Consider the following 70,898-nt stretch of genomic DNA (forward strand, 5'->3'; position numbering starts at 1 on the left):
GCACCCAGGCAACACCACTAGAGAGTCTGTGTGCTGAGATGAAGGATTCTGCATGACCCAACAAAGTCCTTGTATGCCTCAACTAAGACCAATGCAACCAAAAATATAAATTAGCAAATGTTTTTTAAAAAGACTATATCATTTTTTAAAAAATGAATTCAGTGCAGAAATTTTTCAGTTGACTTTGCCCAGATCCAACAGAGGAATCTATGCAGCTATAGCCTATAATGTGCTTCCTAAATATAATGAGTTGAACATCATAATTACTCCACGATCCATGTGCTTTGGAATGGATGTTGTGTTGGCAGTCATGAAAATAACATGAATCTCATTGTACTTCTCCATCACATTCTTGGATGCTTTGTCAATCAGCAGTAATATTTAGAAAGGAATCTTTCTTTCTGAGCATTGGTCTCAACATTGGACTTAAAACACTTGGCGCCAATGTAAACATACCTGTAAACAGGTATGCTGTCATCCAGGCTTCATTGTTTCAGTTGCAGAGCACAGGCAGAACAGATTCAGCCTAATTCTAAAGGGCTTTAGAATTTTCCAAGTGGCAATGGACCATTGACTTCCAGTAATCTGCTGCATTAGTCCTTATCAAGAGAATCAGCCTGTTCTTGGAATCTTTGAAGTCAGGCATTGACTACTCCTCCCCAGGTATCAAAGTGCTGGCGGGCATCTTCTTCCAATAGATGGATATTTTGTCTACACTGGAAATCTCTGATTCAGTGGAGCCACCTTCATAGATTATCTTGGCTAAATCTTTTGGAAAACTTGCAGCAGCTTCTACATCAGGTCTAGTTACTACACTCTGCACTGTATGTTATGGAGATGGCTTCTTTATTTAAACTTCATGAACCACTCCTGCTATCTTCAAACTTTTCTTCTGCAACTTTTTCACCTCTCTCAGCCTTCACAGAAATGAAGAATTAGGGCTGTGATCTCGATTAGTCTTTGGCTTCAGAAAATGTTGTGCTCGGTTGGACCTTCTATCCCAACCCATAAACCTTTCTTCATATCAGCAATAAGGATGTTGGGCATTCTCAGAAAGAGACTTACTTAGAGAACAAACTTCTAGTTGCTGGAGGTGGGATGGGGGAAAGGGATCATTAGGGAGTATGGAAAGGTCATGTACACCCTGCTCTGTTGAAAATGGATAGCCATCAAGGACTTAAGAATGGCACATGGTGTGTCTGAGTGTGTGTATACTCCTTCTGTGTGTGTCCAACTCTTTCTGTCCTCATGGACTGTAGCCTGCCAGCTCCTCTGTCCATGGAATTTTCCAACCAAGAATACTGGAGTGGGTTGCTCTTTCCTTCTCCAGGGGATTTTCCCAGCCCAAGGAACAAACCCACAACTCTGCTCAATGTTATGTGACTTCCCTGTCAGGATGGGAGTGTAGGGAGAATGCATATATGTATGTATACGGATGAGTCCCTTAGCTGTTCACCTGAAACGATCCCAACACTGTTTGTAAACCAGCTATACCCAATACAAAATAAAAAGGCTTAAAAAAATAGATTGTTTTTTAGTTGGAGTAGTTGAAGCAAATTCTGGAAAAGAGATACAAAGAGATGCAAAACCCAACTGCCACTTTTGAAGAGCCCAGAGCAAAAGCAGGATGCCTCACATGCCCCCGGAACACAACAACACTTAAGGGTTCAGCCAGTCACCTCGCCACCCCTCTGACTGGCCCCTGGACACACCCCTCCCCTCATCCCATAGAAGGAACCAGCTTGCCCCACCCCCTCGGGGAGTGGGCACCCAAGGAAACTGTCATTTGTTCTCACTCCCCTGTGCTGCAGTAGTGGCCCCAATAAAGCCTTGCCTCAATTTCTTTTCATTAAGAAATTTGATTTATTTCTATTGTCTGGCCTCTGATTGATTTCTACTGATTAAGGAGGCCAAGAGCCTGGTGTGTATCAATTTGGGGACAAGAGACACATGGGGGGTGGGAGGAGGACAGGACTCAGGCTTGGGTGGGGCACCAATTTAGTGGGTTCAGGTGATCAATGTGTCAGGGGAAGACTCTCATGCATAGGCCTGGGGGACAGGGCCCTGGGTTTAATCTCTGGCAAGAGGCAACACGGGGACCACATAGCCCCAGTGGAGGAGGCTGGTGAAGAGGCAAGTGATTAGGAGAGCAGGAGAAAGACGAAAGGACAGCGTTAGAGCCCTGGTCAGGACAGCCACATAGGAGAAGACGGGCCACTCTGGACAGGCCTGGCCACCCCCAGACACAGAGTAGCCCCAGATGGGAGTGAAATCAACCGGGAGGTGATTATAATGAGTGTCGACAATGAACATCCTTCCAAGAACATGAAACTCCACCTGATTGCTCTTGCTACTTCCTTAATATTCTGCTCGCATCCATTTCCATATCTACAAACAGTGAAGCCAGCCTTACTCAGTGAGAAGACATGAAATGGAGCACTGCCCGTGCTGAAGTGTCAGCGCGACCTTCCAAGGTCAGGGCTCAGTCACCCCTGAAGCTAGCAAAAGCCGAGAGCCCCGTGATAACAGAGAGATGGATCCCTCTGTCACAGACGTTGACCTCTCAATGTCATTGATAGATCACTATGTCATAGATAGACCACTTCCCAAGAATTAGGAGGTCTTGTCAGTCCCAGAAAGTGATGGGTCATCTCACTCTTCATCAGCGGATAGCCCTGAGATGTGAAAGTGAGATGTTCAGTGCTTGCTGGATGCTGCATGCAGGTAAATTATGAGGGGGAATAAAATGGATCACACAGGCTACCAGTGTAGAAGGAGCAGCCTGAAGAGACCGCCAGGGGGCGCCCGGTGGCAGTTCTGGATCCCGGTCTCCACGGGGAACTTGCAAATTCAGGTTCTGGCCTCAGTCCTCAAACTCTTCCTAATGAGCAATTACTTTGGCCCACAAAAGACCTAGGACTACTCTGGGGCAGAAACTACTAGAAAACATATTGCTGATGACACTGCAGTTAAGGGCTGTCTGCAGGCCCTTTCCACAGATCCGCAGAATTCTTTGGTGGGGGTGGTTGCGGGGTGGTGGATGGCCTGGAAATCCGGAGTCTTTAAAAAAAAAAAAGCAGGGCTTCCCTCCTGCCTTAGTCGGTAAAGTCTCTGCCTGCAACGTAGGAGATTCGGCTTCGATCCCAGGGTCAGGAAGATCCCAAGGAGGAGGGCATGGCGACCCACTGAAGTACTCTCGCCTGGAGAATCCCCATGGTCAGAGGAGCCCGGCGGGCTACAGTCCTCGGGGTCGCAAGAGTCGGACACGACTGAGCAAGTAAACCACCACCGCAGGAAGATTGCAGGCGGGAATGGGGAGGAAGGTTGAGGGGCGAGAAGGACTCGGAGAGGAAAAGAAACGGGGAGGGACTGGAGGAGAAAGGAGTGGGTCAGGAGGGGGCGGCTGGGTGGGGCCATGCGAGGCTTCGGAAGCCGGAGAAGGAGCCGCCTGGCTCCCCTGGACCGTCCGGGAGTCACCTGAGGAGGGCGGGGAGGTGACACGGCGGGGAAGTGGCGGGAGTGGACGGGAAGGCGGGGCGGAGAGTGGAAGGGCGGGGCGGGCTCTCATATAAATAGCTCTGGTCACCGCGCGAAGTGGGAAGATCTCCTGGAGAAGGAAATGGCAACCCACTCCAGTACTCTTGCCTGGAGAATCCCAGGGACGGAGCAGCCTGGTAGTCTACAGTCCATGGGGTCGCCGAGAGTCGGACATGACTGATCGATTTCACTTTCACTTTACTTTCCGCGCGAAGTCAGATCAAAGCACTTTCCACGTGGTGATGGGCTGGACCACTGACTCCGAAGCGCCTCTTAGTCTGGCTGCCTTGCTTCTACTCGTGGCTTTCCGGTTCTGCACGGCGCGAGGCGGTGAGTTCATGGATTAACCTGCGGGGAGCGGACGCGGGGCCTTAAGACCCCGAGAGGGATGAGGGTGTCCGCCGGGGTTCTGGGAACGGCGAGCCGGGACTGCCTCCCTGCTTTTAGACCTCCGCGCGCTCCTTTCCCGCTGGGCTCCTGCTCCCTGCCCCCACTCCCCAGCTTGTTGCCGTCCCTCGTCCCCCGCCCCGGCTCCCCTCCCCGCCCTGGCATGTAAAAGACACGATCTGGGTGAATCACAGCATAGAGGGAGGGAAAGCTGGGAGAAATGGGAGCCCGGGTAACAGCAAGAAATGCTGCTCCAATCCGCGGGCCGCCTCTCGGGAATTTGGAGCCACTGGAGCTAGTGCAGGACAGGTGGAGGCCGCTCCCGAGGGACCGAACCCACGGGGTTCAGGGGAAGGCTGGGTGGAGTCTGTCCAGTTGCGTTGGGCGGGCCTGGGGCGGCAGGGGGCGGGGAGGGAGATGGGCAAAGGTCTAGGTGGAGTCCGTCACTTGGGTGGGGTGTGGGGGGGTGCGGTGCAGGAGGTGGGGGAAGGGAGATGGCTGGAGTCTACCTAAGAAGCCTCCTTAGAGTCCTGCTTGGTTACAACACTATTTTTTCCATATCCCTTCCCATCCCAAGAAGCTCAGGGCCTCAACAACTTCCCATCTGTGAAGGGATCCTAAACCTGCCCTCTTGTCAACTGGCACCCTATCCTCTTGCCTGAGAATTCACCCCAGCAGAAGCCTCCCAGCCTGGCCCCCAGGACATAAAGCAGGAGAGATGGGAGAAGAGTTTCCCAAAGTGTGTGACACAGGGCACGAGGGTGAGGACGGGCACCCCCACTTCTACCCTTCGGTCCCACATTCATATTCCCTGAGACTATGGAGACGTGGCCTATAATAGCTATTATTTAAGACAGGAGTTGGAGAACCTTTTCTTTAAAAGACAGAGAGTAACACTGTTGGTCTCGACAGGCTATTTGGTGTCTGTGTGCATTATACATCTCCACGTTTGTGCTACAAGAGCAGGCAAAGACGACCTGAAAAAAAAAAAAAAAAAAGAACAATGTGACTGCCCTGTAATAGTAATAGTAATAGTAACAGATGACTCATCCCTTAGGGCCTAGTGCAAGGATGCTTAGCTGGCTGTTTCTGAACCAAAAACTTGCTCTGTCCTGCCTTGTATGTTCTGGGTGGTGTGAATGTGAAAGGAGTGTGGGTCCAGCAGATATAGGCTAATGTCCCCTGACCCCCTCTGTTCTAGAGTGGCTTCTATGGTCCATGGAGATATAGGGGACACTGCATGAAGGCTCTGGCATTAGCAGAGAATAGTGTGTGCATGCTAAGACACTCCAGTCATGTCCAACTCTTTATGACTATAGCCCACGAGGGTCCTCTGTCCAAGAGATTCTCCAGGCAAGAACACTGGAGTGGGTTGCCATGCTCTCCTCCACGGGATCTTCTCTCACTTAGGGACAGATCCCACATCTACTCCCGCTCCAACATTGCAAGTGGATTCCTTACTGCTGAGCCACAGGGGCAGGCCCTGGAGAACAGTGGTGCTAAAACAATTCTGATGTCAGGCCTAGGCCACCTGCTGCTCTCTCTTATTTGTTGCCTCTGGCCCTTCTTATGCCAAACCACAATATCACTTTAATCCTCTGATGGCTGGTCTATCTGAACTAATGATTAGGGGTTGGTGAGCCCAGATCATGATAGACAACGCTGACATTTCATGACCAGAGGCCTCACCTCCACCAGCCCCCAGGACCATACCAGGAGCCACATTAAATGATGTTGCATTCCCCATTACAAATCTCATGGCCTTGCTTCAGGACATAAAGGATCTGTGTTGTGAACCTCCAAGTAACATGTCATATTCGGCACATAGCATCTTTCTGACCACAGACAGATACCTCTGACGTCACAGATTCTGCTGAGTCATCTGCCCAAAGAGCAGGTCATCAGTCACCAATCGTCCTTGACTGCTTTTGTGCTAGGACAGCAGTTGTAACAGAAAACCATGGTCTGCAAAGGCTGAAATATGTCATATGTACAATTGTAGAAATCTATGGGCCACACTGGGAATTAAATGGAGATAGGATAGGGATGACAGTCCTGCAGCCCTGGAGGATTGAAGGTTGTTACTCTGTCATTTTCTCCAGGATATGATATTCTTTACACGTACTATTGGGGGATGAAGGTCCATGTCAGAAGTGTGAACTTGAAAATCGCTTCTATGGTAGCCCTCACCACCTGGTAATTTACTAACTGTGAAGATTTTTCATTCATATGCAAATGCAGTGGATGTGAAATGAGCACTATGAGGACCAGTGAATGGGTGGCACTCCTGTGGGCAGGACGTGGGACAGATGTGTATTCCTTACACAGATCTCAGGCACCACAGTAATAACAGGCGGGCCATGATGATGTTTCAGACTGCTGGACATGATGACAGTCCCACTCTAGGTCCTTATGAATGTGGGGTGGCTCCTCTGCCAAGTGTACACTTACCCCAGTCAATGACCGTGTGGCTTCCAAGGCCAGAAGGACTTCTGCACTTGCTGTGGTGATAAGAGGGCCCTCCTTGCTGATGCCTGGCATCTCTGTCTCTAGGAATGGATTCTGAATATAAGACCTGACTCAGTGCTGGATATTGCACAAAGGACTTGGACATTTGGTTGGGATGTCTGCACTCAGCTTCCTGAACATCCAGCCTTGTGTTTGTCTGTTTTGTTATATAATTTTTCCTTTCAATCATGTAGTTTTTAACCGGCCTCACTGCTCATCTGTCTGCCTCTAGGATCACCCTGTGTTAGGAGCCAGCATGGTACTCTCTGCAGTGAGGCCTGGCTACAGGGGGGCTCTCTGGTCCCCTTGGCCGCTGCATCTGCTTTGTTTCTGACATAGGGCACTCCCCCTGGCATCACCTCTTCCACCTTCTCCATCCTCACTCCTGCTGGAAGCGCACAGGAACACCAGTTCTGCCACCATCCCTCACCTTCAGCAAAAGTCACCCTGGCGCTGTTGGAGATGCTTCTCATCCGTTCTTTCCTCTCGGGCTCCATAGAACCTGGGGGACTGCACACTTTCCTGCCCTTTCATACCGTGTCCACCCTGGCACATTCACTTCTCTGAGCCTTTGATCCCCTCCTCTTCCACCTGCCTCGGAAGTTCTGGATTTTCTCTTTCATGCCTTGTGGGCCAGGCCTTCTCCAGGATCCCAAGACCCATCAAAGTAGTAGATCAGCAGCATCTCCCTGGCCTTGCTAAGCCCTGTGACCCCAATTGTGAATTCTCCTTTCCGCAGCTTTGGGTTCTGTGTGGGCCTTATGAGCAGAGTAGACATAATGTTGTGTGGTTTCTCCGCTTGCTCAGCCTATAAGTGTTGTTAGGGGGCAGGGGGGCCTTCCTGCTCTACCAACCCAGCCCTGCAGCTTTCCTCTGCTCTCACATAAGTGGGGGGAGAAGGTAATGGGTCTTCTTCTCCAAAACCTGCCCTCACCTGCGTTTTCCTTCACAGATGCTCACTCTCGTTGCTACAATTCACCATTGATCCTCAGCCCAGTCCTGGAGAGCCATGGTGTGTGGCTCAAGGCCAGGTAGATGAGAATGTTTTTCTTTCCTATGACTGTGGTGGCACCATGATCTAATCCACAAGCCCATTGGGAGAGGAGGTGAAAACTATGAACACTTGGGAAACACAGAGAGAAACACTGAGAGACATCGGGGACTTCCTCAAGGGGCAATTGCCTGATGTTATACTGGAGAAACACATGGCCAGAGGTGAGTTCAATTCAGTTCAGTTCAGTCACTCAGTCATGTCCCACTCTTTGAGACCCCATGAACTGCAGCACGCCAGGCTTCCCTGTCCATCACAAACTCCCAAAGCTTGCTCAAACTCATGTCTATTGAGTCAGTGAAGCCATCCAACCATCTCATCCTCTGTTGTCCCCTTCTCTTTCTGCCTTCAGTCTTTCCAGGATCAGAGTCTTTTCCAGTGGGTCAGTACTTTGCATCAAATGCCCAAAGTATTGGAGCTTCAGCTTTAGCATCAGCCTAATGAATGTCAGGACTGATTTCCTTTAGGATTGACTGTTTGACTAAACTCTGGGAGATAGTGAAATACAGGGAAGCCTAGCATCCTGCATTCTGTGAGGTCGCAGGAGTCAGACATGACTGAACAGCAACATGAAAGGGATAGAAGACAGCCATTACCTGCAGGGTCATCAATAATATGTTCTCTAGTTGTTTCTGTTCCAGAGGAGCCCAAGACATTTTGTGGACCAATGTAATTGCTCTTTAGAAAAAGTTTGAGGACTCAGCTTGAAATGTCTGTTTCCAAGTTGGCAGGGAGACTGGGATCCAGAGCTGTCACCTGGAGACGTCTTAAGTGTTCTTGTTCTCCAAATGACACTCGTAACCACTATGAAAGACTTTTCTTCCCTTGGTGTTCGTTTCATTCGTTTCCTTTTGTACAACCTCCAACCAGCGTTTTACTATCTCAGAATTCTCATCTCAGGGCTATCTATCTGGCGATGAAGAGTGAAGCCATCTATCACCTGTTGAGACTGACAAGGCCTCCTAATTCTTCGTAAATGGGTCCTTGTCTTTGGTCATTATTTCCATCCGAAGAGATTGTGAATGACCTAGAGAGGTCAAAGCCTGTGACAGAGGGCTCCATCTCTCTGTTATCACGGGGTTCCTGGCCTTTGCTGACTTCATGGGTGACTGAGCCCTGAACTAGGAGTGTGCTGAGGCCTCAGCACAGGCAGTGCCATTTCGTGTCTTCTCATTCAGTGAGGCTGGGTTTCCTATTGACATCTGTGGAAACTACGCATGTAGAAGTTTAAGAAAGGAACACAAAGCGATTGGATAATTTCATCATGACCACTGTTTTTGGAAGTATGTTCTATTGCTGACACCCACTAAAATCACCTCCTGGTTGATTCCACTCCCATCTGGGGTCTGCACTGTGTCCAGGTGCCAGGAACATGCATGGGTAGGGGTGGCCAGGGCTGTCCAGGTGTCCAGAGAGGCCCATCTTCCCCACCTGGCTGTCCTGACTAGGGCTCTAACGCTGTCCTTCCATCTTTCTCCTGCTCTCCCAGTCACTTACCTCTTCACCAGCCACCTCCACTGAGGCTACCAGGTCCCCCGTGTTGCCTCTTCCCAGGGATTAAAGCCACGCCCCTGTCCCCCAGGTCTGTGCATGAGAACCTTTCCCTGACACACAGATCACCTGCTTAGGCTTGTGACTGAAGCCAGTAAGGAGTCAATCTGTTCCCTTTACTCCTGTCCTGATCCTCCCTCAGGGGGCAGGTCTGGGGAGGAGGGGCCTTGCTTCCTGACAGCCTTGGGGGGCTACAGGGAAACCTCCTTCCTTCGTGGCCCTCCAGCCTCTAAGCCAGCAGCACACACAGCTCTCAGGACCAGGGTCCCTGGCCCCCATCTCTTCCTGGTCCCCCCGCTGAGCACCTCCACCCCAGCTCAGGCCCACCCATCCCCAGGCACCTCTGCTCAAGGCAGGGCCGCTCAGTGATGGGGCTCTGGGTTCCCAGGAGGCTGATGATGTGCAGGCCACAGGCTGAGTCAGACCTGCTGCTGCTCCAGGAGCACAGGCCTGGCCTCAGCCCTTTCCCCAATCTCTGCTGTGGGGCTCCTGCCTTGCCTGCTTGACCCAGGCCACTTCCTGTGAGGACGGGCCTTTGGAGTTGGGTCTGGAGTTCTTGCTCTCAGGTGATATGGGGTCTTATTCACCTGCTCATTTCCAGGATGAGGAGGTTCAGTGAGGGGCAGAGGTTGGCTGGGATTCACCTTCCCTGATCTCACACCAGGCCCTGTGCCCCTGCCTTCCCTCTGAATTCTTCCCTCAGTACCTGCTCCTGGAAAGGACTCAGCCCAGGAAGACAGTTATGATGAAACTGGTGAGGACCACAGGGAGGATCCAGGTGATGTGCTTGATGGCTGTGGCCACGGAGTTGACTGTGAGGGGAGCTTCAGTTGGTGATGCTGTAAGGCATGTGAGAGTGAAGCCTTTGTTCCGATCCCTAAACTAAGCAGATGCCTTTTCAGCCCCCCGGACCCAGGTACCCTACTATGGAGTCATTAGTGCATAGTTTCTTTACAATGCTGTGTTGGTTTCTGTTATAGGACAATGAAAATCAGCCATAATTAGATACATATATCCCTTCCATCCTGAACCTTCTTTCCCGCTCCCATCCCGCCCCTCTAGGTCATCACATAGCACCAGCCTGGGCTCCCTGTGTTATATAGCGTCTACCCACTGGTTAGCTATTTTCCGCATCTTAGTACGTATATATGTCCCTGCTACCGTCTCAATTCATCCTACCCTGTCCTTCCCCTGCTATGTTCACAAGTCTGTCTCGTGTCATGCAGTCATTTGAACCAACCATATGGCAGCCCCTGTGACAGGTCCTGAGGTGAGATGGGGGAAGGGAGGAGCCCCATCTCCACAGAGCTCAGACAGTGAATGGGCGAGAGAGGGTCCCCACACAGCCACTCAGTCCTGCGTGACATCAGATGAGGTGACATGAGGATGGGAACAGATTAAGTCCTCTCAGGAGCTGATGTTTGAGGCAGTATTGACAGATTTCCAGAACTAGAAGAGCTGATATTTTTTAAAAGGTTGTAGAGAGGGGGTCAGTAAGAAGGAAATCTCTAGAATCGGAGTGGTGCCCTCATGTTAGGGGTCAGCAAGAATCCATGTACAGTGATTCAAAGGCCTTTGCTATGAGGGAGAGATGTCAGGAGGTGGAAGAGGAAAGAGGATCACAGAGCATCCCCAGGGCCATTGTTCTCCCAGGAACTACTCACCTCGAATAGGTCACTTTTACACACACACACACACACACACACATACACACAGAGGGGTGGGTCCATGTCACCCTGAGTGGACTACTGCTTCTTTCTTCTGGTCTCACTTACCCATGGTTGGCAACATTTCCTCCCAGCGCACCAAGAAATGCCGAAGCCAGGCCCGACAGTGGCCCATGGAGACCTTCTTGAAGAAGTTGCTCACAGCTCTGTCCTTCTCCCACTTCTCTCTCATCCGTCTCCCTCCAGAATGAACTACGGTCCAGTGTCCATTCTCCGAATCAAAGAGGAAGCACATTTGTCCACTGATGCCGAACTGCCAGGATCCACTGATGTGTCCATCGTCTTCACACCAACATGTCATCCTGCCCTGCAAGGTGAGAGGGTGCCGGGGTCCAGCCCCGGTGGATCCAGGGAATTCGAAGGGTGGACGGCGTCGGCGTGGAAAGACTTGTTTATTTATTAATGTAAGATTAGATTAAGAAACTATAGTGTAGTAAGAAGATTAAGTGGAGGAAGAGGGCTGAATAGCTTGGTTTACGCGGAAGGCCAATAAAATTCCAAACAAGGAATTTGCACCATCTACGTTGGGCCACCGGCGCCCGCTTGAATATCTAAGGGTGCCTCGCCTTAAGCTCCCTTTCTCGCGGGTCTTAACAGCCGGGGCAAGTAAGTAGACCTGGCGAGCCTCCGCGCCCCAGGTGGAGATTCAGCCTGAAGTTAAAGTAAAGAGCAGAGAGAGGGAAAGAGAGAGAAGAAGAAAGAGAGAGAGACACGGGGGGAGCCAGAGCCCCAAGAAACCAGGCCGGGAGACTAGTTAGAGAAACTGGTCCGAGAAACTGGCCCCAGAAGCTGGCCCCCACCTTTATTGTTCAGAAGGCCTTTTATACTTTTGATAAAACACAGAGATCAATGGGTAACACAAGATTATGTAGAGTTCGCAGCTCAGACTCTTTCTATACATCATTTTGTATACAAAAGGTCTCAGGTGATTTACATTATCTTCTGGCCAAGAGGCTTGTTAACACTTTTTGGCTCTCTTCCTTAATGAATGTTAATCTTGTTTCCCCTGAAGTGTTTTTCTTTAATCTACATCTCCTTAAAGCATTAACATTAAAGTTACATCTCTATAGAACAAAGGTGCAGTGGGATATAACAAAGAAGGTACTTAACTCAAAGATCTAATGTTGCTAATACAAGGTCTACTACTTGTTTTTCTGTATACCAACTATATCTACAAATAAAGGATGTGAAAATTTGGCAGCAAATATTGACTCAACAAATGAAACCTTTAATCAGTCCTATTCTAAAGATTTTGACTCCTCGGAAGCCCCTACATTCCTAGGATGTTTTAAGCTTCCTGTGCCTCCTGCGGTCAGGAGGCCTCAAACATTCACACGCGCAGCTGTATGAGTCCTGCAGGCAGGCTAGAAAGCCATCAGAGGGTTTTTTGGATTGAAACACTCTTTCAAATGCAGAAGACTAAAGCCCTGAATTGACTTTTTCCAGAAAATGTCAGAAGAGTAGAAAAGCAGAGCACAAAAGCCGGCAGATTTTTGTTGGGGTACATGCTTAGGAATTTCCAGAGGGGTCCCTGAAGTCTGAGCACGCCTTGCGTATGTCAGCTTCCTTCCTCATGACCTTGTCACGGGCGGGATTCCTCACACTGGCTCCCAGCAAGAGGGTCTGCCCCCACCGTGGCAAAGAGCTCAGCCTCTGGGCTTGACAGATTCTTTGCCCCACCTGGGTCCACCTCCCCTGAGCCCAGCTAATCTGGCCCTGTTCTCTCCTCCAAGGCCCGCTCCTTCCACTGGACTACTAGGGAAGGACCAATATCCTCCATTTTATTTTTTACCCAGAAACAATGAATGAGTTTAAGCCCCTTGCCTGCTCCTTCTGCACTTGGACTTTCTAACTCACCTGTGACCTTGTGTTTCTCTGACGTAACATCAGGCAGCTGCTCCCTGAGCAAGTCCCCGATGTCTCTGAGTGTTTCAGTCTGTGTTTCCCAGGCCTTTGTCGTTTTCACCTCCTCCCCCAGTGGACTTGTGAATTGGATCTTAGCACGACCACAGTCACAGGAGAGAAAAACATTTCCGTCCACCTGGCCTTGAACCACACACCATGGTTGTCCAGGTCTGGGCTGAGAATTGATGGTAAAGTTATAGCAAAGAGAGTGAGCATCTGTGAAGGCAAAAGACAGGTGAGGGCCGGGTTGGCAGAAAAAGGCCCATAGGCCTCCTCCCCTCAGTTATGTGAGAGCAGAGTAAAGGTGCAGGGCTGGCCTGGCAGAGCAAGCATGGTCCCTCCTGCTCCATCCCCAACACTCCATAGAGCCAGTGCCCCTCCCTTCTTTGTGGAGAAGGAGAAGTCCCCTGCTGGGCAGAAATTGCACATCATGGATATCTCCCCTTGCCCACCAGGTCCGTACCCAGGATTGGCCAACACACAGCCTTTCTGGATATATGCCAGACGGCTCTGCAGGAAAAGCCTAGATGGAAGAGGACTTTCAGCATCGAACCCAGTGTGCTGCCGGAGATGGACAGCATGTGGGGGCTGCTTCTGAGGAGCATTTCATTTCTAGAACGGAGCCCTGCTGGGAGCCGGCTTGGGGAATCCTGCCCATGGCAAAGGTCATGAGGTTAAGGGGCCCGACAGGCAAAGGCGAATCGGGCCTTAAGGGAGCCTCCCTGGATCTGCTCATGCATCTGCCCCCAAAACCAGAGTTTGCCTGCCTTGCTGCCTTATGCCTTTCACCTATACTTCTGACATTATGGGGGGCTATCCCCCACCACCTCTCTCTGTAAAGGAGTTAACTTAGGACTCCAGTTTAAATCTCCTGGGCATGACAAGGGTGTTTCCATCCAAAAACTCCTCTGATGGCTCTCTAGCCTGCCTGACAGGATTATCCGGCCACATCTGATTGTTTACAGCCTCCCAACCGTGAGAGGAATGAGACACTTTAAACTTTCCAAAAACAGATTCTTTTGAAAAGTTAGAAAATTATTAGTATTAGCGAGTTAGTTAGAAATTATGTTGGTGAGGGGTTTCATTGCTGAGTTAATGATTGCTGCCAGGCCTCCATATCCTTAGGCACCTGGGAGTATGTTAATCAATGTAATTGGAATGTAGAAAAAGAAATATAGTAGTTTTGATGTTAGCAATACTAGACTTTTTGAGTTAATGAATTTTCTCTTTTGTTATAGGTCACTGTACTCCTCTTTCTTTGTTGTAAATCACTGTGTCCTTGCTATGTAAAAATGCAACTTTATCACTATCTTAAGACTAAGTAAATCTTAAGGGGAAACAAGCTTTCTGATTAACCTTTATCAATAGAAAGAAAGGTGGGGCCATAAAATGTTAATCGGTCTCCAGACCAGAAGATATTGTAAAACAAATGTAAGACCCTTGTAAGAACAAAGGTACGCTGAGAACACATTTATCTCTATGTACAGCTAAAAGTATAAAAAGTGGACCTGGAAAATAAAGAAAATGGACCAGTTTCTGGAAAGACTGGTTTCCCCTGCGTTGTCTTTTTCTCCATTTCTGGCTGAATTCCCATCTGGAGCGCAGGCTCACCAAGTCTACTTTTTTGCCCTGGCTTCTAATACCCACGCCAGAGGGAGCCCAAGGCAGGGCACCCTCCGCTATTCAAGTGAGCACCAGTGGCCTACGTAGACAGTGCAAACTCCTTGTCTCAGAGTTTTATTGGTTTTCCACATAAACCAAGTTATTCAGCCTCTTTTCTCCACTATTTTCCTACTACACTATTCTTTCCTAATCTCTCTTTGCTAATTAAATAGTCCTTTCCTAGACGCCGACTCCGTCCCTGCCTCGAATTCCCTGGATCCACTGGGGCTGGACCCTGGGAGAGCCCCTTTTCAGAATGCATCCCCAGAGAAGGAAGCCACGTTCCAGTGAGGAGTGCCCTTTGATCACCACAGTAAGTGCAGAAGTCCTTTCCTTCTTTCCCAGTGAGCCGCATGACCATGGGCTCAGGTAAGTGAACCTGAAGAAACAGAAACGACTCCCACATTCATGTTGGACCTAGCATGTTGCTAGCATTATGCACAGGGACTGCAGTATCGTCATGGCCTCCCTGTTTCTGAAGTGAGGCTCAGGGCTCCAGGCAGTCAGTGGACAGCTGTGCCAGGCCTTGCTAACAGTGCTTATCCCTGGGTCCACAGATCCACACCATGCTCATTTCACATCGCCTGGATTTCTGACATGAATGGACAATCTTTGTAGTTAGTAAAATACCATTGGGTAAGGGCTACCATAGTAGGGATTTCCACATTCATACTTCTGACCTGACTGTCTATCTCACAATAGTATCCGTTCAGTTCAGTTCAGTCACTCAGTCATGTCTGACTCTTTGCGACCCCATGGTCCGCAGCACACCAAGCCTCCTTGTCTATCACCAATTCCTGGAGTTTACACAAACTCATCTCCATTGAGTCGGTGATGCCATCCAACCATCTCATCCTCTGTCGCCCCCTTCTCCTCCTGCCCTCAACCTTTCCCAGCATTAGGGTCTTCTCAAATGAGTCAGTTCTTCCCATCAGGTGGCCCCTTGCCAATATCTCCAAGCTAACCCAGTCCCAAAGCAACAGAAACCACTGTTTACTGTTATGCAAGCCATTTAGCTTGCAGTGTAATTTGTTACATAACAATATATAACTATTATAATTTCTCAACAAGACCTGGAACTGGGCCTCTTCTCCAGATCAAAGGCCCAGCACAAGCCATCACAGCAAATGGTTCATCAGGACAGCTGATGGGCTGGGCTATTTGGTAACCCCTTTCAGGTACCTGCCCATCTCAAATGGGTAGATGTTTATGTAGAGCATTTATGATCACGTCGGTCTCTTAGTTGCAGGATGCTGCCTTCTTAGTTGTGCATGCAGGATCTGGTTCCCCAACCAGGGACTGAACCTGGGCCCCTGCATTGAGAGTGCTGGACTCTTGGCAACTGGATCACCAGGGAAGTCCAGAGAACTCATTTTTAACTAGACTTTCAGGGGCCATCCATTGATCCATTGTTTTCATTGTTCCCCAGACAGTGAGATCCCATGGGGAACAAGACTCTGGAGAGGGGTTGTCTGTACTCTTAACTTAAAGTTGTCATCAATGCCACAGCTCCTAGCAGCCTGGTATTTGTGGATGACTTCCCTTCTGACCAGGTAACTAATCCCACAGGCAATGTCAACAGACCTGTGGACCAGGTCTTGTTGAGAAATTCCCTGTGGCCTCTACTAACTTGTGCTGCCTGTGGATTACTGGCCTCTACTAACTTGTGCTGCCATAAAAACACTTTAAGATTCTCCCAATTCATGTAAGGCAATCCACCATGGGTTTTTCTCCTTCTATACACACATGGGTAACAGGGAGATTTCTGTGATGAAGCCTTCATAGCTTACAAATTTCAGTGAGCATCACTGCCACCTGAATTTCAGAAGCTTGATTTTTTTTTTAACACAGAACAAGAAATTTTTATTATCTTGAATGATGGTGCATAACCAAAAACAATCTTAATTAGAGGAGGAGACAGAGGGAAACTTCAAATACTGAGGTGGATTTCTGGGAAGATTTAAAACTTTTAAGGGCTGTTCATAATGTCTTTTTTTTAGATGTAAGGCTTTCCTTTTACTGGACAATTTTCACTTAACATTTCTTACATTATGAAGTTCAACCAGTCTTTTGCTGTAAAGCTAAATGAAAAAAGAGAGCAAGAGAAACAGAAAATTCTCTAGTATATAAGGATGTTTGAAAGAGTTTGTATTCTTTGTACCTTCATGTACATTTTACAGTCTAAATTTGAAACTTTATTAAGGATGTCTTAACTTTTGCCTTTTAAAAATGTTCAAGGCAACTAATTTTCTTGAATTAAAGATTACAGTAGCTTTAAAAATGATCAAGATAAACGTACAAACAAAATCTCCGTTGTTCTTGGAAACACGTTTTAAGATATAGCACACATGACACATACCTCTTTGGGGACTAGATTATCCTTTGAGATCCTGAGGAACACTGGGTGGAAGATTTATTTTACAGCAAAATTTAGCCTTTGATAACCACAGCTTGGATAGCTCACAAAGTTGAATCTTTAAAGTTTTCTCAATATGCTTTGAGTCCGAATAACTCAAAGACATCTTATGTCCTAAGGTGGATAAATCAGTCATTTTTTTTCTCATATAATTATCATCAGTGGGCTCTTGACTGGCAGTCTATCTTGGTCATAACTTATTCTTGCAAAGCCATTCCTTACAGTGAAACATGAAAGATTATCTTCCCCAATAAGAGGAAATTAACCTGAATAAACAACAAAGTCAAAGCCATAAGTGTCTCTGGACATTCTTGAAAACAGATTTCAACAGTACTAAAATACTTTATTAGGTGAAGTTGCTCAGTCGTGTCTGACTCTTTGCAACTCCGTGGACTGTAACCTACCAGGCTCCTCTGTCCATGGGATTCTCCAGGCAAGAACACTGGAGTGGGTTGCTAGTTCCTTCTCCAGAGGATCTTCCCGACCCAGGGATCGAACCCAGGTCTCCCGCATTGGAGGTAGATGCTTTAACCTCTGAGCCACCAGGGAAGCCCAAGCTTTAACAATTTTCCTCTTTTTTCATAACTGTGCAGTCACTACCTTTTTCTACTCTGCTTTTTTTTTTTTTTTAAGTTGGCAGGGGGTGGGAGGTGGGGTGGGAGGGAAGATCAAGCTTTTCATTGGCACAGAACTATTTGGAATGAACCCCAAAGACAGTGGAATGCTGGGTCTCTCCTCAAGCAGCTTCCTCCTCTCTTAACAGCATTTAACTACTCTCTATCAATGATCTCATCACAGCCGAGTTCTTCAGTCAGACGATTGACAACCATAAGTGAAAACTCTCCGATAAAAGCCAACTGATCAAACAGGGTCTTCTCAGAATGCATCTGAAACCCGCCATCCAGAGCTGCTTCTCTGGCTCTGGAGGTTCTCAGAAACATCTTGGTGGCTTCTTCAAGGACCACTGATACTCTGTAGCCCTCACCGCTGAGCGGCTCCTCTTCTGGAGAGTCATAGTCGTCCTCCCAGTCATCGAATTTCTCGCCCTGGCCTTCGCTCTCGAATTCAGGGCCCGTGATCTGGCCTGGCTGCTCCCCAGGGCTGGGGCCCCTCTGGGGCCATTGGCTGGGCTGCCTCTTCCTCCGTGGGGCCTTCCTCCTCCAGCTGTGGCTCGGCACCGGCTGCGCGGGCGGGGTTCTGGGATAGCTCCGGGCTCCCGCCGCCCACCATGATATGCGGAAGGTCACTCTCACCAGGCCTCACATTCATCTACAGGTCATTGCTCTCTTCATAGAGCTCCGACAGCTTGTTCATTTCAGACATAGTGTAAGCAGCTCAAACTCCCCGCAAGTTGTTCGTTTTCCACCCAGAAGCTTGCTCTTTAACTGTTTCTCTTTATTTGGATATTTTGCATCTACTAAAACCCCATGAAAAATACACCTCAAAGTACTTCTTTTAGAGTTATCCTTTCCCTGAATACGTGTAACGTGAACTTCCAGATGTTCAAGCTGGTTTTAGAAAAGGCAGAGGAGCCAGAGATCCAATTGCCAACATCTGCTGGATCATCAAAAAAGCAAGAGAGTTCCAGAAAAACATCTATTTCAGCCTTTGACTGTGTGGATCACAAGAAACTGTGGAAAATTCTGAAAGAGATGGGAATACCAGACCACCTGACCTGCCTCTTGAGAAACCTATATTCAGGTCACGAAGCAACAGTTAGCACTAGACATGAAACAACAATCTGGTTCCAAATAGGAAAAGGAGTCCATTAAGGCTGTATATTGTCACCCTGCCTATTTAACTTATCTGCAGAGTACATCATGAGAAATGCTGGGCTGGAAGAAGCATAAGTGAGAATCAAGATTGCTGGGAGAAATATCAATAACCTCAGATATGCAGATGATACCACCCTTATGGCAGAAAGTGAAGAAGAAGTAAAGAGCCTCTTGATGAAAGTGAAAGAGGAGAGTGAAAAAGTCGGCTTAAAGCTCAACAATCAGACAACTAAGATCATGGCATCTGGTCCCATCACTTCATGGCAAATAGATGGGGAAACAGTGGAAACAGTGGCTGACTTTATTTTTCTGGGCTCCAAAATCATTGCAGATGGTGACTGCAGCCATGAAATTCAAAGACGCCTACTCCTTGGAAGGAAAGTTATGACCAACCTAGACAGCATATTAAAAAGCAGAGACATTACTTTGCCAACAAAGGTCCATCTAGTCAAGGTTATGGTTTTTCCAGTGGTCATGTACGGATGTGAGAGCTGGACTATAAAGAAAGCTGAGCACCAATGAATTGATGCTTTTGAACTGTGGTGTTGGAGAAGACTCTTGAGAATCCTTTGGACTGCAAGGAGATCCAACCAGTCCATCCTAAAGGAGGCCAGTCCTGGGTGTTCACTGGAAGGACTGATGTTGAAGCTGAAACTCCAATCCTTTGGCCATCTGATGCAAAGAGCTGACTCATTTGAAAAGACCCTGATGCAGGGAAAGAATGAAGGGGGGAGGAGAAGGGGACGACAGAGGATGAGATGGTTGGATGGCATCACTGACTCAATGGACATGAGTTTGGGTGGACTCTGGGAGTTGGTGATGGACGGGGAGGCCTGGCGTGGTGCAGTGCATGACCTCTTCCTAGATACAGAGGCTCAGACCCTCCAGTCTTATACCATGGCCATTGGGCAATTCCAACAGGACACACACTTATGGGGTGTGAACCAGGACCCAAAAGATTCTAAGGAGTCACTACTATCTGCTCCAGGGACTCAAGTCCTAATTAAAGTCTGGAAAGATGGGTCCCCAAAGGCTCAACTCCAGCCCACATGGAAGGGCCCCTACCCTTTAATACTTTCTACCCCCACAGCAGTCAAGGTACCAGGACATGACTCCTGGGTTCACTACTCACGAGTCAAGCTGTGGATGAAAACAGGAGACACTCAACACACCTGTGAGTCCCTGGGAAGATCTCAGACACCTATTCAGGACTACAGAGGAGTGCCACTGTAATGAGAATGCCCAAAATCTGGTTTCTGGGGATAAGATTTCTCAGCTCAGCTCTAAAGAGCCAACATATCTTGGCAGGGGTTATATTCCAAAACAGACAGGAGATAGGTCTTCTGATCCCTGAACAGGGAGGGACTTGAGCCATCCTGGCGACAGAATTTGAAATTGGCTAATGCCCCTACTAGTCCTTGTTATGCCATATTGATGCTGCTTATGACTGTTCCATGTATTATCAATTGTCTAACCTGTGTTGTCTCTGCCACCAGGTCAACAAGCTACAACATGCAGTGCCAGTTCAACAAAGATATATAAAACTACAGCCGACCATGAAAAATCTCACTCACCCTTACATGGACACCACCGTAAGGACTCTGAGGCCTGAGACTAACAAGAGGGGTAAGCCCAATACCCCTCGCCATCCCAGTTCAGCAGGAAGTAGCCAGAAAGAACTTGACACCCCTATTCCTAAAGAATTGGGCCTCCCATCTCTTGAGGAAGGAGTGTTAGGTAGTTAGAATAGGAAACAGGAGTCCAAAATGGCGGTGGCTAAAAGACAAGGAAGGGAAAAGCCCGTGAAAAGCGAACAAAGGAAGGTGCAAGGACCAGAGTGAGGACCTCAGGCAGAACAGCACTCCTGGCTAGTCCAACTTACATAGGGCAGGCCCCGGGGCAGCAGTAGGGGGGAGTGGGGGGAGACATATAAAAAGAGGAGCCAAAGGGCTGGGGTGCTCTCTCTTCCCCACACGTGTGTGCTCATTCCCCCTCTCTCTCTTCTCTTCGCTTCTTTGGGTCAGCATGCCCTCATGCCTCCAGGATGTATTTTCCTGCTATTTTTTAAATATAATGGAGCTGTAACACTGATCTAATAGCTATAACACGGTCTGTTCCAACCTGAGAGGTATAACATGGTCTGTCCGAGAGCTATGACAAGCTGAGGGCTCTAATGTCCATCGTTTCAAATTTTTGTTGAGAGGAGACAGAACTGAGAATACACTCTCCTGTCAGGGGGAAAGGACCCACAGGCATCCCTTCCCAATCCCTGTGACAGCAAGTGCATCCCTCTGTAGGGCTGCGCTTGGCAGAGCAAGGACTGTCCCTACCCAGCCCTGTCATCACCAGTCAAAATGGTGTCCTTTGCTGGCTTGAGGAGGGAGAGGAAGATGCGGGGAGATGGAAAGCATGTGGAGGCCACTCCTGAGGAAGTGGGATCACAGAGGAGGCGAGGAGCACAGAATCCAAAGCTGGATACCATAGGAAATCAAGAAACCTGGCAACCCAGGCATGCCCATCGTGATCTGCGCTCCTCAACCCAGTACTCATTAGGTCAGGGGGGCTCAGTGATCATCAGATACACCCTCTCCTCACACCTTCAGCTTCACGAATCATCTCTCGTGGCCCCTTAGACCAGGAAGGCACTGCATAGCACACCCATGCTCCTAGCGCATCCACTGTGCCCCGAAATCATAGCCAGGGCTCTTCAAAGGCAGGCTGAGGCACCCCTCAGCAGGTTCACTAGAGGTGAGGCACCCATTTCTGGGACCCCCATATACCCTAGATCTGAGGATGGTAAGCTAGGACAGTGGCACTCCTGTCCCCCGCATTGATTTGTCTGTTGTCTTCCGTTGCTTTTGTTCTACAAAGGTCGGGCTGGGCCCCTGAGACAGAGACTGAACCAAACGGCCTGCAGGGAAAGGTTTGCAGAGTCCTGCTTCAATCAAGTACCACCGTGATATTTGTGTCCCCAGCAGGTAACTATACGGATCTGGGACCAGAGGGTAGAAGTGGGGTGCCCATCCTCACCCTCACAGCCCAAGCCCCACTTTGGGAAACTGTACTTCCATTCCTCCTACTTCAGGAACTGAGGGCTTCACTGGGGTTTGTCCTCAGGCAAAAGGATAACATGCCAGTGTTTGGGGAAGTGAGCGTTAACTCGCTTTGGTTAGTGGTTTTCCTCTGGCAAGTTCAAGGGTAAAAGCAGAAGTGTCATGAATTTATCGAATGAGGGGGAGGGGTGTGTTTGTGTGTGTGTCTGTGCGCGTACATGCATTCACTTGCTCACTGGCTTTTTAAAGCATTTCAGGTCTTCTCACAGCTCTGCAGGGAACCACAGGGAGGAACTGCCTTGTCCTGCCCTGCCCAACTCAGGGGCTCCCACTTTCTGAGGGGGTGGGGTGGCCTGCTGGCAGCAGCATTTCCTGCCATGCCCTCTTCTCTGTGCACTACCTCTCCTCCACACAGTACTTTTAGGGGGCCAGTTTTTAAATTTTATCTGGCCTTGCCTTGACTGGAGGATGGCAACAAGCCCCAGGAGAATTTACAAGGAGGAAGAGCCTACAGAGAGAAATGAGTCAGGGGTGAGGAAACCACCAGCAAGAAACTTCTGGGGCACCGCCTCCTAGTCCTGGGTCTTAATGGCTTCCCAGTCCAGAAACTCTAAGGAAATGGCTTCTATTAGTGATCTAGGGAGGTGTGAAGCTGATTCCTCTCAGGGCCCAGGCCAAGGGCCCAGCTGGTCCACACTTTGATTTCAGGCTGGAGAGAACCAGAGCAGTGAAACTCAGGGAGTCACCTCGGACTTCTGTCCTGCAGACAAGAAGTGTCTGAAAATAGTGGGTTTGATTTGAGCAGTTGAGTCTGTGTTATGGCAGAAATAGAAAACTAATACACACACCCTTCCCACTTAAAGGAAACTTTGTCTGGCTATAAAACTGTAGGCCTAAAACTCTTTTCAAGACTTTGGCAATAGAGCTCCTAGGGGCTTCACAGGTGGCTCAGTGGTAAAAACAATCCGCCTGCCAATGCAGGAGACCTGGGTTCCATTCCTGCCTTGGGAAGATCCTCTGGAGAAAGAAATGGCAGCCCACTCCAGTATTCTTGCCTTGAGAATTCCATGGACAGAGGAGCCTGGCAGACTACAGTCTGTGGGGTCACAAAGAGTTGGACACAACCGAAGCAACTTAGCATGCATGCACACACAGGCAGTCATTTAGTCCTAGTGGAGGTGGGGGAAGGCTTCAAAAACGTTTTTAAACAACAGATCAATAGATGTGCTCATAGGTGGGACAAGTTCATTGTTTTTCTTTTCTTCCACTATTATTAGTCTTCTCTCTTTCCATCTTTAATGTAAACCAGTTACTGAGACATAATTTACAGACAGTTATAGTTGAGATATAATTTATAGAAAGTTATTGAGATATAGTTTATAGAGTACCTTCCTTTTGAATGAAGCAGCTTAAAGTCCTTTATCTTTGGGAGTATATTAGAAACATGTAGGCATTTGGCAACATTATAAGACATGTTCCCAGGCTATGGAAGTAAGAGCAGATGAATGATATTACTTCAACCATGAATCATCATCAGTTCAGTTCACTTTAGTCACTCAGTCATGTCTGACTCTTTGCAACCCCATGGACTGCAGCAACCCAGGCTTCCTTGTCCTTCACCATCTCCTGGAGCTTGCTCACACTCATGTCCATTGAGTCAGTGATGTCATCCAACCATCTCGTCCCCTGTCATCCACTTCTCCTCCTGCCTTCAATCTTTCCCAGCATCTTTCCCAGGTCTTCTCCAATGAGTCATCTCTTCACATCAGGTGGCCAAAGTATTGGAGCTTCAACTTCAGCATCAGTCCTTCCAATGAATATTCAGGACTGATTTCCTTTAGGACTGACTGGTTTGATTTCCTTACTGTCCAAGGGACTCTCAAGTCTTGCCCAACACCACCGCTCAAAAGCATCAATTCTTCAGTGCTCAGCCTTCTTATCGTCCAACTCTCACATCCATACATGACTACTGAAAAAACCATAGCTTTGACTATAGGGACTTTTGTTGGGAAAGTGATGTCTCTGCTTTTTAATATGCTGTCTAAGTTTATCATAGCTTTTCTTCCAAGGAGCAAGCATCTTTTAATTTCATGGCTGCAGTCAGTGTTCACAATCATTTTGGAAGGCTTTAAAAACAAAACAAACAAAAAAGGGAGCTTCCATTTCTCCTCTCCAAAAATATAAGTCTTTTGCCTGGGTTCTCAGGAACCATCTGATCCATCTGTGGTCCCTCAGAGTGAGGGGAAAAAATAGCATTTTAAAAACCGAAGCAGTAAAACAAGGAGATTTCTGGTTCTGTCTTTACATGGAAATGAATTTGTAACTGACCTGGATTTAATTCGGTTAAGGGAAAGTAAGCACTATATAAATAAACTCTCAGAAATATCAATAAAGCTCACCAGCACACATTTCTGACACCAGGGACGACCCTGAGTCAGAATGATTGGCCAGAGATGACCCAGAAACTAACTCCATCACCAGAGACCCTGAGACTACAAGCCATGTGGCAGAGCAGTTCTCCTGGGTTCCCTTACCCTGCTGCTCTCCGCCCTGTAGCCCCTTCCCAAAAAAGCCTCTTGCCTTGTCAGCATGCGTGTCTCCTGGAACCATTAATTTCCCAATGTTACACAAAAGCCCACTCTCAGACCCTGCAAGGAGTCCCCCTTTCTGTAACAGATGGCGACTCTGGTGGGATTTCCTCACTGCGACTGATGCCCTGACCATTCAGGTACTTAGGGACAAGCTTGTCCGCTGACTGACCCGACCCAGTGGCCCGAACAAGAATTTTCTTTTGTTCCTTGTCTCCTCCCAACTCACATGACTGGCTTGAGTGCCCCCGATCTGATAAGGAACAAGAGACTTAAGGCTGATAAGGGACAAGGTGAGAAACAAGAGCCTTAAGTTCAGTGGCTCAGTCGTGTCCGACTCTTTGCGACCCCATGGACTGCAAGCCCATCACCAACTCCTGGATTTTACTCAAACTCATGTCCATCGAGTCGGTGATGCCTTCCAACCATCTCATCCTCTGTCATCCCCTTCTCCTACCGACTTCAATCCTTGCCAGCATCAGGGTCTTTTCCAATGAGTCAGTTCTTCTTATCAGGTGGCCAAAGTACTGGCGTTTCAGCTTCAGCAACAAGAACTAGGCGGTCTCCTATCACCATTGCAAGCTGACTCACCGCGTAAACAAGTGGGCAGAGGAGTACACAGGGAAGCCGGGATAGAAAGGGAAAGAACTGTTAGGATGCCCCGCCCAGCCCCGGCGGCTCGGGGCCTGGGGAGGTGCAGCTGTGGGATAGCGGGAGAGGATCGCGGGTTCTGGCTTGGCAGCCTCGCACTCCTAAAAAATTGGGATCCAGGAGGCAAAGGGAGAGATGGGTGGCTCCAAGACCAGTGTCGTTTTGCTTTCCATTGTCTTGTTCAGCGGAACGTCCAGCGGTGAGTTCCGGCATGACCCTGCGCAGGCCGTGGCGGTGGAACGCGAGGAGGTTGCATGGGTTATGAGCCGGGAAGGGGATGGGGGCGGTCTCCTCGGGTTTCGCGAAACTTTTTACAGGGTGGGGCCGCCGCCCCCACCTCTTTACCCTCCCTGGCCCATTTAGTCCTCGGAGGCTCCTCCCGGCTTGTTGCCTGCTCTCCGGGCCAGAACAAGGGTGACCTGGATGAAGTAGTAATGCCCGGGAATTTGGGAAGTGACGCCGGGAGAAGAGGGGGCCCGGACGCGGCAGGAAATAGGGTTGAAACCCTCCAAGGGTCCAGACCGCCCCTTAGAAGTGGGAGCCCTGGAGCCGGGCCGTTTGGGACCAGTCGGCCATCCCGTGGAGAAGAGACCCAGACCCGCCCCGAAAAGCACACCCTCCCGCCCCGACCTGTGCAACAGAGACCCTTCTGGTCCCTCCATCTCCCGGCCCTTGAAGGACTAGTGCTCTTTCCCGGCTGTAAGTTATAAATGCAGAGCGGACCCGAGTGCCCAGGAGGCGGCTGCGGCGCATCCAGGCCTAACCGTTTTTGAGTGCTCTTGTCTGAGGGGTAGCTGCTGACTCCACCCTAGGCCCCAGGGCTTTGTGTCACGGCTCCACCCCCAGCCCCAGGGCTCCACCCCCGGTCCCCGGGCTCCACCTTCCGCCACTGGGCTCCGCGGCAGGGCTCTACCCCTGGCCCCGGGCTCCACCCCCAGCTCCGGGGCCTCACCCGCGACCCTGGGGCCGGTGGGAGCCTCTTCCTGAGCAGGGACCAGGTGCCTGGGCCCATTGGTCTAGATGCAGAAATTTTTTAGTAGAGAAGTGGCCTTGTTGGGCACCACGTCTATCCTTTAACCCAGCGAAACAGATGTCCTGCCTTTCACTTGGCCTGCAGAGTCCAAGTTGAATATAAGCAGGTTTCCAAGTAGACAATTTCGTGGACCTGCCCCGGGTCAGCATTTCTGCTTGGTGAGGGTGGGGCGTGCGAGGGGCACGGGGTGGGGGGACTTCCACGCACTATATTGGCTCTAGCTTTCCTTTTCTGCAAAGTAGATGATGAGGGTATGATACTAAATGCAGCTCAACTTGACAGTAAATTCTTTAGAAACTTCCTTTCTTCAAAAATTTGAAAGGAAGGAAATGTGTTACAAAAAACTTCGGTCTTAGACAAAGCCAGTAGCAGAACTGTTTATGATCCTGTTCATGCAGCTCCAGCTACTTCTACCCGTGTGTTTTATATCAGCGCAGGGGTTTGCCGTGCAGTTATATTTCTTGTAGTAATAATATTAGCTGTTTTGCACCTTCAAAACATGACAAGAATTGAACTCAAAGACAGCATCAGTGTCCAGTAGTTCCCAAAGGTGGTCTCAGCTATGTCCCAGATGACTCAGTATCTGAGAGGAGACACACCCAACAGTGGAACTTCCATCCCGTTATCCTGCCTTGTGGCTGGGCAGAGGAGTGTTTTGAGAAGTGCCACTCTTTTGGGGGCCAGAGCGAAGGTGAAGGATATCGAAATGTCCAAGGAGAGGATAACTCTATCCACAGACAGAATGTACTCCAAGAAGGTAGTTTAGGGCGTATTTTCCATGGGATTTATGTAGATGAAAAAGATCCAAATAAAGAACAGCGATCGATTGTAAAAACAGAGATTAAGCTTCTGAAATTCAGGTGACAATGATTCTCACTGAACATTGTAAGCTATGAGATCTTCGTTACAGAAATCTTCCTCCTATTTCCCTTGTGTATATAGAAGATAGAGAAAACCCCTGGTGATATTGCCTTACATGAATTGGGAGACTCGTAAATAGTTTTCACAGCATTGCTAATTGTGTGTCTGTGTGTGTATTAGCCAGTCAGTCCTGTCCAACTCTTGCCACCCCATGGCCTGTAGCCCGCCAAGCTCTTCTGTCCGAGGAATTCTTCAGGCAAGAATAATGGAGTGGGTGGCCATTCCCTTCTCCAGGTGATCTTTCCAACCCAGGGATCAAACTCTGGTCTCCTGAATTGTAGGCAGATTCTTTACTGTCTGAGCCACCAGGGGAGCCTGCACCACAAATTAGTAGAGGCCAATAATCCACAGGCAATTTCTCAACAGGACCTGGTCCACAAGGTCAGATTGCCTGTGGAATGGATTACCTGGTCAGAAGAGAAGTCCTCCACAAAGACCCAGCTGCTAGGAGCTCTGCCATTGATGACAGCCTCAAGTTAAGAGTGCAGAGAGCCCCTCTCCAGAATCTTGTACCCATGGACTCTCACTGTGTGGGGGACAATGAAAAAGTGGGATCGATGGATGGCTCATGAATGTTTGGTTAAGAATGAGGTCTCCAGACTTTCCTGGTGATCCAGTCGCTAAGTTTCCACACTCCCAGTGAAGGGGCCGGGTTCGATCCTTGGTCGAGGAACTGGATCCCGCATGCTACAACTAAGAAGTCAGCATGTTGCAACTAAGAGTCTTCATGCTGCAAAAAGATCCCAAGTGCCACAACTAAGACCCAATACATCCAATATATATATATATATATACACACATATATATATAAAATAATTTTTTTTTTAGTTCTCCAGTGCTAGTGATGTGTGGGCCTTCAGAGTGATAGTGTAGGAGTTCATAGCTCTGGGTCAAATACCCTACACGGATGTAGACTCTTTAGAGATATGAAGGAAGGTTATCAAATAAGCCAGCCTATCAACTGTCCTGATGAACCATTTGCTGTGATGCCTTGTGCTGGGCCTTAGATTTGGAGGAGAAGCCCAGTTCCGGCAGCTGGTCCAGTGTCTCAAAGGGTTCCATGCAGCCCTGGGGGCCTGTGTCTGACTGTCCTCTCACAGTCCCCCAACATCAGGGGAAAGGTGCCTGCTGAGGCCCACTTGGAGCCAGACAGTCACATATATCACCCAGCACCACAGAAGCACATTGTCTTCTGGAACACTGTGCCTTAGGAATGCCATAGCATCTGAACTTTCTAAGACAGACTTAATAATGTGGAATATTTTCTAGATATCACTTTCATTAGGTTTAACTGAAAATGTTTGTATAAATGTTTTGACCAAGAAATTTTTAAACAGTGTTATAAAATAAATAATTTTTAAAATTGTTCCCACACAAATACTTGGACTAGCTTAGTGCCAAGTGCTTTTTAGTTTTTACTTCATCAAAGTAATGTAGTTGATTCACCCTTGAATGTGCCGGGCTTAGTTGCTCAGTTGTGTCCAACTATTTGCAACCCCGTGGACTATACAGTGCGTGAAATTCTCCAGGGTTGAATACTGGAATGGGTAGCCTTTCCCTTCTCTAGGGGTCTTCCCAACCCAGGGATTGAACCTCGGTTGTCCACATTGCAGGTGGATTCTTTACGTTCTAAGGCACCAGGGAAGCTCAAGAATACTGGAGTGGGTAGCCTCTCCCTTTTCCAGGGGATCTTTCTGACCCAGGAATTGAGCTGGGGTCTCCTGCAATGCCGGTGGATTCATTACCTGCTGAGCCACTAGGGAAACCCTTAAGTTTTTTTTTTTTTCTTTCTTTCTTTTTTTTTTAATATTTATCACTAGTCTTGGGAATTATTTGTCTATAAGATGAAATACTTTGTCTTAGGAAAAGAAAAATGAAAAAGTGCTCTAGCCTTGTATAGGAAAAAACAGTGTTGGAGGAAGAAAACTTAAAAGCTAGAAGGAAAAAAAGAGAAAAATACAATAGAAACAGAAACTACTCTTTCATGGAAAGTTGCCTTTTTAAATTTTTTTTTAGTACAGAGGAGTTCTGCCTTCTTACTTTGGTGAAAGTAGGAGAGGAATTTACTGAAACATCTTAATTTGGCAGATCCCAGCATTTCTCAGTGCCAGAAGTGGATTTGGGTCAGGTCAATAGTAAATAATCCCTTTTACTGCACCTAGAACAGTCCTATCAGAGAAGGCAATGAAACCCCACTCCAGTACTCTTGCTTGGAAAATCCCATGGATGGAGGAGGCTGGTAGGCTGCAGTCCATGGGATCACAAAGAGTCGGACATGACTAAGTGATTTCACTTTGACTTTTCACTTTCTTGCATCGGAGAAGGAAATGGCAAACCACTCCAGTGTTCTTGCCTGGAGAATCCCAGGATCGGGGGAGCCTGGTGGGCTGCTGTCTATGGGGTTGCACAGAGTTGGACACGACTGAAGCGACTTAGCAGCAGCAGTAGCAGTAGCAGCAGAACAGTCCTATGCACACAATGGGTGCCTGAGTTGTGTTGTGTAGAAAAAAATAAGTAAACATATTTTGTGCTTATCTTCAAGCCTGGCTTAAGTATAAAATGGATTTTTTTAAACACTTGAAAAAATTAAAGAATTCAATTTTTTTAAAATTACATATGCATCATCAGGAAGGCACTCAATGCTATCCACTGATCAGCGCCTCCCTGGAGTTAAAGCTCCTCCCAGACAGCACAGACTGTTACTAGTTGAAGCTGGTTATGACCCAGATCCTACCACCTATGAAGGTAACAAGTGGTTGAAAAGGACAAGTTAGTTTGCTCAGGAGCCCCGGGAAAATAGTGACCTAATGTCCTCAGACTGCCTCCAAGTTTCCAGGTTAGAAAACGGGCAGAGGTGGCTGCTGCAGGGCGCATCAGCATCTTGAGCACAGTCAGGGTGGTTGGCACAAGGCGAACGTTTGAGCACCACCAAGCTTATGGTTTCAACCAGTCTGGGGGTCTACATGCTTGCAGTTTTTATGTGCTGGGGGACTGCTTCCTATAGAAACAACTTGAGGCTTGTGTCAGCTGTTTGTTATCTTTCAGGGAACTGGGAATTTCATGACACTGCTATGTGGCTAGTCACAGTCTACATTGTTACCAGGTTCCCAGCCTAAGGAGTATTCCTTTCTCCATCTTCACATGTTTTAATCCTTAACTCTTAAACCACCATTTTGAGACTCACAGAAGGCCTGGCTGACTAAAACTTTTCTACAAACAAGAGGCAAACAGAGACCATGGGGGACGGGTCTTTCCCACTAAGGCGCCCTAGAGCTCTTTCGGTTACAAGACCATTTATTATCCATTTTTTCATGGTCCCAAGAAGCCCAGGGCCTCCAACAGCTTCCTGTCTCTTGAAGAGAGTGTAGACATGCCCTCTCTCAACTGGCATCTTATCCCTTTGTCTGATAACTCACGAAGCAAAACCCCCTGACCTGGCCCCCAGGACCTAACTTAGGAGGGACGGGAACAGGGTTTCCCAGAGTGTGACACAGGGCTCAAGGGTGAGGCTGGGCATCCCCACGCCTACCCTTTGCTCTCACATTCATAGTATCTAGGAATTGGGACACCAGCAGCCTATAATGGTTATTGATTAAGGTAGGAGTTGACAGATTTTTTTCTCCAGAAGAAGGTAAATCTCAAGGCATCTTTAGGCAATTTGGTATCTTTATTTGGTGCAAAAGAGGCTTCCATGTTTGTGGGGCACCAGAAGCCAAATATAATGTGTAAATCAACTGAGAACCAGACTTGTCCACTGTCCTGGCTTCTGACCCCAGTAATGAGTGACCCATCCCCTAGAGAATCATCCAAGAGCTGCCTCAGTTGTCTGTTTATGAACCAGAAACTTACCCTGTCCTGCCTTGTAGCTTCTGGTGGTGGGACTGTGATAGGAGTGTGGATCTGGCTGTTAGGGGCTAATGCACCCCCTCTGCTGTAGACTGGCTTCCTTGGTTCAAGGAGCCATAAGGGACACTGTATGAAGCCACAGGTGTGAGCAGGGGATAGTGGCCCTGTATCAACGCTGGTGTCAGGCCTAGGTCCCCTGCTGGTACATCTTATTTGTTCCCTGTGGCCCTGGTTATGCCAAGCCACATAATCACTTCTATCCTATGACGGCTGGCCTATCTGAACTAATGCTTAGGGGTTGGTGAACCCAGATCATGATGGGCAAGTCTGACATTCCATGACCAGAGGCCTCATCTCTGCCAGGCCCCAGGACCATACCAGGAGCCACACTGAATGGTATAGGCTTTCTCACTGCTGGTGGTGTGTCCTTTCTTCAGGACACTAGGAGTCTGTGTTGTGAGCCTCCACGTAAAATGCCTCACACAGCATGTAGCACCTTTCCAAACACAGATAGCTATGACGTCACCAGTTCTGTTGGGTCACCTGCCCAAGAAGCAGGTCCAGCCAGACTCATCATTCATCAGTTGTGACTGCTTTTGTGCCAGGACAGCCGTTGCAGCAGAGACCTAGGGTCTGCGAAGCCTGAAATGTTTCATATGTACCATTAGAGGGAACCTAGGACCTCAGTGGTAATTCAGTGGAGATAAGATAGGGACCACAGCTCTGCGGGCCTAGGGAGACTGTAGGTTGATACTCATTTCCATGATTTCCTCCAGGAGATGATGTTGTTTACATGTACTATCAGGGGATGGTGAGTCAGGGTCAGAAGAGTGAATGTGGAATTCACGACTATGGTACCCTCACCCATGGTAGTTTACTAACAACACAGACTGTCCATTCATGTCAGAAGTCCAGGACATGTGCAATGGACACTGAGTGGATCTGTGGACCCAGAGATAAGCACTGTTAGCAGGACCTGGGACAGTTGTCTATTAATTGCCTGGTCCTCGGAGCATCACTTCACAGCACGGGGGCCGTGATCATGGTACCGTTCCTGTGCGTGGCGTTAGTAACACACTGGGTCCCATATGAATGTGGGAGTAGTTCTAGCTCACTTCAGTCACTCAGTGGTGTCTGACCCTTTGCGGCCCCATGGACTGCAGCCCGCCAAGCTTCCCTGTCCATCACCAACTCCCAGAGCTTACTCAAACTCATGTGCATCATGTCAGTGATGCCATCCAGCCATCTCATCCTCTGTCGTCTGCTTCTCCTCTGGCCTTCAATCTTTCCCAGCATCAGGGTTTTTTCCAATGAGTCAGTTCTTCGCATCAGGTGGCCAAAGTATTGGAGTTACTTATCCCAGTAAATAACCATGTGGCTCATCGGGAGAGAATGGAAGGACTTCTGCACTTGCTATGGTGATGAAAGGGCCCTCCTCACTGGGATGTGGCTTCTTTCTCTGGTGATGCCTTCTGAGAAGTAGCTCAGTTCTGGAAATTTTGGTAGGGATGTTTGGGAGGGATGGCTGCTTTCAGCCTGCTGATCATCCAGTCTTGTGTTTGTCTCTCCTTGTTTTCTGTTAGTAAAGCAATTTGCATCCAGGTTCACTGACCATCTCTCTGTCTCTAGGATCACCCTGCACTCTGCGCCAGCATTGTGCTCCTGGCAGTCAGGCCCTGGCTGGCATTGGGCCTCTCTAATGACTTTCAGCTTCCCTGATAGCTCAGTTGGTAAAGAATCCGCCTGCAATGCAGGAGACCTGGGTTCGATCCCTGAATTGGGAAGATCCTCTGGAGAAGGGAAAGGCTACTCACCGAAGTATTCTGGCCTGGAGAATTCCATGGACTGTATAGTCCATGGGGGTCACAAGAGTCAGACACAACTAGCGACTTTCACTAATCACTTTGACCATTGTACCAACTTTGCTCCTAACATACAACAATCCGCCTGCAATCTGATTTTTCCCCATTTTCCATCCTGTTCTTGCCGGAAGCTGATGGGAACACGGTCTCCTACCACTATCCCTGATTTCCACAAAAGTCAGCCTTGAGCTGTTGGAGATGCTTCTCATCCATGCTTTCCTCTCGGGCTCCATAGAGTCCATCAGGCTTTCCCATGGCGCCTGGTGGCCTGGACACTTTCTTGCCCTTTCATTCCATGTCTGCCCTGGCAGATTCACATCTGTGAGCCTTGGATCCCCTCCTCTACCACCTGCCTCAGAAGTTCTGGACTTTCTCTTTCACGCCATGTGGGCCAGGTCTTTCTCCAGGCTTCTGAGACCCATCCTAGTGGGAAATCAGCAGTATCTCCCCAGCCTTGCTAAGTCCTGTGACTCATAATTATTAACTCTTCCTTCTCCGACTTGGGGTTCTGTGTTCACTCGTCACCTCTTTGCCCTTCTCCCTGTGATCCTGCTTCCTCAGGAGCATCCCCACAGGCTCCCCATCTCTCACAGAACACGGGGTTAGATTCTGACAGTGCTCTGTCATGTAGACTTTTCCTGCAGAGCAGCCTGGCACGTCTCTGCAAAGGTTATGATGCTGGGAATGGACCTGGTGGACAAGGGGACACAGCCAGGATGTGTGATCTTTGCCAGGCAGGGGACTCCTCCTTCTCCACAAGGAGAGGAGGGGCACTGGCTGTATGGTGTGTGTTGTGGGGTGTCATTGCTCTGTCAGCCCGCCCTGCACTTTAATCCGCTCTCACATACCTGGGGGAAGGGGCCTCAGGGTCTTATTTTCCCCAATCTCACCCTCACTGTGTTTTGCCTTCACAGATGCTCATTTTCTTTCCTATAATTTCACCATTGATCCTCAGCCCAGAGATGATCATCCATGGTGTGAGGTTCAAGGAGAAGTTGATCAAAAGGTCTTTCTCTCCTATGACTGTGGTACAGCTAAGATCAAGTACATGAGTCCATTGGGAGAGGAAGTGAAAAATATGAGCGCCTGGGAAGCACAGACTGTCACACTCAGAGACACTGGAGACTTGCTCCAGGGGCAGATGCCTGACGGTACACCGGAGAAACACACAGACAAGGGTGAGTTAGAAAATCCAAATGCAGGAGGAGTAGACTAGGGGCTTAGCTGCAACCACTGTTTTTGGCTAAAAAAAAAAAAAAAGGATATTGTCCTTCCCTAGTAGTCCAGTGGAAAGAGCAGCTGTTGCAGGAGAGACCAGGGCCAGAATATCTGGGCCCAGGGGAGGTGGACCCAGGTGGGTAAGAATCTGTCAAGCCCAGAGGCTGAGCTCTTTCTTTCCTTCAGTGGGATCAGGCCCTCTGACACTGCAGGCCAGGATGACATGCTGGCGTGAAGACAATGGACACACCAATGCATCCTGGGAGTTTGGCTTCAATGGACAACTGTGCCTCCTCTTTGATTCGGAGAATGGGCACTGGACAATGGTTCATCCTGGAGGGAGACAGATGAGAGAGAAATGGGAGAATGACAGGGCTGTGACCGACTTCTTCAAGAAGGTCTCCATGGGAGACTGTCGGGCCTGGCTTCAGGCTTTCTTGGTGCGCTGGGAGAAAATGCTGAAGACCTCAGGTAAGTGAGAACAGTAGGAGAAAGTGGTCGTCCTCTCATGGTGACATGGACCCATTCCCGTGTGTGTGTGTGTGTGTGTGTTTGAGAATGTGATCCGTCAGAGGTGAGTTGTTCCTGGGAGAGCAATGGCCCGGGGATGCTCTGTCATCCTCCTTCCTCTTCCACTCCTGACGTCTCTCCTCACAGCACAGGCCTTTGGATGACTGAACATGGATTTTTGCTGACCCCAAACCTGTAGACATCTCTTTGATTTCTGGGATTTATTTCTCACTGTACCCTCTTTCCAGAATCTTCTTTCAAATGTCACCTATACTACTTTGGGAAATCTGTCAATACCGCCTCTGCTGTAGCTCCTGAGGACTGCATCCTCAGGTCTCCATCTCTGATGTCACAGCAGGACTGAGTGGCTGTGTTGGAAACCTTGCTCCCCCATTAGCTGTCAGAGCCTCGTGAGGACTGGGCTCCTCCCTTCCCCCCATCTCGCCTGAGGATCTATCACAGGGGCCTCCATGTGATGGGTGCAAGCTGTCTGCACAGTAGGGGTACTGAGTCAGGGGGGCGAGGAGGCATCTGCTGAGTTTAGGGTCTGGACAAGGGCTTCACTCTTACTCTCCTTGCAGCACCACCAACCACAGTCCACGCTACAGTGCAGCCCGCGGCCCCAGCCAGCAACCACATAACCAAGATCGTCCTTGTGGTTCTCGCCGTTTTCGTCATAATAAGCATCGTAGCCTGGATCCTTTACAAGAAGAGGTACTGAGGGCAGAATTCAGAGGGAAAGCAGGAGCACGGGGCCTGGCGTGAAGGCGGGGAGGGAAATCCCAGCCAACCCCTGCCCCTCACTGAACCTCCTCATCCTGGAAATGAGCAGGCGAACAAGGCCTCATATAACCTGAGAGCAAGAACTCAGACAAGCTCAGGCCTCAGTATTGAAAGGTCCTCACTGTCAGATGACAGTGGAAAGTGGGCGGGGGGGGGTGGTGGTGGCTGGGGGCCTGTTGGAAGTTAAAAGGGTTTAGCCAAGTCCCCTGGCTGAGCACAGACTGCTGGCTGGCAGGGCCCAGAGTAGGTGGTGTGAGAACAGCAGGCACTCAGGGCGAGGGAAGGACTCAGGGGAGTTGAGAGCAGCATGGGGGCTCCACATGATGTGTCAGCGGGGAGGGGACCCACCCAGGAGCCAAGATGAAAGGGGCAAGGCTCTCATCCCAGGAGGAAGGGGTGGCAAGGCCTTTGCAGACCCAACTCCAAAGGCCTGTTCTCACAGGAAGTGGTGTGGGTCAAGCAGGCAAGGCAGGAGCCCCACAGCAGAGACTGTGGGAAGGGCTGAGGCCAGGCCTGTGCTCCTGGAGCAGCAGCAGTTCTGACTCAGCCTGTGGCCTGCACGTCACCAGCCTCCTGGGGACCTAGAGCTCCAACACTAAGCGGCCCTGCCTTGAGAAGAGGTGCCTGGGGATGGTGGGCCTTAGCTGGGTTGGAGATGCCCAGCTGGGGGGACTAGGAAGAGATGGGAGGCAGAGACCCTGGTCCTGAGAGCTGTGTGTGCTGCTCAGAGGCTTGAGGGGCACAAAGGAAGGAGGTTTGCCTGCAGACACCCAAGGCTGTCAGGAAGCAAGGCCCCTCCTCCTGGGATCTGCTCCCTGGTCGTTTAGGCCCCATTCGGGGAGGATCCGGACCTGAGTAAAGGGAGCAGATTGATTCCTCACTGGCTCCAGTCCTGAGCCTGAGGAGAGGGTGTCAGGCCTGGGGTGACTCTGTGATGCAGAAAGGAAGGAGGAGGTGACAAGAAGCTGCTGGGCCTGGGGTGGGGTGGGGGTGGAGGACACAGGAGCCCCTCAGTGAGGGCGGGGCTGGGGAGGCTGGGGAGGGGCAGGCCCAGGAAAGTGAGAGGAGTTCCTCAGCCTCCTGGACCAAGGCCTCTTTCTTTTCTGCAGGAGATGGTGCTCCCAGGAAGCGCAGCAGGTGCTCTGTTGTCCTGAGGACTCAGTCTTTCCTTGGCTGCCTTTGTTCTCCTGCATTCACTTTAGAGGCAAGAGATGAGACCCAGGAATTCAGAGCCTGCCTTCCTGTTATGATGACAGGGTGGCTGCACTGTTACTCCAGGTGTTTCTTGACTTCCTACTGTTGCATTCCAGTCCCCTATACTGAAAAGGACATCTTTTTTGGGTGTTAGTTCTAAAAGGTCTTGTAGGTCTTCATAGAACCATTCAACTTCAGCTTCTTCAGTATTACTGGTTGGGGCATAGACTTAGATTACTGTGATATTGAATGGTTTGCCTTGGAAACAAACAGAGATCATTCTGTCGTTTTTGAGATTGCATCCAAGTACTGCATTTTGGACTCTTTTGTTGACCATGATGGCTACTCCATTTCTTGGGTCATCTGAGTTAAATTCACCCATTCCAGTCCACTTTAGTTCTCTGATTCCTAGAATGTTGATGTTCACTCTTGCCATCTCTTGTCTGACCACTTCCAATTTGCCTTGATTCATGGACCTGACATTCCAGGTTCCTATGCAATATTGCTCTTTACAGCATCGGACCTTGCTTCTATCACCAGTCACATCCACAGCTGGGTATTGTTTTTGCACTGGCTCCATCCCTTCACTCTTTCTGGAGTTATTTCTCCACTGATCTCCAGTAGCTCATTGGGCACCTACTGGCCTGGGGAGTTCCTCTTTTGGTATCCTATCATTTTGCCTTTTCATACTGTACATGGGGTTCTCAAGTCAAGAATACTGAAGTGGTTAGCCATTCCCTTCTCCAGTGGACCACATTCTGTCAGACCTCTCCACCATGACCCGCCTGTCTTGGGTTGCCCTGTGGGCATGGCTTAGTTTCATTGAGTTAGACAAGGCTGTGGTCCTAGTGTGATTAGATTGAGTAGTTTTCTGTGAGTATGGTTTCAGTGTGTCTGCCCTCTGATGCCCTCTTGGAACACCTATCATCTTACTTGAGTTTCTCTTACCTTGGGCATGGGGTATTTCTTCATGGCTGCTCCAGCAAAGCGCAGCCGCTGCTCCTTACCTTGGATGAGGGGTATCTCCTCACCGCCAGCCTTCGTGACCTTCAACTTGGGATAGCTCCCCTAGGCCCTCCTGTGCCCACACAGCCACTGCTCCTTGGACGTGGGGTTGCTTTTCCCGGCCGCCACCCCTGACCTCGGACGCGGGGTAGCTCCTCCCGGCCGTTCCTGCGCTGTCGCAGCCTGGCAGTCTTGACCGCTGCCCCTGACCTCGGACATGGGGTATCTCCTCTCGGCCATGCTTAGTGCACCGGTCACAGCCACCTACGCTTAGTGAGTAGTTGAAGCAAATTCTGGAAAAAGGATACAAAGAGATGCAAAACCCAACTGCCACTTTTGAAGAGCCCAGAGCAAAAGCAGGATGCCTCACATGCCCCCGGAACACAACAACACTTAAGGGTTCAGCCAGTCACCTAGCCACCCCTCTGACTGGCCCCTGGACACACCCCTCCCCTCACCCCATAGAAGGAACCAGCTCGCCCCACCCCCTCGGGGAGTGGGCACCCAAGGAAACTGTCATTTGTTCTCACTCCCCTGTGCTGCAGTAGTGGCCCCAATAAAGCCTTGCCTCAATTTCTCTTCATTAAGAAATTTGATTAATTTCTATTGTCTGGCCTCTGATTTCTACTGATTAAGGAGGCCAAGAGCCTGGTGTGTAGCAGTTTGCGTACAAGAGACACATGGGGGCTCGGAGGACAGGACTCAGGCTTGGGTGGGGCACCAATTTAGTGGGTTCAGGTGATCAATGTGTCAGGGGAAAACTCTCATGCATAGGCCTGGGGGACAGGGCCCTGGGTTTAATCTCTGGCAAGAGGCAACACGGGGACCACATAGCCCCAGTGGAGGAGGCTGGTGAAGAGGCAAGTGATTAGGAGAGCAGGAGAAAGACGAAAGGACAGCGTTAGAGCCCTGGTCAGGACAGCCACATAGGAGAAGATGGGCCACTCTGGACAGGCCTGGCCACCCCCAGACACAGAGTAGCCCCAGATGGGAGGAAATCAACCGGGAGGTGATTTTAATGAGTGTCAACAATGAACATCCTTCCAAGAACATGAAACTCCACCTGATTGCTCTTGCTACTTCCTTAATATTCTGCTCGCATCCATTTCCATATCTACAAATAGTGAAGCCAGCCTCACTCAGTGAGAAGACATGAAATGGAGCACTGCCCGTGCTGAAGTGTCAGCGCGACCTTCCGAGGTCAGGGCTCAGTCACCCCTGCAGCTATCAAAAGCCGAGAGCCCCGTGATAACAGAGAGATGGATCCCTCTGTCACAGACGTCGACCTCTCAATGTCGTTGATAGATCACTATGTCATAGATAGACCACTTCCCAAGAATTAGGAGGTCTTGTCAGTCCCAAAGAGTGATGGATCATCTCACTCTTCATCAGCGGATAGCCCTGAGATGGGAAAGTGAGATGTTCAGTGCTGGCTGGATGCTACATAAAGGTAAATTATGAGGGGGAATAAAATGGATCACACAGGCTGCTGCTAAGTCACTTCAGTCGTATCCGACTCTGTGCTATCGCATAGACGGCAGCCCACCAGGCTCCCCCGTCCCTCGGATTCTCCAGGCAAGAACACTGGAGTGGGTTGCCATTTCCTTCTCCAATGCGTGAAAGTGAAAAGTTAAAGTGAAGTCGCTCAGTCCTGTCTGACACAGGCTACTAGTGTAGAACGAGCGGCCTGAAGAGACCGCCAGGGGGCGCCCGGTGGCAGCGCTGGATCCCGGTCTCCACGAGGAACCTGCAAATTCAGGTTCTGGCCTCAGTCCTCAAACTCTTTCTAATGAGCAGTTACTTTGGCCCACAAAAGGTCTAGGACTATTCTGGGGGCAGAAAGTACTAGAAAACATATTGCTGATGACACTGCAGTTAAGGGCTCTCTTCAGGCCCTTTTGAGAAAAAAAAAAAAAAAAAAAAAAAAGCCGGGGTTCCCTCCTACCTCAGTCGGTAAAGTTCTGCCTGCAACGTAGGAGATCCGGCTTCGATCCCAGGGTCAGGAGATCCCAAGGAGGAGGGCATGGCGACCCACTGAAGTACTCTCGCCTGGAGAATCCCCATGGTTAGAGGAGCCAGGCGGGCTACAGTCCTCGGGGTCACGAGAGTCGGACACGACTGAGCCAGCAAACCACCACCGCAGGAAGACAGGCGGGAATGGGGAGGAAGGTTGAGGGGCGAGAGGGACTCGGAGGAGCAAGGAGTGAGTCAGGAGGGGGCGGCTGGGTGGGGCCATGCGAGGCTTCGGACGCCAGACGCCGGAGAAGAAGCACCTGGCTCCCCTGGACCGTCCATCACCTGAGGATCGCGGGTAATTGGCGGCGGGAGTGGACGGGAGGGCGGGGCGGAGAGTTGAGGGGCGGGGCATAGTCCGATCTCGCCGCGAAGTCAGATCAAAGCACTTTCCCCTTGGTGATGGGCTGGACCACTGACTCTGAAGCGCATCTTAGTGTGGCTGCCCTGCTTCTTCTCCTGTCTCTCCGGTTCTGCCCGGCGCGAGGCGGTGAGTTCATGGATTAACCTGCGGGGAGCGAACACGGGGCCTTAAGACCCCGAGAAGGAAGAGGGTGTCCCCCGGGGTTCGGGAACGTCGAGCCTGGACCGCCTCCCTGCTTTTAGACCTCCGCGCGCTCCTTTCCCGCTGGGCTCCTGCTCCCGGCCCCCACTCCCCAGCTTGTTGCGGTTCCCTGTCCTCCTGCCGGGGCCCCCTCCCCGCCCTGGCATGTAAAAGACACGATCTGGGTGAAAAAGAAGTCACAGCATAAAGGGAGGGGAAGCTGGGCCAAATGGGAGCTCGGGCAGCAGCAAGAAATGCTGCTCCAATCCGCGGGCCGCCTCTCGGGAATTTGGAGCCACTGGAGCTAGTGCAGGACAGGTGGGGGCCGCTCCCGAGGGACCGAACCCACGGGGTTCAGGGGAAGGCTGGGTGGAGTCTGACCAGTTGCCTTGGGCGGGCCGGGGCAGCAGGGGGCGGGGGGAGATGGGCAACGGTCTCGGTGGAGTCCACCACTTGGGCAGGGTTTGGGGGGGAGTGTGCAGGAGGTGGGGGCAGGGAGATGGCTGGAGTCTACCTAAGAAGGCTCCTTAGAGTCCTGCTTGGTTACAACACTATTTTTTCCATATCCCTTCCCATCCCAAGAAGCTCAGGGCCTCCAACAACTTCCCATCTGTGAAGGGATCCTAAACCTGCCCTCTGCCAACTGGCACGCTATCCTCTTGCCTAAGAATTCACCCCAGCAGAAGCCTCCCAGCCTGGCCCCCAGGACATAAAGCAGGAGAGATGGGAGAAGAGTTTCCAAAAGTGTGTGACACAGGGCATGAGGGTGAGGACGGGCACCCCCACTTCTACCCTTCAGTCCCACATTCATATTCCCTGAGACTATGAAGACAGTGGCCTATACTAGCTATTATTTAAGGCAGGAGTTGGAGAACCTTTTCTTCAAAAGACAGAGAGTAACACTGTTGGTCTCGACAGGCCATTTGGTGTCTCTGTGCATTCTACATCTCCACATTTGTGCTACAATAGCAGGCAACGATGACCTGAAAAAAAAAAAAAAAAAGAACAATGTGACTGCCCTGTAATAGTAACAGATGACTCATCCCCTAGGGACTAGTGCAAGGGATGCCTTAGCTGCCTGTTTGTGAACCAAAATCTTGCTCTGTCCTGCCTTGTAGTTTCTGGGTGGTGTGAATGTGAAAGGAGTGTGGGTCCAGGAGATATGGGCTAATGTCCTCTGACCCCCTCTGCTCTAGAGTGGTTTCCATGGTCCATGGAGATATAGGGGACACTGCATGAAGCCTCAGGCATGAGCAGAGAATAGTGTGTGCATGCTAAGTCGCTTCAGTCATGTCCAACTCTTTATGACTATAGCCCACGAGGGTCCTCTGTTCAAGAGATTCTCCAGGCAAGAACACTGGAGTGGGTTGCCATGCTCTCCTCCACGGGATCTTCTCTCACTCAGGGGTAGATCCCACATCTACTCCAGCTCCAACATTGCAAGTGGATTCCTTACTGCTGAGCCACGGGGGCAGGCCCTGGGGAATAGTGGTCCTACAACAATTCTGATGTCAGGCCTAGGCCACCTGCTGCTCTCTTATTTGTTGCCTCTGGCCCTTCTTATGCCAAACCACAATATCACTTTAGTCCTCTGATGGCTGGTCTATCTGAACTAATGATTAGGGGTTGGTGAGCCCAGATCATGATAGACAATGTTGACATTTCATGACCAGAGGCCTCACCTCCAGCAGTCCCCAGGACCATACCAGGAGCCACATTTAAATGGTGTTGCATTCCCCATTGCAAATCGCATAGCCTTGCCTCAGGACATAAAAGGTCTGTGTTGTGAACCTCCAAGTAAAATGCCATATTCGGCACATAGCACCTTTCCCACCTCTGACGTCACAGGTTCTGCTGGGTCATCTTCCCAAGAAGCAGGTCATCATTCACCACTCATCTGTGACTGCTTTTGTGCTAGGACAGCAGTTGTAACAGAAAACCATGGTCTGCAGAGCCTGAATATGTCATATGTACAATTATAGAAATGTATGGCGACACTGGGAATTAAATGGAGATAGGATAGGGATGACACCCCTGCAGCCCTGGAGGGTTGTAGGTTGGTACTCCTCTCTGTCATTTTCTCCAGAATATGATATTGGTTACATGTACTATTGGGGGATGAAGGTCCGTGTCAGAAGTGTGAACTTGGAAATTGCTTTATGGTAGCCCTGACCACACGGTAATTTACTAACTGTGAAGATTTTTCATTCATATGCAAATGCAGTGGATGTGAAATGAGCACTATGAGGACCAGTGGATGGGTGACACTCCTGTGGGCAGGACGTGGGACAGATGTGTATTCCTTACACAGATCTCAGGCACCACAGTAATGACAGGAGGGCCATGAGGATGTTTCAGACTGCTGGACATGACGACAGTCCCACTCTCGGTCCTTATGGATGTGGGGGTGGCTTCTCTGCCAAGTGTACACTTATCCCAGTCAATGACCGTGTGGCTTCCAAGGCCAGAAGGACTTCTGCACTTGCTGTGGTGATAAGAGGGCCCTCCTTGCTGATGCCTGGCATCTCTGTCTCTAGGAATGGATTCTGAATATAAGACCTGACTCAGTGCTGGATACTGCACAAAGGACCTGGGCATTTTGTGGGATGTCTGCATTCAGGTTCCTGAACACCCAGCCTTGTGTTTGTCTCTGTTATTTATATAATTTTTCCTCTCAATCGTGTAGTTTTTAGCAGGGCTCACTGCTCTTCTGTCTGCCTCTAGGATCGCCCTGTGTTAGGAGCCAGCGTGGTACTCTCTGCAGTGAGGCCTGGCTACAGGGGGCTCTCTGGTCCCCTTGGCTGCTGCATCTGCTTTGTTTCTGACATAGGGCACTCCCCCTGGCATCAGCTCTTCCGCCTTCTCCATCCTCACTCCTGCTGGAAGCCCACAGGAACACCAATCCCACCGCCGTCTCTGACCCTCAGCAAAAGTCACCCTGGAGCTGTTGGAGATGCTTCTCATCCGTTCTTTCCTCTCGGGCTCCATAGAACCTGGGGGACTGCACACTTTCCTGCCCTTTCATACCGTGTCCACCCTGGCACATTCACTTCTCTGAGCCTTTGATCCCCTCCTCTATCACCTGCCTCGGAAGTTCTGGATTTTCTCTTTCATGCCATGTAGGCCAGGCCTTCTCCAGGATCCCAAGACCCATCAAAGTGGTAGATCAGCAGCATCTCCCTGGCCTTGCTAAGTCCTGTGACCCCAATTGTAAATTCTCCTTTCTGTAGCTTTCAGTTCTGTGCAGGCCTTATGAGCAGAGCAGAGATAATGTTATGTGGTTTCTCCACTTGCTCAGCCTGTAGGTGGTGTTGGGGGGCAGAGGGGCCTTCCTGCTCTACCAGCCCAGCCCTGCAGCTTTCCTCTGCTCTCACATAAGTGGGGGGAGGAGGTAATGGGTCTTCTCCAAAACCTGTCCTCACCTGTATTTTCCTTCCCAGGCGCTCACTCTCTTTGCTACAACTTCACTGTTGATCCTCAGCCCAGTAATGGAGAGCCAGGTAGATGATTCATCCTTGAATGTACCATGAGTAGTTGCTCACTCCTGTCTGACTCTTTGCAACCCCATGGACTTATACAGTCCGTGGAATTCTCCAGGGTTGAATACTGGAGTGGATAGCCTTTCCTGTCTCTAGGGGATCTTCCCAACCCAGGGATTGAACCCAGGTCTCCCACATTGCAGATGGATTCTTTACCATCTAGGAAAGAAGCTAGATGGCACCAGGGAAGATCAAGAATACTGGAGTGGGTAGCCTCTGCCTTTCCAGGGGATCTTTCTGACGCAGGAATTGAGCTGGGGTCTCTTGCATTGCAGGTGGATTCATTACCTGCTGAGCCACCAGGGAAACCCTTAAGTTTCTTTCTTTTCTTTCTTTCTTTTTTTAAAAATATTTATCACTAGTCTTGGGAATTATTTGTCTGTAAGATGAAATACTTTGTCTTAGGAAAAGAAAAATGAAAAAATGCTCTCTCCATGTACAAGAAAAAGCAGTGTTGGAGGAAGAAAACTTAAAAGCTAGAAGGAAAAAAGAAAAATACAATAGAAACTGAAACTACTCTTTCATGGGAAGTTGCCTTTTTAAATGTTTTTTTAATACAGAGGAGTTCTGCCTTCTTACTTTGGGGAAAGTAGGAGAGGAATTTACTGAAACATCTTAAATTTAGCAGATCCTAGCATTTCTCAGTGCCAGAAGTGGGTTTGGGTCAGGTCAATAGAAAAAAATTCCTTTTACTGCACCTAGAACAGTGCTATGCACAGAATGGGTGCCCGAGTTGTGTTGCGTAGAAAAAAAAAAAGTAAACAGATTTTGTGCTTATCTTCAAGGCTGGCTTAAGTAGAAAATGAATTTTTTAAAACACTTGAAATAATTAAAGAATTCAATTTATTTATTTATTTTTAATTACATATGCATCTTGAGGAAGGCACTCAATGCCTAGCCACTGATCAGCACCTCCCTGGAGTCAAAGCTCCTCCCAGACAGCTCAGGCTGTTACTAGTTGAAGCTGGTTATGACCCGGATCCTACCACCTATGAAGGTAACAAGTGGTTGAAAAGGACAAGTTGGTTTGCTCAGGAGCCCCAGGAAAATAGTGGCCTAATGTCCTCAGACTGCCTCCAAGTTTCCAGGTTAGAAAGGGGGCAGAGGTGGCTGCTGCAGGGCGCATCAGCATCTTGAACACGGTCAGGTTGGTTGGCACAAGGCGAACGTTTGAGCACCACCAAGCTTGTGGTTTCAACCAGTCTGGGGGTCTGCGTGCTTGCAGCCAGCAGTTGTATGTGCTGGGGGTCTGCTTCCTGTAGAAACAACTTGAGGCTTGTGTCAGCTCTTTGTTATCTTTCAGGGAACTGGCAGTTTCATGATACTGAAATGTGGCCGCTCACAGTCTAAATTGTTAAGAGTTTCCCAGCCTGAGGAGTATTCCTTTCTCCGTCTTCACAGGTTCTAATCCTTAACTCTGAAACCACCATTTTGAGACTCACAGGAGGCCTGGCTGACTAAAACTTTTCTACCAACAGGAGGCAGACAGAGACCATGGGGGCGGGTCTTTCCCAATAAGGCACCCTAGAGCCCTTTTGGTTACAAGACCATTTATTACCCATTTTTCCATGGTCCCAAGAAGCTCAGGGCCTCCAACAGCTTCCTGTCTCTTGAAGAGAGTCTAAACATGCCCTCTGTCAACTGGCATCTTATCCCTTTGTCTGATAACTCACCCAGCAAACCCCCCCGACCTGGCCCCCAGGACCTAACTTAGGAGGGACGGGAACAGGGTTTCCCAGAGTGCGACACAGGGCTCGAGGGTGAGGCTGGGCATCCCCACTTCTACCCTTTGCTCCCACATTCATAGTGTCTAGGACTTGGGACACCATCAGCAGTGGCACCCCACTCCAGTACTCTTGCCTGGAAAATCCCATGGCTGGAGGAGCCTGGTAGGCTGCAGTCCATGGTGTCGCCTAGGACAGAGCGATTTCACTTTCACTTTTCACTTGCATGCACTGGAGAAGGAAATGGCAACCCACTCCAGTGTTCTTGCCTGGAGAATCTCAGGGACAGGGGAGCCTGGTGGGCTGCCATCTATGGGGTCGCACAGAGTCGGACACGACTGAAGCGACTTAGCAGCAGCAGTAGCAGCAGCAGCCTATAATGGTTATTGATTAAGGAAGGAGTTGACAGATTTTTCTTCTACAGAAGAAAGTAAATCTCAAGGTCTCATTAGGCAGTTTGGTATCTGTATCTGGGTGCAAAAGGAGCTTCCACATTTGTGGAGCAGCGGGAGCCAAATATAATGTGTAAATCAACTGAGAACCAGACTTGTCCACTGTCCTGGTTTCTCACCCCAGTAATGAGTGACCCATCCTGTAGAGAATCATCCAAGAGCTGCCTCAGTTGTCTGTTTATGAACCAGAAACGTACCCTGTCCTGCCTTGTAGCTTCTGGTGGTGGGACTGTGATAGGAGTGTGGATCTGGCTGTTATGGGCTCATGCACCCCCTCTGCTGTAGACTGGCTTCCTTGGTTCAAGGAGCCGCAGGGGACACTGCATGAAGCCACAGGTGTGAGCAGTGGACAGTGGCCCTGTATCAACGCTGGTGTCAGGCCTAGGTCCCCTGCTGGTACATCTTATTTGTTCCCTGTGGCCCTGGTTATGCCAAGCCACATAATCACTTCTATCCTATGACGGCTGGCCTATCTGAACTAATGGTTAGAGGTTGGTGAACCCAGATCATGCTGGGCAACTCTGACATTCCATGACCAGAGGCCTCATCTCTGCCAGGCCCCAGGACCATACCAGGAGCCACGCTGAATGGTATGGGCTTTCTCACTGCAAGTGGTGTGTCCTTTCTTCAGGACACTAGGAGTGTGTTGTGAGCCTCCAAGTAAAATGCCTCATACAGCATGTAGTACCTTTCCGAACACAAATAGCTACAACGTGACCAGTTCTGTTGGGTCATCTGCCCAAGAAGCAGGTCCAGCCACACTCATCATTCATCAATTGTGACTGCTTTTGTGCCAGGACAGCAGTTGCAGCAGAGACTTAGGGTCTGTGAAGCCTGAAATGTTTCATATGTACCATCAGAAGAGACCTAGGACCTCAGTGGTAATTCAGTGGAGATGAGATAGGGACCAGAGCTCTGCAGGCCTAGGGTGACTGTAGGTTGGTACTCGTTTCCATGATTTCCTCCAGGAGATGATGTTGTTTACACGTACTATCAGGTGATGGGGAGTCAGGGTCAGAAGAATGAATGTGGAATTCACGACTATGGTACCCTCACCCATGGTAGTTTACTAACAACACAGACTGTCCATTCATGTCAGAAGTCCAGGACATGTGCAATGGACACTGAGTGGATCTGTGGACCCAGAGATAAGCACTGTTAGCAGGCCCTGGGACAGTTGTCTATTAATTGCCTGGTCCTCGGAGCATCACTTTACAGCACGGGGGCCATGATCATGCTACAGTCCTGTGCGTGGTGTTAGCAACACACTGGGTCCCATATGAATGTGGGAGTAGTTTCTCCTTCTGCAGTTCCAGCTCACTTCAGTCGCTCAGTGGTGTCCGACTCTTTGCGACCCCATGGACTGCAGCCTGCCAGGCTTCCCTGTCCATCACCAACTCCCAGAGCTTACTCAAACTCATGTCCATCGTGTCGGTGACGCCATCCAGCCATCTCATCCTCTGTCGTCGCTTCTCCTCTGGCCTTCAATCCTTCCCAGCATCAGGGTCTTTTCCAATAAGTCCGTACTTTGCATCAGGTGGCCAAAGTATTGGACTTACTTACCCCAGTAAATAACCATGTGGCTCATCGAGAGAGAATGGAAGGACTTCTGCACTTGCTGTGGTGATGAAAGTGCCCTCCTCACTGGGATGTGGCTTCTTTCTCTGGTGATGCCTTCTGAGAAGTAGCTCAGTTCTGGAAATTTTGGTAGGGATGTTTGGGAGGGATGGCCGCTTTCAGCCTGCTGATCATCCAGTCTTGTGTTTGTCTCTCCTTGGTTTCTGTCTCTCAATCAAGCAGTTTGCATCCAGGTACACTGACCATCTCTCTGTCTCTAGGATCACCCTGTGCTCTGAGCCAGCATTGTGCTCTCGGCAGTCAGGCCCTGGCTGGCATTGGGACTCTCTAATCACTTTCAGCTTCCCTGATAGCTCAGTTGGTAAAGGATCCACCCGCAACCCAGGAGACCCCAGTTTGAATCCTGGGTCGGGAAGATCCGCTGGAGAAGGGATAGGCTACCCACTCCTGTATTCTTGGGCTTCTCTTGTGTCTCAGCTGGTAAAGAATCCGCCTGCAATGCGGGAGACCTGGGTTCGATCCCTGAATTGGGAAGATCCTCTGGAGAAGGGAAAGGCTACCCACTGCAGTATTCTGGCCTGGAGAATTCATCCATGGGGGTCACAAGAGTCTGAAACGACTGAGCGACTTTCACTAATCACTTTGATCATTGTACCAACTTTGCTCCTGACATACAACACTCCACCCAGAATCTGATCTTTCCCCATTTTCCATCCCTATTCCTGCAAAGGCCACAGGAACACGGTCTCCTACCACTATCCCTGATTTCCACAAAAGTAAACCTTGAGCTATTGGAGATGCTTCCCATCCATGCTTTCCTCTCGGGCTCCATAGAGTCCATCAGGCTGTCCCATGGAGCTAGTGGATTGCACACTTTCCTGTCCTTTCATACCGTGTCCGCCCTGGCAGATTCACTTCCCTAAGGCTTTGATCCCCTCCTCTACCACCTGCTTCAGAAGTTCTGGATTTTCTCTTTCATGCCATGTGTGCCAGGCCTTTCTCCAGGCTTCCAAGACCCATCCTAGTGAGAGATCAGCAGCATCTCCCCAGTCTTGCTAACTCCTGTGACCTGTAATTATAAACTCTTCCTTCTCCAACTTGGGGTTTTGTACCCACCTGTCGCCTCTTTGCCTCTCTCCCTGTGATCCTGCTTCCTCAGGAGCATCCCCACAGGCTCCCCATCTCTCACAGGACCCGGGGTTAGATTCTGACAGTCCTCTGTCGTCTGGGCTTTTCCTGCACAGCAGCCTGGCACGTCTCTGCAAAGGTTATGATGCTGGGAACGGACCTGGTGGACAAGGGGACACAGCCAGGATGTGTGAAATTTGCCAGGCAGGGGACTCCTCCTTCTCCACAAGGAGAGGAGGGGCACTGGCTGTATGGTGTGTGTTGTGGGATGTCATTGTTCTGTTAGCCCAGCCCTGCACTTTACTCCGCTCTCACATAACTGGAGGAAGGGGCCTACAGGTTTTTTTTCCCCAACCTCACCCTCACTGTGTTTTGCCTTCACAGACCCTCATTCTCTTTCCAATAATGTCACCATCGATCCTCGGCCCAGAGATGGTCAGCCATGGTGTGAGGTTCAAGGAGAAGTTGATCAAAAGGTCTTTGTCTCCTGTGATTTTGGTAAAGGTAAGAGCAAGTACATGAGTCCATTGGGAGAGGAAGTGAAATGTATGAGCGCCTGGGAAACACAGACTGACACACTCAGAGACACTGGAGACCTGCTCCAGGGGCAGATGCCTGACGTTACACCAGAGAAACACACAGACAAGGGTGAGTTAGAAAATCCAAATGCAGAAGGAGTAGACTGGGGGCTTAGCTGCATCCACTATTTTCGGAATTAAAAAAAAAGGGTACTGTCCTTCCCTAGTAGTCCAGTGGAAAGAGCAGCTGTTGCAGGGGAGACCAGGGCCAGATTAGCTGGGCCCAGGGGAGGTGGACCCAGGTGGGTAAGAATCTGTCAAGCCCAGAGGCTGAGCTCTTTCTTTTCCTCCATAGGGTCAGGCCCTCTCACCCTGCAGGCCAGGATGAAATGCTGTAGAGAAGACAGCGGACACATCAGTGCATCCTGGGAGTTTGGCTTCAAAGGACAACCATGGCTGCCCTTTAATTTGGACGATGGACCCTGTACAGTGCATCATGCTGGAGGGAGACGGATGAAAAGGAACAGGGAGAATGACAGAGCTGTGACCGACTGCTTCAAGAAGGTCTGCAAGAGAGCCTGCCGGCTCTGTCATCAGGCTTCCTTGGTGTGCTGGGAGAACACCATGGGCAAGTGAGAAGGGTAGGAGAAAGTGACAGTTCTCTCTTGGTGACATGGACCCACCCCTCTGTGTTTGTGAAAATGACCCGTCAGAGGTGAGCTGTCCTGGGAGAACAATGGCCTGGGGATGCTCTGTGACCCTCCTTCCTCGTCCACCTCCTGGCGTCTCTCCTCACAGCACAGGCCTTTGTACTGTTGGACACGGATTCTCACTGACCCTAAACATGAGAGCGTCTCTGTGATTCCAATCTCCTTCTTACTATTCCCTCTTTCCAGAACCTTCTTTTAAATGTCACCAGTCCTCCTTCTGGAAATCTGTCAATACCGCCTCTGCTGTCAGCTCCTGAGGACTCCATCCTGATGTCACCATCTCTGATGTCACAGCAGGACTGAGTGACTCTGTTGGAAATCTTGCTTCCCCATTAGCTGTCAGAGTCCCATGGGGACTGGGCTCCTCCCTCCCTCCCATCTTGCCTGGGGACCTGTCACAAGGGCCTCCACGTGTGGGTGCAAACAGGCTGCATAGTAGGGGTACCTGGGTCAGGGGGGCTGAGGCGGCATCTGCCGAGTTTGGGGTCTGGACAAGGGCCTCACCCTTATTCTGCTTGCAGCATCACCGACCACGGGCCCCCCTACAGTGAAGTCCTCGGCCACAGCCATCAAGCACATCACCTGGATCCTCCCCGTGCTCCTCACCAGTTTCATCATAACTGTCCTCCTGGGCTGTCCTTTCCAGGAGCAGGTACTGAGGGCAGAATTCAGAGGGAAGGCAGGGGCACAGGGCCTGGTGTGAGGCCGGGGAAGGTGAATCCCAGCCAACCCCTGCCCCTCACTGAACCTCTTCACCCTGGAAATGAGCAGGTGGATAAGACCCCACATCACCCGAGAGCAAGAACTGCAGACTCAACTCCAAAGGCCTGTTCTCACAGGAAGTGGTGTGGGTCAAGCAGGCAAGGCAGGAGGCCCACAGCAGAGACTGGGGGAAGGGGTGAGGCCAGGCCTGTGCTCCCGGAGCAGCAGCAGGTCTGACTCAGTGTGGCTGGCACGTCACCAGCCTCCTGGGAACCCAGAGCCTCCATCACTGAGCCGCCCTGCCTCGAGCAGAGGTGCCTGGGGATGGGTGGGCCTGAGTTGGGGTGGAGGCGCCCAGCTGGGCGGGACCAGGAAGAGATGGGGGGCAGGGACCCTGGTCCTGAGAGCTGTGTGTGCTGCTCAGAGGCTGGAGGACAGTGAAAGAAGGTTTCCCTGCAGCTCCCCAAGGCTGTCAGGAAGCAAGGCCCCTCCTCTGGGGACCTGCTCCCTGGTCCTTTAGGCCCTCCTCGGGGAGGATCCGGACCTGAGTAAAGGGAGCAGATTGATTCCTCACTGGCTCCAGTCCTGAGCCTGAGCAGGGCGTGTCAGGGCCTGGGGTGACTGTGATGCTGGAAGGAAAGAGGAGGTGACAAGAAGCTGCTGGGCCTGGGGTGGGGGTGGGGGTGGAGCCCCTCAGTGAGGGCCGGGCTGGAGGGAGCTGGGGAGGGTCACCCCAGGAAAGTGACAGGAGTTCCTCAGCCCCCTGGACCAAGGCCTCTTTCTTTTCTGCAGGAGACGGTGCTCCCAGGAAGTGTGACAAGTGCTCTGTCGGCCTTTCTCCTGCTCTTCACTTTAGATCCAGGAGATCAGGCCCCATGAATCCTCAGTGTTTTCCGGTTACGCTGACACAGTAGATGCATCATCTCATGGGCTTTATCACTTTTGACGAAATCATACTCAGTACTTTAAAAAAAAAACAGGAACAATTTATTTCGCCACTTTCTCCTGGTGCTAATTGGTGGTATTTCTACACTGAAATATTCAAGTACTTGAAGAAATCTCCACAAACAGGACATTTTTCATCTTATTCTAGTTTGTGGATAATTAAACTCTGCCTCGTGACCTCATTTCTGCAAATGATATTGCAAGAAAAATACCGTCTGCTATTACAGGACTCAGGGATTCTTTATGTGTCTGGAGAAATCACCTCAACCTATTTCAATAAAAGAAAGTTTTATTTATGACTATTTCCCTTAATAATTTATTATGATGAAAGTGAAAGTGTTAGTCGCTCAGTCGTATCCGACATTTTGTGACCCCCTGGACTGTAGCCTGCCAGGCTGCTCTGTCTGTGGGATTCTCCAGGCAAGAACACTGAAGTGGGTTGCTGTTTCCTTCTGCAGCGGACCTCTCCAACTCAGGGATTGAACCCACGTCTCCTGTGTCTCCTACGTTGGCAGGCAGATTCTTTACCATCTGAGCCACTGGGGAAGGCAATTTATTATGCTAGAGCTATTTAAGTCAACATCTCAGTACTCCAGAAAACTTGAAGTATACAAGATTTTTGTTTTCTAACCCATGGGAGAGGTCATGATGTCTCACCATTTCTCCGTCTTATGCGATTCAGTGCACCTGGTGATATGGAGGAAACAGGGTCTGAGAGGACACATGCACCCTGTGTTCATGGCAGCGCTGCTCATAGTAGCCAGACCTGGAAGCCACCTAAACGTCCACCCACAGGTAAATGGATAAAGAAGATGTGGGACATATACACAGGGCAATATTACTCAGCCATCAAAAAGAAAGAAATAATGCCATATGTAGCAACATGCATGGGCCTGGAGATTGTCATATTGAACAACATAAGTCAGACAGAGAGGCAGAAGCACCTGTTGACATCCTTTATACTCAGAATCAAAAAAGTCGTGATAGAAATGCTTTTACTTACAAAACAGAAAGAGATCACAGACTTAGAGAATGAATTTATGGTTGCCAGGGGGAAAGGATGAGGGGAAAGGGATAGTCAGGGAGTCTGGGATCAACATGTACACAGTGATTTATTTAAAATGGATAACCAGCAAGGACCTACTGTATAGCACATAGAACTCTGCTCAATGTTATGTGGCAGCCTGGGTGGGGATGGGAGGGGAGCTGGGGAAGAATAGATGCATGTATGGAAGTGAAAGTGAAAGAAGGTTAGTTACACAGTCATGTCTGACTCTTTGGGATCCCGTGGACTATCAGCTGCCAGCTCCTCTGTTCTTGGAAATCTCCAGGCAAGGGAGTACTGGAATGGGTTGCCATTTTCTTCTCCAGGGGATCTTCCCAACCCAGGGATTGAACCCGGTCTCCTGCACTGCAGGCAGATTCTTTACTGCCTGAGCTACAAGGGAAGCCCTGTATGCGTGTGTTAAATCCGCTTCTTTGTGCTGCTCATTCAGGACTCCTGCACTCCTCTCTGGATGTATATTTCTACCTTGCTTCCGTCTTAAATAAACAAACTATTTCTGTATGTCTCCAGCAATAACTTTGGTATCTGTTTTTATAGTTTTTGCTTTCTTGAAACATTCTTGCTTTCAAAGATGGTAAGAGCCAAGGGAACTTTGCATCTCCCGCCTGGTGTTTAGTGTCTAGAACTCCTCATTTTACACCAAGCTACCTAGGTTCAATTCCTGGGCAGGAAACTAAGCTCCCTCTTTAGCACCGCTCACTGTGCTCCCTCTAGATCAATATTAAGGAAATATACACCTTATATTACTACACCTTATATTAAGGTATAAATATACACCTTAAATATACAGGTAGAGGGGCTTCACAATTTTGTCATGGGAGATTTCGCCTCTGCCAAGAGTTTAAAAAAAAAGAGAAAGTCCTTCCAAAGTTAACCTGGGTCCTTCCCTTTCTAGGCCCTTTAATGGCTATTGTTGTTCTTTCCTTTCTAGCCCTTGTTTATTTCACCTTTTGATTGACTTTGTGTCTGTAGGATCTACCAGTTTGAAATCACACTCCTGGTGGCTCAAGGAATACAGCCCGTTCCAGTGGAGGGTGGCCCCGATCCATGTAGGTCCTTGTGAGGGACTTCTGCACCTTGAGGGGAGGCTCAGTTCAGTGGTCCCTGTCCAGCAGGGAGAAGTTTTGATAGAAGAAAGCTTCAGCCCCTTAACCCTTAAGAATGAGGGTGTAGACCCCTCAGCAGGGAATGAGACAGGTTGGGGCAGTTTGCTTCAGTTGAGTGTACCTGGACAAAAGTCACATCAAGCATCAAAATACAAAGAAATTGTAAGGGGCTAAAAGTAATTGCATGCATGTGCAGCTGGAAAAAATAATCAACAACAAGATACAAACAGACCAAAAACCCAAGGCGATTTCAGAGCAGCCGGGAGCAAAAGCAGGGTACTGGTCATGATCCCTACACACAGCACCACCAAGGGGGAACAAATCACCCAGCTCACCCCCCTGGCCTGAATCCAGGACCTGCCCGCACCCTCATCTCATATGCGAGACTGGCTCCCCCACCCTCTGGAGCCAGAAAGGGAACATGTTACTTGTCTTTGCTCCCTCATGAGTCTCAATAAAGCTTTTTTCCCCCTGAATTTGTGTCTGGCCTTTTACCAATTTCTATTGATCGAGTCCAGGAGCCCTGATCGGTAACACAGGAGGGCTTTTGCTGAAGGTCAGGATGCTGCTCGGAGATGGTGTCTCCAATGGGCTTCCAGGAGAAACAGGGGTTGAACATATGCAGATTCCAGGTGCGGATGCACCGTGTCAGGAACAAAGCAGGCACAATGGTTGATATGAGTAGAGAGATGGGACGGCTGCCAGGTCCTGACGCAGAGTATGACGCTGGTTCACAGCACAGGGCGATCCTAGAAGCAAACACCCGGATGGACGGCCAACCTAGACACAAACTGCATGACTGAAAGGAATGAGACAGGGAATGCCCCGGGGCTCCACTGGTTAGGACTCCGGGCTTTCACTGCCAGGTGCCCGGTTTGATCACTGGTCAGGGAGCAAAGATCCCAAAAGCCAGGCAGCTGACCAAAAAACAAAAAACCCAAGAAACGAAAAGAAAATAGAACACAAGCTGGATGATCAGGACGCTGCAAACAGCCATCGCAACAGCTTGTCTGGATACTTTGCCCAGTTTCTAGAACTGAGTCAGTTATCAGAACCGAGAACCCCTTATCTGAGAGAGATGCAGTTTCCAGCAGGCGGGCCCTCATCACCATGGCAAGCGCAGTGCAGCAGTCCTCTGGCCTTCCCCATCCTTGGGAGCCACGTGGCCATTGACTCAGGTAAGTGCCCACTGGGAAGCAGAAGCCACCCCACATTCCTATGGACCCAGGGTGTGACTCACATCATGTCCAGGGATCTGAAGCATCATCGCAGCCCCACTGGTATTAATGTGATGCATGAGATGCAGGGTCCTTAGTACATAACCGTCCTGCATCCTGCTTACAGGGGTCTCACGGTGTGTGAAGACCCACACAGTGGTTATTTCACATTCTCCAGATTTGCACCAGTGATGGAAAAGTCTCTGTAGTTAGGAATGGGGTGAAGGCTGCCATAGTTGAGAAGTACGAGTACATTCTCATATTGCCTTTCCTTTGCTACAAACAGAATGTTGCAAGACCACCTTTTTCTGGATAAAATGACAGAGATTAGCGAACAGTCATAACCTGAAAGCATGCAGGGCTCTGATCCCTTCACATCTCCTTTTTATATCTGCCTGGTCTAAAGCATTTCTATCAATGGTCAGACACTAAATATTTCAGAATTTGCAGACCAGAGGCCTCTGCAACTGCTCACCTCAGCTGTGGAAGGTGTTCATGGAAAGGACATGAAGGAAGGAGTGTGGCGGAATCTGCCACTGGGACCCTAGGACCCTGCGGCACCCATGACACAGAAGTCCATCAGTGGGGAAATCGTGCCAGGGGTAACCTGCCTGCCTGCTAAGCCACTTCAGTCATGTCTGACTCTTTGTGACCCCATGGACTGTAGCCCACCAGGTCCCTCTGTCCATGGGATTCTCTGGGCAAGAATACCAGTGTGGGTTGCCATGCCCTTGCACAGGGACAGCTTGTGACATCCTAATCAGAGCATCACAACCCAGCCCCATAGGGTCAGAGGCACGACCACGCCTCTTGAGTGAGGAAAGCCTGACATTTAAACATGGCTACTGATATGGTCCTGAGTCTGGTAGAGAAGGGACCTCCAGTCTTGATGAACTGGGCTCATCCACTCATACTGAGAGGTCAGCTGTCATAGGATAGAAGTGATTGTGTGGTTTGGCATAAGCAGGGCCACAGGGGACAAGTAAGATGACCAGTAGGGGATCAAGACCTGACACCAGAACTGTGACACCTCCCTGTCCTCTGCTCACTTCTGTGGCTTCACACAGTGTCCCCGTGGCCCCTTGCACCAAGGAAGCCACTCTACAGCGGAGGAGGGGGGCGTTAGCCTGTAACTGCAGGACCCACCCTCCTATCACATTCCCACCAGCAGAGGCTACAAGGCGGACCAGGCAGGGTTGGGATTCATAGACAGGCAGCCGAGGCAGCCGCTGGATAATTCCCCAGGTGATGAGTTGCCCAGTGCTGCGGTTCGCAAACCAGGGCCGTGGTCAGAGGGGTTCCTTTGGTTTTTCACGTTGTCTTTGCCTGTTGTGACAGCACAGACCTGGACGTGCACAGAGACAGACGCCAAAAGGCCTGAAGAGACGAACAGATTTGTCTTCTGTAGAAGAGTTCCCCAGCTCCTGTCTTAATCAATAACCATTACGGGCTGCCACCTGCACAGTCTGTGGACAATATGAATGTGGGACCAAAGGTAGAAGTAGGGGTGCCCCTCCTCACTCTGAGGCCCCATGTCACACTTTGTAAGAATGGGCTCCTGTCCCTCCTGGGGACCAGGCTGGGAGGCTTTTGTTGGGGTGAGTCCTCATGCATGGGGATAAGATGTCAGTAGTAGAGAGTGTGATTCATGTCCCTTCACGCGTGGGAAGGTATTGGAGGCCGTGGTCTTCTCAGGATGCAAAGATGTGGAATGAACTTAGTGAGCTGCGGAGGAGGAGCTGTAGCCACTAAAGGGATGTGTCTGGGGAAAGGAGAGCCTGGAGTGGCACGGGTGGTTCATGGTTGGTAGAGACCTGGGAGTCAAGGGCAGGTTGTCATGTGGAGGAGAAGGGTATGTGTGAACAGATGAGATGAGTGGTGTGTGCTTTTCAGGGGGTGTCTGGGTTCTTCCCCACAGGAAGGTCACCTGTCTCAGCCCTGAGATGGGGGTTCCCACTCCTGGAGGCATGGCTGAGGGGCTGGAAGCTTAGGGATGGCAGTGTTTCCTGCTATGCTCTCCTTGTCCTCTGTCCTCCCCACCTCCCATTGTCTGAGGATTGCTATTTCAACCAGTTTGCCCTTTTGCTGGCCTGAAAGGGGCCAATCAGCCCAGCACCTGCCAACAAGGAAAGGAGCTCACCTATGGATTGAGGAGGAGGAGGTGGAGGCAACACCACGCCCGTGGGCTGTCTAAAGAAGGCCAGCTCTGGTCCTGCTCTCTGGTTATAATGCATCATCCCCGCCCTCTCCCAGCAGGTTCACCCGGGAGCTCACCATCCTGTGCTATATGGGCACAGTTGGGGAGCAGAAGCAGGACCAGGATGGCAAGACTGAAGTTGGTGCCAGCAGCCCTTGCCACCTGGAGCCCCGGGGTGACCCACCCTTGGGGAGGAGCCTGGTTGGCCAGTGGAGAAGGGAATCAGTCCCCAGAGTCCTCCCACTGGAGTCTCTCCTGGGGGCTCCCCCCAGGCTCCCCACACCCTCTGTGGGACTGATATTCCTCAAAATTTCAATGATCTGTCCCTCACCTTTCTTCTATCCATCCCCTTCTCTGGATCCTCATGTTCTTTGTGTTTTTTTAGCAGCACTAACACCTGATAGGGACTTCCCTGGTGGCTCAGCGGTAAAGCATCTGCCTGCAATACTTGAGACCTGGGTTCGTTTCCTAGGTCAGGAAGATCCCCTGGAGAAGGAAATGGCAATCCACTCCAGCACTCTTGCCTGGAAAATCCCATGGACGAAGGAGCCTGATAGGCTACAGTTCATAGGGTCGCAAAGAGTCCGGACACGACTGAGCGATTTCACAACACCTGATAAGGGGTGTCCCAGGTAGCTCAGCGGTAGAGAATCCGCCTGTCAATGTGGGAGATGTCTGTAACATCCCTGGATGGGGAAGATCCCCTGGAGGAGGAAATGGCAACACACTCCAATATTCTTGCCTGAGGAAATCCCATGGACAGAGGAGGCTAGCGGCCTACAGTCCACAGGATCACAGAGATATGACTTAGTGACCAAACAACAACAACTCCTGAGACAGGGGTTGGCGAGCCCTCAGCGTATACACACTCGGGGCCACCTGCATGATCTCCTCAGGTCCTAAAAGAATGTTCAGCCTCTGTTCATTCCCGTTGGTAGCGTTTCCCATTGACAAATGTGTAAGTTGAGGCATGGCAAGATGAGGAAACTGGCACAGTCAGAATTTTGTCCAGGTTCCTGTTTCTGGAGGTATCTATAGTCCACATTCATGAAACTGCCTCAGGTACTCATTCCAACCTCCCCAGCCCTCCACCTCTGACCTCATGCCTGGGGATCTGGAGTGAGGCCGGGGGTCAGGGGCAGGCATGGGGTGAGTCTGGGTGCCCAGGTCCCTGGGGCCCGTGCTCCTCACATGGGCCCAACCTGGCCCATCTGTGGTGGCAGCCTCTGACTTCCTCCTGTTCTTCCAGTCCTTCCTCCCTGTGGTCTGAATCTACCAGGGGCTTCTGGGTTGCCTCCTCTGGGGGATTCAACCCAGGCTCCTGCCCCCAGCCCTTCATAAGGGCGTCTCTCCCCATGCATCTCACCTGTCCCCACCAAGCTCTTGCCCCACCCAACCCTGAGTCCTGCCCACCCTTGTAGGTCTCTTATCCTCCAACCAGCCTCCCAGAACACGTCCTTCCCACACAGAGACTCTAGTGAGTCCATTGAGAACCTTCTTGTCTCCTTTGCGCCTGCTGATTCACAGAGTTTGCTGCTCTCCATGGGCGGCAGCTGGGTGACCCCAAGGTAGAGCCTTGTGCCAGATGGATGAGTCAGGGCTTCTACCAGAGAAGCCTGTGTGTGGCAATGCAGTCACACAACTCATCAGGATCCCAGGGACCTGCAGGGATTGTCTTAGCTTGGGCTGGCATCACATGGAGGTGGGGCAGAGCTGAGAGATTGACTAGAGCCAAGCTTTGGCCTCTCCCTGTGTGTCTGTGGGTGTGTTGGTGGGGAGATGGTTTGCGGAGAGGCTCCTGTCTGGAACTCTGTTGGCTGTGAGCCCCAGCCAATGCTAGGCATGGTTTCCAAATGCTGGACAGAGCACCAGACACTTTGCAATCTGCTGACTCTGCTGGGACAGGAAGCAAGTAATTCTGTGCCCATGGTCTCTAAGAGTGGAGTCTCCATTTCCCACAGTCCTCCAGTGCTCCAGATCATAAACCCTCTTGGATTCTAAAACAGGAGTGAGGGAGGAGGGACATGGGGCTGGTTTTCCCAGCACTGTACCAGGGCTGGGGTGCTTGATGTAGGGCCAAAACCTCCTGCTCCTTAGGCAGAATGCTCCAGTTTGTGATGACCCCTCTATTGGAGAGTACCTGGCCAAAGGGTCCCAACTAGATCCCTTATTTTCTGCTCCTGCCCTTCTCAGCATGGTACTTTCTCCATGCTGGTTGTAGAAGGGATGTTCTCTGGTTACAGGTCATTTTCTTGGAAAGAGAGCTGTTTTGTATGTGGTTGTAGAGGTGGTGTGTCCATGGGAGAGTGGGGCTCAGGGCGTCCTTCTTGGCCATCTTGATTTTGACTTTGTGTGATCAATGATCTTTCATGTTAGTATTGTAATTGTTTTGAGGTGCCAGGAACCATGGGCACATTGCCATCCGATATGTGCGTGTGTCCTGACTGCTCCGTTGACCCGGCTGTCTCTGTCCTGAGACTCCTGAGTCCCTGAGACACAGCAATATCGAAATTAGGCCAATTAATAACATTATCTCTACATGTCCCATTGACAGGAAGAATCACGCCTCTCTCACTCTAAATCCAAAGATAGAAATGGTTAAGCTTTTGAAGAAGGCATGTTAAAGCCAAGATGGGACTGAAGTGAGGCCTCTTCCCCCTAACAGTCAAGTTGTGAATGCAAAGAAATGTTCTTAAAGGAAATCAAAGTGAACACACAAAGGAGAAGATAGCGAAACAGCCTTACAGCTGATATGGAGAATATTTCAGTGGACTGGAGGAAAGAGCACAACACTGCCTTAGGCCAAAGCCTATCCAGAGCAAGGCCCTAGCTAACTTCAAGTCTATGAAGGCTGAAGGAGGTGAGGAAGCTGCAGGAAAAAAGAGTTGAAAGCCGGTAGAGGTTGGTTCATGAGTTTTAAGGAAAGACGCCATCTTTGTAACACAAAGCGCAGAGTGGAAGAGAGAGGGTTGATGCTGAAGCTGCAGTAATTTATCCAGAAGATCTAATAAAATAATCTCTGAAGATGACTATCCTAAATTAGAGCTTTCCAGTGTAGAGAAAAGAGTGCTCTATTGAAGAAGATGCCCCCGAGGACTTGCATGTCTAAGAAGAACTGAGTGCCTGGCTTCAAAGATTCAAAGGATAGGCTGACTCTCTTGTTAGGGCCTAACGCAGCTGGTGACTTGAAGCCAAGCCTCACTTACCTTCTGAAAATCCTAGTGACTTTCAGAATTATGCTAAATCTGTTCTGCCTGTGCTCTGCAAACGGAACAACACAGTCGAGATGACAGCATCTCTGTTTACAACACTGATTACCAAAAATAGTAAATCCACTGTGGAGACCTAGAGCTCCCAAAAAAGGATTCCCTTCAAGACATCACTGCTCATTGAGAAAGCACCCAAGGGCCCTGATGGAGAAGTGCAATGAGATTCACGTTGTTTTCACACCTGGTAACACAGCATCCGTTCTGCAGCCCACGAATCAAGCAGTAGTCAGGATGTTCAAGTCGTGGCATTTAGGAAATAGTTTCTGTAAGGCTATAGCTGCCGCAAATAATGATTCCTCTGATGGATCTGGACAAAGTCAATTGAAAACTTTCTAAAGCGAATTGAGGATTATAAGTTCCACCCACAACATTCGTGATTCATGAATAGAGGTTGAAATTTCAACATTAATAGAAATTTAGAAGAAGTTGATTTTAACTTTCTTAGATGACTTTGAGGGATTCAAGAGTTCACTTTTGAAGAAGTAACTACAGATGTGGTGAAAATAGCAAGAGAGTTAGAATTAGAAGTGGAGCCTAATGTAAAGATGGGACTGATTGTTGCAATCTAATGATAAAATTGGAATAAATGAGAGTTGACTCTAATGGATGAGCAAACAAAGTGGTTTCTTGATATAAAATCTACTCCTGGTGAAGATTGTTGAAATGACAACAAAGGACTTAGAATCTTTTAAGTTTAGAATGAATTTAGTTGAAAAGGCAGGAGGAGGATTTGAGAGGATTACCTCCAATTTGGAAAGAAGTTCTACTATGGGTAAAACGCTGTCAAAGAGCATTGCTGCTCAGAGAATCCTTCTGTGAAAGGAAGAGTCAAATGATGTGGCAAATTTCAATGTTGTCTTATTTTCAGAAATTGCGCTACCCACCAAAACCCTCAGCAACCACTACCCTGATTAGTCAGTAGTGACAGACACTGAGACAGGACCCTCCACCAGCAAAAACATAGTGACTCACTGGAGACTCAGATGATGCTCAACATATTTTACTTTAGAAACAAAGTGTTGTGTATTAAGGTCTGAACATTGTTTATTTAGGCATAAATGTATTGCACACCTAACAGACTTCCATGTCAACACAATATTATGTGCAGTGGAAATGAAAAAATTTGTGTGATTCCCTTTATTGTGAAATTTACTTTATTGCCCTGGTCTGGAACCCAGCCCACAGTATCTTTGAGGTTGGCCTCTATCTACACGGCTTTTAGGCTATGTTTTCCAGCCTGGATCTAACACTCAGATGGCTGCATAGTAGGGTGAACACATGACCTACTGTTGGGATATGGTGAAATATACATTTAAAAATCCAGAGAAATTAAGGATCACTTCACAGCTGGACTGCATGTTACTTTAGGAATGATCCTTAAATTCTGTTTCCACAAGAAATAAAGCATTATCATTGGTTTTATTTATATAATGTGGAGGAATGGGGAAACACCATGACACCACCCTTATGGCAGAAAGTGAAGAGCAACTAAAAAGCCTCTTGATGAAAGTGAAAGAGGAGAGTGAAAAGGTTGGCTTACAGCTCAACATTCAGAAAACAAAGATCATGGCATCCGGTGCCATCACTTCATGGGAAATAGACAGGGAAATAGCGGAAACAGTGGCAGACTTTATTTCTTTGGGCTTCAAAATCACTGCAGATCGTGACTGCAGCCATGTAATTAAAAGAAACTTACTCCTTGGAAGAAAAGTTATGGCCAACCTAGATAGCATATTCAAAAGCAGAGACATTACTTTGCCAACAAAGTCCGTCTAGTCAAGGCTACGGTTTTTCCAGTGGTCATGTATGGATGTGAGAGTTGGACTGTGAAGAAGGCTGAGCGCCAAAGAATTGATGCTTTTGAACTGTGGTGTTGGAGAAGATTCCTGAGAGTCCCTTGGACTGCAAGGAGATCCAACCAGTCCATTCTGAAGGAGATCAGCCCTGGGATTTCTTTGGAACGAATGATGCTAAAGCTGAAACTCCAGTACTTTGGCCACCTCATGCGAAGAGTTGACTCATTGGCAAAGACTCTGATGCTGGGAGGGATTGGGGGCAGGAGAAGAAGGGGCCAACAGAGGATGAGATGGCTGGATGGCATCACTGACTCGATGGATGTGAGTCTGAGTGAACTCCGGGAGATGGTGATGGACAGGGAGGCCTGGCGTGCTGCAATTCATGGGGTCACAAATAGTCGGACATGACTGAGTGACTGAACTGAACTGATGACTTTTCTCCTGGATTAGAAAACAGGCATGAAGTACTTAACTTTTCTGCAATATAGAGATGTTGATTTGAGAATCACTATAAAGGCTTCCCAGGTGGTGCTTGTGGTAAAGAATCAGCCGGCCAACGAATGAGGTACAGGAGACACAGGCGATGTGAGTTTGATCCCTGGATCAGCAAGATGCCCTGGAGATGGAAATATCAACCACTCCAGTATTCTTGCTTGGGAAATCCCATGGACAGAGGAGCCTGGTGGCCTACAGTCCATGGGGTCGCAAAGAGTTGAACACGACAAAGCACCAATAGGGTAATAAATTATGAAGGGAACCTGTCAATGTAAAATTGTATCCCTTTGAAAATATAATGAAGTTGTTTCTCTGGATAAAGAAACAAAACCCTGAGTCCTGTAATAGCAGATGTATTTTTTCACCAATATCATCATTTTTAAGAATAAGGTCATGATGCAGGCAGAAGTCTAATTTTCCAAAAACCAGAAGATTGAAAGTGTTATGTTTGTGGTGATCTCTTGTTCAAGTAGTTGAAAGTATCAGTGCAGAGACTGCATCACTCAACACCAAGAGGAAGTGGGAAAGGAGATTTGAAAAAAGTAAAGATGTTGAGGAGGATGCTCATCAGATGCGACAAGAGACACGAGATGGTGCAGCCACCGTGTCGTCATAACTGACAGACAGACTTGGGGTTCCTAATGTCTGGTCTCTCAGCTCTAAGGTTAGTGCAGGAGAAGAGCAGCCAGGCAGAGACCGAGTCCTCAGGCCGACAGAGCCCCTGTTGGGGCTTCCTGGGAGCACCGTCTCCTGCAGAAAAGAAACAGGTGTTGGTCCAGGAGGCTGAGGAACTCCTGTCACTTTCCTGGGGCTGCCCCTCCCAGCCCCCGCAGCCCCACCCTCACTGAGGGGCTCCTATGTCCTCCACCCCCACCCCCACCCCAGGCCCAGCAGCTTCTTGTCACCTCCTCCTTCCTTCCTGCATCACAGAGTCACCCCAGGCCCTGACATCCCCTACTCAGGCTCAGGACTGGAGTCAGTGAGGAATCAATCTGCTCCTTTACTCAGGTCCGGATCCTCCCTGAATGGGGCCTATAGCACCAGGGAGCAGGTCCCCAGAGGAGGGGCCTTGCTTCCTGACAGCCTTGGGTGTCTGCAAGGAAACCTCCTTCCTTTGCACCCCTCTAGCCTCTGAGCAGCACACACAGCTCTCAAGACTAAGGTCCCTGCCCCCATCTCTTCCTGGTCCCCCCAACTGGGTGCCTGCACCCCAGCTGAGGCCCACCCATCCCCAGGCACCTCTGCGCAAGGCAGGGCCACTCAGTGATGGGGCTCTGTGTCCCCAGGAAGCTGGGGACATGCAGGCCACAGGTTGAAACACAGCTGCTGCTGGTCCAGGAGCACAGGCCTGGCCTCAGCCCTTCCCCCAGTCTCTCCTGTGGGGCTCCTGCTTTCCCTGCTTGACCCACACCATTTCCTGTGAGAATGGGCCTTTGGAGTTGGGTCTGCAAAGGCCTTCCCACCCCTTCCTCCTGGGATGGGAGCCCGGCCCCTCTCATCTTGGGCCCTGGGTGGGTCCCCTCCCCGCTGACACAGCACATTGAGCCCCCATGCTGCTCTCAGCCCCCGTGAGTCCTGCCCTTGCCCTGAGTGCCTGTGGATCTCAGACCACCTACCCAGGGCCCTGCCAGCCAGCAGGCTGTGCTCAGTCAGGGGACTTGGCTAAACCCTTTAAGCATCAATAGGCCCTTAGCCTAGTGAAGGTCCCTCCCTTTTCACAATGTCACCTGACAGTGGGGACCTCTCAGAACTCAGGGCTGAGCTTGTCAAGTTCTGCTCTCAGGTGATATGAGGTCTTATCCCCCTGCTCATTTCCAGGATGAGGAGGTTCAGTGAGCGGCAGGGGTTGGCTGGGATTCATCTTTCCCGTCCTCACACCAGGCCCTGTGCCCCTGCCTTCCCTCTGAATTCTGCCCTCAGTACCTCTTCTTGTAAAAGATCCAGGCTACGATGCTTATGACGATGCTTATGACGAAAATGGTGAGAAGGACGATCTCGGTTATGTGGTTGCTGGCTGGGGCCGTGGGCTGCACTGTAGAGGCTCCCGTGGTCAGTGATGCTGCAAGGAGAGTAAGAGTGAAGCCCTTGTCCAGACCGCAAACTCGGCAGATGCCTCCTCGCCCCCCTGACTCAGTACCCCTACTGTGCAGACAGCTTGTACCCATCACATGGAGGCCCCTGTGATAGATCTTCAGGCGAGACGGGGCAAAGGGAGGAGCTCAGTACTCACAGGGCTCTGACAGTTAATGGGGGAGCAAGGTTTCCAACACAGCCACTCAGTCCTGCTGTGACATCAGAGACGGTGACCTGAGGATGCAGTCCTTAGGAGCTACAGCAGAGGTGGTATTGACAGTTTTCCCGAAGTGGAATTGGTGACATTTAGAAGAAGATTCTGGAAAAAGGGTAGAGTGAGAAATAAATCCCAGAAATCAAAAAGATGTCTACAGGATTTGGATCAGCAAAAATCCATGTTCAGTCTTCCAAAGGCCTGAGCTGTGAGGAGAGACGTCAGGAGTGGAGAGGAAGGAGGATGACAGAGCGTCCTGGATCATTGCTCTCCCAGAACAACTCACTTTTTAAATTTATTTTTTTACATTCTTTTATTTTATTTGTATTCACGCCCAAAACATTGTTAATTGGGGAATAGCCATTTACAATGTTATGACAGTTTCAGGTGAACGGCGAAGGGATTCAGCCATACACATACATGTACCCCTTCTCCCCTAAACCCCTCTCCCATCCAGGCTGGCACATACCACTGAGGAGAGTTCCGTGTGCTATACCGTGGGAGCTTGTTGGTTATCCATTTACATATAGTGGTGTGTACATGACCTTCCCAGAGTCCCTAACTATCCCTTCCCCCGGGTAACCATAAGCTTGTTTTCAAAGTCTGTGAGTCTCTTTCTGTTTTGTAAGTTTTCTTGTACTGTTTCTTTTTAGATTTCACATATAAGGCATGTCATATGATATTTCTCCTTCTCTTTCTGACTTAGATCACTCAGCATGACACTCTCTAGGGCCATCTATTTCAGGAACAGCTCACTATGGATGGATCATTTTGCCAAAACACACAGACACACACACGTACACACACAGGGTGGGTCCATATCACCTTGAGTGGACAACCATTTCTTTATACTCATCTCACTTACCCGAGCTCTTCAATATTTTCTCCCAGTGCACCATAAACTCCCGAGGCCAGGCCCGACAGTCTCCATGGAGACCTTCTTGAAGAAGTCGGTCACAGCTCTGTCCTTTGCCCACTTCTCTTCAATCCGCCTCCCTCCAGAATGATCCACTGTCCAGTGCCCATCCTCTGAATCAAAGCGGAGGCACATTTCTCCACTGAAGCCAAACTGCCAGGATCCACTGATGCGTCCATCCTCTTCACACCAGCACGTCATCCTGCCCTGCAGGGTCAGAGGGTCTGACCCCACCAAGGAAATGAAAGAGCTCAGGCTCTGGACTTGACGAATTCTTTGCCTCACCATGTCCACCTCCCCTGGGCCCAGGTAATCTGGCCCGTTTCTCTCCTCCAAGGCCTGCTCCTTCCACTGGACTACTAGGGAAGGGACAATACACAATTGAATTTTTTACCCATAAGCAATGGATGCAGCTCCTTCAGTATTTTTACTTCCTAACTCACCCCTGGACTCGATGGACATGAGTTTGACTTGATGGACATGAGTTTGAGCAACCTCTGGGAGTTGGTGAAGGACAGGGAAGCCTGGCGTGCTTCAGTCCATGGGGTTGCAAAGAGTGGGACACGACTGAGCGATGGAACTGAACTGCATTGAACTCACCTCTGGCCATGGGTTTCTCGGTTATATTGTCAGGCAGTTGCCCTGTGAGGAAGTCCCCAATGTCTCTCAGTGTTTCTCTCTGTGTTTCCCAAGTGTTCATAGTTTTCACCTCCTCTCCCAATGGACTTGTGGATTGGATCATGGCGCCAGTACAGTCATAGGAGAGAAAAACATTCCCATCTACCTGCCCTTGAACCACACACCACAGCTCTCCAGGACTGGGCTGAGGATTGACGGTGAAGTTGTAGCAAAAGGAGCGAGCGTCTGTGAAGGAAAACGCAGGTGAGGGCAGGTTTTGGAGAAGACGACCCATTACCTTCTCCCCCCACTTATGTGAGAGCAGAGGAAAGCTGCAGGGCTGGGTTGGTAGAGTAGGAAGGCCCCCCCCTGCCCCCCAACACCACCTACAGGCTGACCAAGTGGAGAAACCACATAGCATTATCTCTACACTGCTCTTAAGGCCAACACAGAACCCAAAGCTCTAGAAAGGAGAATTCACAATTAGTGTCACAGGATTTAGCAAGGCCAGGGAGATGCTGCTGATCTACTACTTTGATGGGTCTTTGGATCCTGGAGAAGGCCTGGCCCACATGGCATGAAAGAGAAAATCCAGAACTTCCAAGGCAGGTGGTAGAGGAGGGGATTAAAGGCTCAGAAAAGTGACTGTGCCAGGGTAGGCATGGTTTGAAAGGGCAGGAAAGTGTGCAGTCCCCCAGGTTCTCTGGAGCCCGAGAGGAAAGAACAGATGAGAAGCATCTCCAACAGCTCCAGGGTGACTTTTCCTGAGGGTCAGGGACGGTGGTGGGATTGGTGTTCCTCTGCACTTCCAGCAGGAGTGAGGATGGAGAAGGCGGAAGAGCTGATGCCTGGGGGAGTGCCCTATGTCAGAAACAAAGCAGATGCAGCGGCCAAGGGGACCAGAGAGCCCCCCTGTAGCCAGGCCTCACTGCAGAGAGTACCACGCTGGCTCATAGTACAGGGTGATCCTAGAGGGAAACAGATGAGCAATAAGCCCAGTTAAAAACTACACGATTGAAAGGAAAAATTATATAAAAAAACAGAGACAAACACAAGACTGGATGTTCAGGAAGTTGAGTGCAGACATCCCAACAAAATGTCCAGGTCCTTTGTGCAGTATCCAGCACTGAGTCAGGTCTTATATTCAGAATCCATTCCTAGAGACAGAGATGCCAGGCATCAGCAAGGAGGGCCCTCTTATCACCACAGCAAGTGCAGAAGTCCTTCTGGCCTTGGAAGCCACACGGTCATTGACTGGGGTAAGTGCACACTTGGCAGAGAAGCCACCCCCACATTCATAATGACCTAGAGTGGGACTGTCATCATGTCCAGCAGTCTGAAACATCACCATGGCCTGCCTGTTATTACTGTGGTGCCTGAGATCTGTGTAAGGAATACACATCTGTCCCACGTCCTGCCCACAGGAGTGCCACCCATTCCCTGGTCCTCATAGTGCTCATTTCACTTTCATTGGAATATGAATGAAAAATCTTCACAGTTAGTAAATTACCATGTGGTTAAGGCTACCAGAGAAGCCATTTCCAAGTTCACACTTCTGACACTGACCTTCATCCCCCCATAGTACATGTAAGCAATATCATATTCTGGAGAAAATGACAGAGAGGAGTACCAACCTACAACCCTCCAGGGCTGCAGGAGTGTCGACCCTATCCTATCTCCATTTAATTCCCAGTGTGGCCATAAATTTCTATAATTGTACATATAACATATTCAGGCTCTGCAGACCATGATTTTCTGTTACAACTGCTGTCCTAGCACAAAAGCAGCCACAGATGAGTGGTGACTGATGACCTGCTTCTTGGGCAGATGATTCAGCAGAACCTGTGACATCAGAGGTATCTGTGGTCAGAAAGGTGCTATGTGCCGAATATGCCCTTTTACTTGGAGGTTCACAACACAGACTCTTTATGTCCTGAAGCAAGGCCGTGTGATTTGCAGTGGGGAATATGACACCATTTAAATGTGGCTCCTGGTATGGTCCTAGGGGCTAGTGGAGATGAGGCCTCTGGTCATGAAATGTCAACATTGTCTATCATGATCTGGGCTCATCAACCCGCAATCATTAGTTCAGATAGGCCAACCATCAGAGGATTAAAGTGATATTGTGGTTTGGCATAAGAAGGGCCAGAGGCAACAAATAAGGGAGAGCAGCAGGTGGCCTAGGCCTGACATCAGAATTGTTGTAGGACCACTATTCTCCAGGGCCTGCCCCCGTGGCTCAGCAGTAAGGAATCCGCTTGCAATGTCGGAGCTGGGGTAGATGTGGGATCTATCCTTGAATGAGAGAAGATCCCATGGAGGAGAGCATGGCAACCCACTCCAGTGTTCTTGCCTGGAGAATCTCTTGCACAGAGGACCCTCGTGGGCTATAGTCCATAGGATCATAAAGAGTTGGACATGACTGAAGGGGCTTAGCATGCACACACTATCCTCTGCTTATGCCTGAGGCTTCGTGCAGTGTCCCCTATATCTTCATGGACCATGGAAACCACTCTAGAGCAGAGGGGTTCAGGGGACATTAGCCCATATCTGCTGTACCCATACTCCTTTCACATTCACACCACCAAGAACCTACAAGGTAGGACAGAGCAAGTTTTTGGTTCACCAACAGGCAGCTAAGGCATCCCTTGCACTAGTCCCTAGGGGATAAGTCATCTGTTACTGTACTGTGACCCAGGGCAGTCACATGGTTCTTTTGTATTTTTTTCAGGTCGTCTTTGCCTGCTCTTGTAGCACAAAGGTGGAGATGTAGAATGCACACAGACACCAAATGGCCTGTCAAGACCAACAGATTTACTCTCTATCTTTTGAAGAAAAGGTTCTCCAACTCCTGTCTTAAATAATAGCTATTCTAGGCCACTGTCTCCATAGTCTCAGGGAATATGAATGTGGGACTGAAGGGTAGAAGTGGGGGTGCCCATCCTCACCCTCATGCCCTATGTCACACACTTTGGGAAACTCTTCTCCCATCTCTCCTGCTTTATGTCCTGGGGGCCAGGCTGGGAGGCTTCTGCTGGCATGAATTCTCAGGCAGGATAGCGTGCCAGTTGACAGAGGGCAGGTCTAGGATCCCTTTACAGATGGGAAGTGGTTGGAGGCCCTGAGGTTCTTGTGATGGGGAGGAATTCGGAAAAAATAGTGTTGTAACCAAGCAGGACTCTAAGGAGGCTTCCTAGGACAGACTCCACCCATCTCACCGCCCCTCCCTCCTGCACTAACTCCCCCACTCCCCGCCCAAGTGGCAGACCCCACCTAGACCCTTACCCATCTCCCGCCACCTTTCCTGCGGCCAACGCAACTGGTCAGACTCCACCCAGCCTTCCCCTGAACGCTCGTGGGTTCTGTCCCTCGGAAGCGGCCTCCACCTTTCCTGCACCAGCTTCAGTGACTCCGAATCCTGACGGGGGAGTCCGGGGGGCTGCAGCAGCATTTCCTGACGCCGACCTACCTCTCACGCCTCCCTGCCTTCCCTCCCTCCTGCAGGGATGTAGCGGGATGGCATCCAGCCGCGAGAGGAGGCGGGGAGCAGGAGCCCAGCGGGAAAGGAGCGCGCGGTGCGTTAAACAGGGAGGGGGCCCAGCCGCGTGTTCCCCGAACCGCCTCGGACACCCCAACCCTCTCGGGTCTTATGGCCCCATGTCCTCTCCTCGCAGGTTAATCCCCGAACTCACCGCCTCGCGCCGTGCAGAACCGGAGAGCCACGAGGAGCACCAGAGCCGCGAAACCAAGACGCGCTCTGGGGCCAGCCTTCCAGTCCATCACCAGCTGGAGACTGGTTGGATCGGACTTTGCGGGAGCTATTTATAGCCCGCCCAGCATTTCAGCCCATTCTCCGCCCCGGCCTCTTCCCCCCGTCACTGACGCCGGGCAGTAGCCGGCCCCTCGTGACTGACTCCTTTCTCCTCCCGCCCCTCCCCGTTTCTTTTCTCCTCCGAGTCCTTCTCGCCCCTCAACCTTCCGCCCCATTCTCACCTGCAGTCTTCCTGCGGTGGTGGTTTACTGGCTCAGTCGTGTCCTATTCTTGCGACCCCGAGGGCTGTAGCCCGCCGGGCTCCTCTGACCATGGGGACTCTCCAGGCGAGAGGATTTCAGTGGGTCGCCATGCCCTCCTCCTTGGGATTTTCCTGACCCTGGGATCGAAGTCGGATCTCCTACGTTGTAGGATGAGTCTTTACTGACTGAGCTTCGATGGAAGCTCTGCTTTTCTTAAAAGACTCAAGACTGCCCCCTGCACCCCCGCCAAAACACCACCCCAACCGGAAAACTCTGCGGATCTGCGGAAAGGGCCTGGAGAGAGCCCTTAACTGCAGTGTCATCAGCGATATATTTTCTAGTAGTTTCTGTCCCAGAGTAGTCCTAGACATTTTGTGGGCCAAAGTAACTGCTCATTAGAAAGGGTTTGAGGACTGAGGCCGGAACCCGATTTTCCAGGATCCCGGTGGAGACAGGGAGCCTGTGTTTTACCGAAGTAGCAAGAGCAATCAGGTGGAGTTTCATGTTGTTGGAAGTATGCTAGTTGTCAACACTCATTAAAATCACCTCCCATCTGGGGTCTAGACTGTGCCCAGGTGCCAGGAGCATGCACGGGTGGGGGTGGCCAGGCCTGTCTGAGAGCCCCATCTTCCCTCACCTGGCTGTCCTGACCAGGACTCTAATGCTGTCTTTCTGCCTTTCTCCTGCTTTCCCACTCACTTGCCTCTTTGCCAACCTCCTCCACTGGGGCTATGTGGTCTCCATGTTGCCTCTTGCCAGAGATTAAACCCAGGCCCCTGTCCCCCGGCCTATGCATGAGAGTCTTCCCCTGACACATCGGTCACCTGAACCCACCAAGTTGCTGCCTCACCCAAGCCTGAGTCCTATCCTCCTCCCAGCCC

At 50.0% G+C, this 70,898-nt stretch overlaps 1 protein-coding gene and 5 pseudogenes across 1 annotated transcript; 3 read left to right on the forward strand and 3 right to left on the reverse strand.

The window, feature by feature from the left end:
• Positions 1–15,391: 15,391 nt before the first annotated feature.
• Positions 15,392–19,424, reverse strand: LOC138444658 (tyrosine-protein kinase RYK-like; annotated as a pseudogene).
• LOC138444951 (EP300-interacting inhibitor of differentiation 1-like) lies at positions 17,429–18,067 on the reverse strand (annotated as a pseudogene).
• Positions 19,425–24,804: 5,380 nt separating the features above from the next.
• LOC138444947 (UL16-binding protein 1-like) lies at positions 24,805–37,774 on the forward strand (annotated as a pseudogene).
• On the forward strand, positions 25,023–27,851 carry LOC138445154 (tyrosine-protein kinase RYK-like; annotated as a pseudogene).
• Positions 37,775–39,579: 1,805 nt separating the features above from the next.
• LOC138444950 (UL16-binding protein 3-like) lies at positions 39,580–51,332 on the forward strand. The gene is made up of 5 exons (XM_069598697.1): positions 39,580–39,686; positions 48,546–48,665; positions 49,035–49,307; positions 49,911–50,041; positions 50,884–51,332. The coding sequence occupies exons 1-5, from the start codon at positions 39,599–39,601 to the stop codon at positions 50,968–50,970; spliced, it is 699 nt and encodes a 232-aa protein (XP_069454798.1). The 5' UTR covers positions 39,580–39,598; the 3' UTR covers positions 50,971–51,332.
• An 11,554-nt stretch (positions 51,333–62,886) lies between these two features.
• Positions 62,887–69,779, reverse strand: LOC138444659 (UL16-binding protein 1-like; annotated as a pseudogene).
• Between the last annotated feature and the right edge of the window lie 1,119 nt (positions 69,780–70,898).

Source organism: Ovis canadensis, chromosome 8, assembly GCF_042477335.2.
Source record: "Ovis canadensis isolate MfBH-ARS-UI-01 breed Bighorn chromosome 8, ARS-UI_OviCan_v2, whole genome shotgun sequence".
NCBI lineage: Eukaryota > Metazoa > Chordata > Mammalia > Artiodactyla > Bovidae > Ovis > Ovis canadensis.

Excerpts from the sequence above, each read along its gene's own strand:
- LOC138444950 (XM_069598697.1), top strand. The coding sequence starts at position 39,599 with ATGGGCTGGACCACTGACTCTGAAGCGCATCTTAGTGTGGCTGCCCTG. Across the intron at positions 48,666-49,034 it reads CTCCTGTGATTTTGGTAAAG|GGTCAGGCCCTCTCACCCTG; the intron begins GTAAGAGCAAGT and ends TTTCCTCCATAG. Across the intron at positions 50,042-50,883 it reads GCTGTCCTTTCCAGGAGCAG|GAGACGGTGCTCCCAGGAAG; the intron begins GTACTGAGGGCA and ends TCTTTTCTGCAG.